Source organism: Schistocerca gregaria, chromosome 2, assembly GCF_023897955.1.
Source record: "Schistocerca gregaria isolate iqSchGreg1 chromosome 2, iqSchGreg1.2, whole genome shotgun sequence".
NCBI lineage: Eukaryota > Metazoa > Arthropoda > Insecta > Orthoptera > Acrididae > Schistocerca > Schistocerca gregaria.
The window spans coordinates 860,978,365-861,050,453 of NC_064921.1; the positions used below are offsets into that span (position 1 = coordinate 860,978,365).

The following is a 72,089-nucleotide window of genomic DNA, read 5'->3' on the forward strand; positions in this document are numbered from 1 at the left end:
AGTCTCATAGGTTAGACATTTTTAAAACCAAGCCTCAATTTCCTATATTTCATATAAAAAAATAATATACCCACTTTGATATAAAATATTAATTAATATTTAGGATTATATGAAGCGCTGAGACACATAAGGGCCTAATGCACACCATTGTTGATTTTGAGATTGTGGCTTGAACACATACTCTTGACGTATTTTGATCTTATGGTGAGTTCGGTGTATCTGTGCTGTAGACCCACATTGTACACGCGAACATTCACTAAAATCTGTGTAATAGCTTTCTCTGACATTCCTTCCATATGGGCCCGACGATGGTGTACTTTAGACCTTTCTGGTTATCAGTGCCTGTATTTATTATTAATGTTAATTCACTAAATTTCCATATATCTCCCAGTGACAATAGTGTTTCTTTTTTCAGAATATAAGGAACACATACTAAGTGCACCACGCATATATTTGTGATGACTTGCTCCAGCGCTTCGTGGTCTTTGTTACCATCATTTTCATTAAGCACGTTCTGTGGTTTGAGGCTCAACTAAAACTACCGATATACCTCCAATTACGAAGGACTACTACTACTACTACTAATACTACTACTAATACTACTACTACATGATTGATGTAGACACTAAATTATGTTGGCAGCCCAGATAACAATTACGCAGAACAAAGAAACAAAATTATGCTCTGTGCTTTGGGACCATGTGAAAACTAGTGCCAGAGAAATCGGTGAGACACTTTGCCTTGAAAGTTCATATATACAATGTGGGCCTACAGCATAGATAAAGCTAGTTAACCATGAGATCGACAGATGTCAGGAGCATGCATACTTGTTAAAATCAAAATCAAGGACGTCGGGCGTTACATCTTCACGGTGCTCAGCGCTTCGATTGTTCGACGAGAGAAGGGACTAAAAAGATGTTCCGAAAAAGTTGCGAATACGACATTGTAAGCTTCTTAGCAATGAAATAAGCAGGAAGTGCAGCAAAGCCAAGGCGAAATGGCTACGGAAAGGGGAAGGAACTGTCTGATGACGTGATAGAAGAATAAATGGGAGTTGATGTGGAAGATGTAGGAGATGAAATATTAGCGTGCGAGCTTAGCAGAGCTTTGGAACACTTCTGATCGAATATAGCGCAAGGTTTAGATACAATTACTACAGAAATTCTAAAATCATTGAAGGATGGTGGCAACCATACGACTAATCAGCCTATCGGAATAATATCATCCACACCATCCCGAAGATAGCAACGACAGAGAAGTGCGAGAACTATCATACAATCAGGTTAACAGCTCGCGCATCCAAGGTGCTAGCAAGAATAGTGTATAGAAGAATAGAAAAGAAAATTGAAAATCTGTTAGATGGCGGTTAGTTTGACCTTATAAAAGGTAAATCCTCTGGAGAGGTGGGTCTGACGTTACACTTAATAATGGAAGCAAGACTTTAGAAAAATCAAGGGACATTAAGAGGATATGTCGATTTGGAATATGCGTTAGAAAGTATAAAATGGTGAGAGATGGCCAGGAAAATAGGGAAAGTCAGACAATATACGATATTTACAAGAACTAAGAGGTAATAATAAGGGTGGAAGACCTAGAATGCAGTGCTCGCATTAAAAAGGGTGTAAAACAGGGCTGCAGTTTTTCACCCCTGCTGCTCATATATACATGGAAGAAGCAATGACGGAAACGAAAGAAAGATCGATACTAAGATAAGTTCAAGTTAAAATATCAATGATAGGGTTTGCAGATGAATCACTGCCCTGATGAGCAAAAGCAAGGAAGAAGCGCAGGAACGAATAGTCCAACGAGCACACAAAATGGTTTGATGGTAAATCGAAGAAAGACAGAAGTAATACGAAATGGCAGAAATGAGATTAGCGATAAATTTTGACATCGAACTTGGAAACCACCAAGTTGACAAAGTAAAGAAAGTTTTCTATCGTAGAAGAAAAATCTACACAACGGATGAAGCGTGGAAGAAAGCAGGAGCAGACAAGCATAGACAAAGTGGGCATTCCACGCCAAAGGGGTCTATTAGTATTAAACATCGACTTTAATTTGAGAAATAAATTTCTGAGAATGTTCGTTTGAAACACATCTGTAAGGAAGTGAACCATGGCCTAAGGGAAAGCCGAAGAAGAAGAGAATAGAAGCGTTTGAGGTGTGGTGTTATAGAAGTGTGTAGATAATTTGGTGGACCGATAAGATGAGAAATAAGGTCTCCACAGAATCGAAAAGGAGATGAATTTCTGGAAAACGTCGACAAGAAGAAATGGCAGGATAATAGGACTTTTATTAAAACATCAAGTAATAATATCCATGGTACTCGAGGAAGCTGTAGAGCGCAAAAATAGCAGGGGAAGACAGAGCTTGGAGTACGTCCAACAAATAACTGAGGACGTCGCCTGCAATTGCTGCCCTTTGATGCAAAGGTCGGCACAGGAGAGGAATTCCTGGCGGGCCTCACCAAACGAGTCAGACGACTGAGGACAAAAAAAAAAGTTGCATCAGGAGACCTTTATCCAGCAGTGGATGTCAAAGGGCTGATGGTGCTGGTGATGGTGGTGGTCGTGATGATGTTGTTGACGTTGACGATTCGGACCAATACATAAAAGTATATTACTGTGCAATAACATTGTGGATGTTGTGTAAAAGTAATGCTTGTAAATACCAAAGGTGGTGATTATCATTATTCATGGACCGAGTCTTACAACTGTTCCTTTCAAAGTAGTCTGTTTTTCCCCCTTTGTTGCCACTGGGATTTGTTGTTCCGTAATTGCAACAGTATTATGTCTTTTTGCATAGTTGTATATAGAGTTCTGATATCTTCGTTTCCCATCATTCAACTATTATTACACCTGCAACTCATCTTAGAAATCGCATTTCAAATGTTTGCATGTATGTGCCAAGTACGGGGTGTGAAAGAAAGTGTCGAATATTTCGAGGGATAATAGTAGTCATCGAAACAAGACATCCAAGCCGAATAAATATAGGTCCGGAACAGTTGTTTATAGGGGAGGATGAAAGATGTCGTGGATATGACTAAGACTACCACCAAGTAAGTTGTTCACCCGTATTTTATAACGTCTTTGGCACATAGGTTCTCTAGCATCCCTACAGGTGAACAAGGGAAGACCCCGCTCATTCCTCTCGCCAGAGATGGAGGACCATATACTGAATGACTGTGCTGAATTTGAAAGTTAAAATTCTGGCCCAACCACTCAAAAGGTGCAACGCTAGTTTTTTGCGCTTTTCACAATTAGGATGTCAGAATGATTGTAAAAAGGAATCACCGCTGCGTGTACCTACTGATTTTACATTGTTTGTGGTTAGCCTAACAGTTAATTTTCAAATGTCTTTATTATTTCACATGTTTCTAATTATTTTCTTTTATAACTGGCAGTGTATCAACGTAAATATTAAGCTGCGGGTCATGTACTTTGAAGCACTAAAGAAACTGGTCTAGGCGTGCGTATTCAAATACATGGATATATAAACACGTAGAATACGGCGATTCTGTCGGCAGCGCGTGTGACAACACAAGTGTCTGGCGCAGTTGGTAGATCGGGTACACCTGCTGCAATTGCAGGTTATCAAGATTTAAGTGAGTCTGAACGTGGTGTTATAGTCGGCGCAACGGGCGATGGGACACAGCGTGTCCGAGTAGCGATAAAGAGAGAACTTTCTCGCACGCGCATTTCACGAGTGTATCGTGAATATAAGGACTCCGGTAAAATATCAACTCTCCGGTATCACTGCGGCCGGGAAAAGATCCTGCAAGAACGAGACCAACGGCGACTGAAGAGAATCGTTCAACGTGGCAGAGGTGCAACCCTTACGCAGATTGCTGCATATTTCAAAACTCGGCCATCAACAAGTGTCAGCGTGCGAACCAATCAACTAAACGTCATCGATATTGGCTTTCGAAACAGAAGGCGCACTCGTGCACCCTTGATGACTGCATGACACAAAGCATGTGCTTCGCCTAGGCCCGTCAACACCAGCATTGGACTCTTCATGACTGTAAACATGTTGCCTGGTCGGATGAGTCTCGTTTCAAATTGTACTGACTGGATGGACGTGTACAGATTCAGAGACAATCTCATTAATCCATGGGCCCTGCATGTCAACAGGGGACGGTTCAAGCTGGTGGAGGCTATGTAATGGTGTGTGGAGTGTGCCTCTGATATGGCTAGATACGACTCTGACAGATGACACGTACGTAAGCATCGTTTCTGACCACCAGCATCCATTCATGTCCATTGTGCGTTCCATCGAATTGGGAAATTCCAGAATTGCTACAGAGTGGCTCCAGAAACAGTCTTCTTGGTTTAAACACTTCCGCTGGCCACCAACTCCAAAGACATGAATATTATTGAGCATATATGGAATGTCTTGCAGCGTGCTGTTCAGAAGAGATCTTCACCACCTCGTACTCTTACGGATTTATGGACAACCCTACAGGATTCATGGTGTCAGTTCCCTCCACCAGTACTTCAGAGATTAGTCGAGTCCCTGCAACGTCGTGTTGCAACACTTCTTCGTGCTCGCGGGGGCCCTACACAGCATTAGTCAGGTGTACCAGTTTCTTTGTCTCTTCAGCATATTTGTTCCAGCCTTCTGGCTGACGATCACTGCCACTGTGTTAAATTAGTGGATGGCTTGTAAGGTCGCTAAGTGCTTCAGATGAATGTTTGTATCCTAGTACTTAAATCACACGCATATAAGTGCCGTATTTTTGGCACTTATGTGAAATGAATGTTTTTAAACTGCTCATAAATTACGGAATTACAATAACATCGTCACGAAGCCAGGGACTAGTTGCACTTGCTCGTAAAATGAAGTTCCTATTAACTCCCACCATCTGATGATGAATCCTCAGAGGCTCTAAAGGAGAGGAACAGGAAAATAATAGTTTCTAAAATTACGAGATGGCAGCAACTGGTCGCAGTCAGTATTAACCATTCGTTAGCAGATATTTAATATAACACACGTACAAATAATGTTTGTTTTTCAAAGAAGAGATTTTTCTCCTAGTATACGGTTCTTTGTTACATTAAATAGTGTAGGGGGAGACACACAGTGAGGATGAACAGCGTATCACAAACGGCGCAAAGAGATTACTAAAGCAAACTTACTTAAAAACGCTGTTAAAAAGTGTCTCATAAGCAATATACATTTCACAGGGAATGCTTATTTAGATATCACTCGGTAGGGGTTTAGTAAAAAGTAGCTCAAGCAAATGATGATAATAAACTATCTTTTCACATAACTCTTTCACACTGTTTTCTCCTTTTTTCCTTACTGTCAAAGTTATGCAGTGAATAATAGTTACACATTTCACTCAATTCTAAGGGATCGTGACTCTGTTTTTCAGGCTAGCCAATGAAACGTTGCGGTATACAAAATGAAAGCCAAACATTGTCGCTATGGCCCTCATGTCAGCTGGGAGTAAATGTAGCTTTACGTTATGCAATAATAAGAACGTTGTGTGTTTAGTGGTCGGTAGTAAAAAATGAATGAACGCTGTAACACTAGCTTTTTATATTATTAAATATCTTCTTTGCAAAACAGCGTTCTGCACCAGGAATTAAGCGAATATTGTTGCACTGTTGTAAACAGAATTGGCCTTTTATTCGGGCGTATGAAGACTCTAATGTCCATACAGCTATCCTGATTTAGATTTTCGGTAAATTAAGGCAAATGATGGGATGATTCCTACTACAAAACCACGATCTACTGCCTTTCCCATCCTTGTCAAACCAGTCCGCTCGGTACATCAAGTCCTGTGTATATGAATTATGCTATTTTTATTGTTCTTAAATTGTAATATCACGACATGTCAAACATCCTTGCAAAAAGGTGTCGAAATAAGGAGGACGAGAGTTCAATGCGTCATCGGAAACGAGGTCCATAGAGAAGCAGAGGCTGCGATGGGAAGGAATTGGAAAAAAAAAAATCAAATGTGTGTGAAATCTTATGGGACTTAACTGCTTAGGTCATCAGTCCCTACGCTTACACACTATTTAACCTAAATTATCCTAAGGACAAACACACACTCCCATGCCCGAGGGAGGACTGGAACCTCCTCTGGGACCAGCCGCACAGTGGAAGGAATTCGATCGTGCCCTTTTCTACATCCACGTCTACAAGTACGAGGCGTATTTCTTAAGTAAGTACCGTTTTGAAATTAAAAAAAAAAAACGTGCTAAGGTATCTCAATAATTTTATTTTTACATGAAAGCCTGTACCCTAATCTACGCACTGACGCGGTTACAGTCTGATTCTTCCTTGTTTACGTTGCTTACTGAGTACGGAAAATGTACTTTGGCGCCAGTAGAATCGCTCTGTAGTTAGCCTTAGGTGCCGGTTATCTAGATTTGCGCAATAGTGTTCCTCGAAAAAACGTAGCCTTCCCTCCGGTGATTCCCATTTGAGTTCCAGAAGCATCTCCGTAATACCTGCGTGTTGTTCGAACCTGCTGGTACAAATTTAGTGACGCGCTTCTGAATTGCTTCGATATCTTCCTTTAATTTGACCTAGTTCGCATCCAAAATAATAGAACAGTACTGAACAATGCGTCACACTAGTTGTCCTAAACTCTGTTTCCTTTACAGACGAACCACACTTTCCAAAAATTCTCCAAATAAACCGAAATCGACCATTCTCCTTCCCTACTACAGTGCTTACTTGGTCATTCCATTCCATATTGCTTTGCAACGTTAGGCTAGAAATTTAATCGACGTTATTGTGTGAAGCAGCACTGTGGATTGCTCTATATGCGTTATCTTACATTTCTCTACATTTTTAGCTAGCTACCATTAACCACACCAACTAGAAATTATGTCTAAGTCATCTCGAATCCTTCTACACCCCTTAGCGACGACACCTTCCCATATATATCACATATGTGGGAACCTATTTCGTGCGCTTGTAGCTTAGTTAACAGTCGGCGGTATGGCACCATATCAAATGTTTTACGGAAATCTAGGAAAGTGGAATCCGCCTAGTTGTCCTTCATCCGTAGATCGCAGGATCTCATGTGAGCAAAGGTCAAGCTGAGTTTCGCACGAGCGATAATTCCTAAAAATGTGCTGATTCGTGGACAGAAGATTTTTCCCCCTCAAAGAAATTTCTTATATTCGAATTGAGAATATGTTCAAGGAGTCTGCAGCAAATTCGATGTTAAAGATATGGGTCTGTAATATTTCAAGCCTGTTCTTTTACTCTTCTTATGTGCAGGAATCATCTGCACTCTTTTAAAGTCGCTTGGGACTTTCCGCTTGGAGAGATATGCGCCAGAAATGCAAGCTAAATAAGGGGCCAATGCTGTAGAGTATTCTCTGTAAACCCGAAATGGGATTTCATCAGGACCTGGCGACTTATTTGTTTTCAATTCTTTCAATTGTTTCTCTACACCAGCGATGATCATTACCAAGTCCTCCATATGGGAGTCTGTGCGATGGTCAAACTATGGTATGTCTGTACGATTCTTCTGCTTGAATGATTTCTTAAACAAGAAATTCAAAACTTCCTCTTTACTTTTGCTATTTTCTGCTGCCACACCAGACTGGTCAACTAGTGACTAGCTAGAAGCCTTAGACGCACTTAGCGATTTTTTGTCCTACGCTTTGTGCATCGATGTTACTACAGGCACACGAATTTCTGTTTCAGACGAACCATCTTGGTATTTGCCTGCAGCGGTTCAAAAAGTAGCACTTGCCTGAGGCAATTAAAAAATGTATTTCAAATATGAATAAAACTAAAAGCGCTAATAACATCAGAGCTCCTTAGAGGTTAAAAAGAAAAGAGAGAAAAATGAGTGCCATATAGTGTCCTTGGTCTCCCTGTCTGCAGAATGCATTCACTATTCTTTTTCATCCGCACGCGCCGTTCTAATTTGCAAACTATTACCATTTGCCTATGAAAAATATCAACAGTGGCGAATTTTCCACAGAGCACCGATGCCGGGTAAACCCCCTAAGAGACCGTACCTTACATGGTAAGTGCAATGGCATTTTAAAAGAAAAGAGAAGACTCAGACACGCTGAAATACATCTGAGTAGAAGGGAAAAAAACCCAAGCTATCGTGAGGGATGGCTACCGCAATATTTTATTCCACAAACGCGGCGCACATCGGGAGGTGCGAGTGTTACGGAATGACGGCCGTGGAACGACGCTCTGTGTGTGTGTGTGTGTGTGTGTGTGTGTGTAGAGGACGTGCGCGCTAGACGGAATGCGTGGGTGAGCTCGGCGGGAAGGGAAGCACGCGGAAGCGTCAATATAGCGGCCCTCACCGCGGAGTCCGGCAGCCAGTCGCAGCCATGCAGGTCGCCGCGCTGCTCATCTGTCTGCTGCTGACCGCGAATACGTCACAGGTTCAGGCGCAGCCCGAGCGCTGGGTAAGCTCCGTCACGTATTTGTGTTGAGAGAGCTGCACCACAAGGAGGTTCCGTAACTGTACTACTTAACCACGATATTATTGTACTTGGCCACTATCGAAAATACACAGCGACGTGACAGTAAACAATCACACTAGTGACTAAGGAAAACGCATCGCATTCTCAATGGCTTCAGGTCAGTTGTCTTATACTATCAACGCCGGTTACGCTCTGACACAATGAGGGGACCGATCTCTCTCACTCAGAGGTGAAATAATATTTTGGTCGAAACTTCCTGAACATTAAAACTGTATTCCGGACCGACACTGGTTCTCCAAATGTTTGACTTTCGTGGGGCAGCACTCTACCAACTGACATAGCCAAGGGATGTAGGGACGAGGTACTGGCGGAAGTACAGACGAAAAGAGAGGGGTCGTGAGTCGTGTTTGAGTAGCTCAGTTGATAGAGCACTTGCCTGTGAAAGGCAAAGGTCTCGAGTTCTAATCTCGATTCGGCACACAGTTTTAGTTTCCCACGAAGTTTCATATCAACGCGGACTCCTCTGGAAAGCGAAAATTTCGTTCTGGAATTATGCGGTCGACTAACGCGAGCCGCGTGGGGTAGCCGTGCGGTCTGAGGCGCCTTGCCACATTTCGCGCGGCTCCCCCCGTCGGAGGGTCGAGTCCTCCCTCGGGCATGGGTGTGTATGTGTTGTCCTTAGCGGAAGTTAGATTAAGCAGTATGTAACCCTAGGGACCGATGACCTCAGCAGTTTGGACCCATAGGAACTTACCACAAATTAATACAATATACGCCGGCCAGAGTGGCCGAGCTGTTGTAGGCGCTACAGTCTGCAACCGCGCGCCCGCTACGGTCGCTGGTTCAAATCCTGCCTCGGACATGGATGTGTGTGATGTCCTTAGGTTAGTTAGGTTTAAGTAGTTCTAAGGTCTAGGGGACTGATGACCTCAGCAGTTAAGTCCCATAGTGCTCAGAGTCATTTGAACCATACCACATACAGACGTCTGTCAGATACAGATGCAGTTCTGAGCAACTGTCCTGCGAGCTTTTTTCTATTGATTGTTCAACTGCATCTACATCAGTACTCGGTAAAGCGCCTTACGTTGTATGGTACGATCATCTGCTACCCCCTTTCTTGTTCTATTCACCAAAACCCAGGCAGCGATTGTGTGTCGGTACACCTCCGAATGCCATCCAATTTCTCTAAATTTCTCGTCCTCGTCATGTCGTGAGAAGTACATGAGAGAAAATAAAAAATCGCCAGACTCTTCTAGAAACGTATTCTCTCCACAACGTCTCTCTTGTAGCGTCTGGGCTTTGTTGAGCATCTCCATAACGCTCTCTCACCTAGTAAATCATCGCGTGTGGAAACGCGTCGCTCACCTTATGGATGGCTGTTACCGCTGAAACAACCGGTTTTCGGTTGTATCGGTAATATTTCAAGCCATTTTAACCTGACTGTTAAAACCACTCAAAATAACCGTCTACTGAAATTATCAATTTCGTTTTTTTTTGTTCTTACTATTTTCCGTAATAAACGTGGAAATCGAAGATAGATTGAGTAATTCTCTCTTAATTTCAAGATACAAACAGTCAGAATGTTACATTACATAGGAAATTTAAAAGCTCGTCCACAGTTCACTGCTCTTGCGGAAACGTGATAACTGGTTCAACACAACAAAAAATCACCTGTATTCTCCTAGTGATTCTAATTTTTTCAAACTCTGCTCAAAAATCATCTTGTAATCGGAGAATATAACACTATTTGGGCATTATGAATGCTCAGTGCTAAAGGGTAAAAAATGATAAGGGTAAAAAATGATACCTGTTTTGTTCACGATAATTAGTCCGTTCACAAGGGGTACAAGCAAATAAAGGAATATTATGTTCACACAGGCAGCAGATAGTTATTTTCTATTTTTATTCAATACTACGAATGAGCTGTTTTAAAGTTTTTAATTTATTATTGTTGCCATAACTTTCTTCCTCTTTTATTATTTCATAGAAATGGCAGACAAATATTTCAACTTTTCAAGCAAATGAAGCGTTGCGCTTTATTGCTACGTAACTTGGTAAACATATTTCCAGACTAGTGTTGGTGTCATTCTGCAATACGACGGATGCCCGTCGACGACAGCGAGAAGCTACGAATAGATGAGGTGGTGGGAAGTCTTGCACACTGCATGTACGTGCGTACGTTAAGCCAGAATACACGACAACACGGACATTATTGTCTCAGCAGTGCTCTACCAGTTCTTACGCCCTGTGTTTCTTGCTCGTTTCCGTCGGAATTATTACTAAAATAGCACTGCTTACTGTCCTCATTTTGTGTAATAACGCCATATTTAAAACCAATATAAATTTCACAAATAAAACATACTCCTCTTTTAAGAAAGGTTTATTTTTTAAAAAAAAGTCGAGACGGAAGAACTAAAATACCGCAATGTGTTTTAACCGGTCGGTTTCCCTCATGCCTAGCTCACCGATGGATCTTCTCTATTATATTAATGATAACTAGTAAGTGCCCCAGACTGATGATCAGTCTCAAATGTGTTTTCCAAGGCACTTCTCTTGTGGATGAATGACTTTTCCTTAACATTCCACCAATTAATCTCAGCCTGGCATCCGCATTTCGTACTGGTTGTTTTATTTGGACATCCACTTTAGGTCGCTCCGAAAGGTTACTCCTACGTATTTTACGGTTGATACTGTTTCCATTGATTTGTCGCCGATATTGTAATTGCACATTAGTGGATTTATCTTACTATGTGTGCGCAGTGTGTTACATTTATTTACGTTCAGCCCCTGCCCCACTCATCAATCCTCTGCAGCTCTTCCTGCAGTTCGCAGCAGTCTTCTCATGTTGTTACCTTCTTACACATAACCACAATATCGAAAACAGCCCCATGCAGCTTCAGACGTTGTCGATTAATTCACTAACGTAAATACAGCGGCGTTATAACACTCCTTTCGGATACTCCAGAAATTACTTTCAGAATTCAAATTTTTTGGTATCATTTTTGAGAAACAGCGATATTGTAAGCCACATGAAATCAGTTAAAAAGCAGGCTAGATCGCGATGCTTATTTTATTATAATGGCCAGAGTCGGCATAGTCTTAGGCTACCTTCAGACAGCACCATCAGCTGCGTACAACACTCAGTTGTACTTAGTCGCTGAAATTGATGAGCAGCAATGGTTGAGTGCGGATTCCTTTTATTTGGCGAAGAGGTTTGGCGCCAGTCTGTGCCCACTCTTTTTTTTCAGGTTGGTGATAGTGTGCCCAGGTTTCATCTAACAATTCTCTCCAGAAGCCCATTACTTTCGACCTGAAAACGACGCAAAAATGCCTCACAATTCAGCAGTCACCTGACGTGGCGCCACCGTTGTATTGAATCGAGCACCTCATAGACAAAATTATATGCTAAGCAGCACTAACATCCAAAACAGTGACTGGTTAGTTTAAATTTGGTCTACAGTTTTCCTTCACAACAGCGGTAATGTTTTCATTCGTTACTGTGCTGCGTCCCTGAACCGGCTGCGGAACATCTTCCACAGAAATTTCTCCTCTTTTACGATTTTTACAACACTCGAACACTTGCTGCAGGGAGAAAGATCAATCACCGTACTGTAGTTCCATCCTGCGATGTATTTTCACATCTTTAACAGCTTCACTACTCCAGGACGTATCTCAGATTCCTGTTGCAAGTGGTGCAAGTCGATAAGGTGTTGGCCACATTTGTACTGACATTGTTTTCTTTTCTATGATACAGTAACAGACTACTAACTGCTCGTCATTTGTCGAAATGCAAGGATAACTTCTGCCAGATTCCAAACCAATGGTACAACTTTTAGGAATTTTATGCCACTTTTGAGGATTTCATTTGGATCGCCCTTGTAAATTGGTTGTTTCTTCTGATCTCAGAGGACAGCCTATGATGATTTGGTTGGCATCGCCCTTCAGCCACACTCACACGAAGCTATTTCTCTCCATTGCAGTCGATGAGTATCCTATCTAAATTTTCCACAGAGGAAACGAAGGCTAAACAGTATCGCTAGAAAATTCTGTTATACCCTCTAGAATCGTACCGCGATCGTAACGGTATGTTCGTGCCTATTTACAGATTGTGTTGTCCCTCAAGTTGGTAAGAAATACGCAAGTTTTTGTTCCATTTTGCACAAAATTGCACTCACAGACGGTGGTGTAGGTCTGCAATCGGATCCGCCATAGTTCTTTGTACTTCGCTTGGGTATCGACAACTTAATCTCCCCTTTCCGCCGACAACATAATAGTGTTTATGGGACGTTGAGACTACGTGAGGTGCTCCATATGTGCAGGCGACTTAATTTCATCACAGGGTTGTGACTGTGACTTCTTTGATGTTGTCTGTACAATTAAGCACGGAAGCCGGACATAGTCTACGTAGAACGTAACGGAACTATAAGATGTGTCGTGGTAGTCAAACGTCCCGTATTCAGTCCCCCGTTTTTCATAAGATTTTTTTCTGAAAAGTTTAATTGGTCCTCACCTCTTGAAGTGCTGTATATATTTACGGGGCATTTCAGGCATTTCATTATTGTATTCCAACCCCCCCCCCCTCTCCGCTCTCCCGTAAGCAGATTCCCTGAGATAAATAAATAGATAAACATATATACAAATGTGGCTCAGGATCAGAATTACAAGACGCTCTGATGCATCTTTATCATGATGCAGCAGCCCTTCCCCCCCCCCTCCCCTCCCGCCACCACTCTCCACCCCGGACGCTTTGCTATCGCCACAGTTCCGCAACGGTGGATTCTTCCGAAGAGAATAGCCTGTTACATAAACGTCAAAAATCAGTTGTGCTGACGTTTGAGAAACGACAGCTGGTACAATGTCTAGCACATTCCTTAACTTATAGCTAAAAAGTCTATGATCGCGCCGTGCTAGACACAGTAGACTGGTGAAAAAAAAAAAACACAATAAATAACGCAATATTGGTTGTAAAATTATCGTGCGGCTTGTGTGGATGTTTAACCAAAGAAATGATTAAGTACAAGATATAAAGTGATTTTTGAGGCAGTTAGGTGCCCTGATACGCGGTGACTTGAAATTTGTTACTCAACGATACATTCGAAATATCTTGTGATAAAACGCGATAATTTTCATACAGGTAAACATCACAAGACACCGCGCCACACAATATCGCACTATGGAGACTGAAACAGGGGTGAACATCCAGAAATCGGTTAGAAGTTAGATCCGTGTACGAAGCAATTTTACCACAACATGTTAGGAAGCAACATGCAAAGGTAAAAAAAAAGCCGTCTTCGTGGTAAGCACTACCACTCACCGTCACCGCTTGAATCAAAGATAAGGTGAAGACCTCAGACAAGGCCAGCCGTTTCGGCACTTGTTTAGTAGCTCGTTTGTGTAAATTTGTCGTATGTTCCTATAGGACCAGACTGCTGAGGTCATCGGTCCCTAGGCTTACGCACTTTTTAATGTAACTTTAAGGACAACACACACACACACACACACACACACACCCATGCCCCAAGGAGGACTCGAACCTCCGACGGGAGAAGCTACGAGAATCGCGGCAAGGCGCCGAAGACAGCTTGGCTACCTCGTGCGGTAACCACCTAAAATGAAGAACTCTAAGATATACTGACGGAAAAAAATCACAACACCGAAAAATAATTAATGTAGAGTAATGAAATTTCAGGAACACATTTCTCTAGATAACATATTTAAGTGATTACCAGTGCAAAATCACAGTTTAATGTAAATGCGAGGTAAGGCGTTGCAAATGTGAAATGCTGGTACATTAATGACCGGCGTAAACGCCAGAATGTTGAACACAAGAATGCAAACGTGCATGCATTGTGTAGTAAGGGTGCCAGGTGTCAGTGTGTGCAATGGAATTCGACGCCTGTTGCACTTGGTCAGTGAATACAAGAACAGTTGACGCTGGTTGTGGATGGAATTGTCGTCCAATAATTTTCCAACTGTTCTCGAATGCAGACAGACCTGGTAATCGAGCAGGCCGATGCAATATATCGATATTCCTTGGAGCTTGTTGGATTACAACAGCGGTATGTGGGCGTGCGTTATCCTGCTGGAAAACACCCCCTGGAATGCTTTTCGTCAGTGGCAGCACGACAGGTCGAATTGCCATCATTGGATCTGAGGCTGAAACAACTTTCATCAGAAAACACAACAGACCTCCACCCTGCCTTCCAATGGGCTCTCGCTTGACACCAATGACATCGCAAATGGCGGTGGTTTAGGGTCGGAGGAATGCACACTACAGGACGTCTGGCTTTGAGCTGTTCTTGAAGTAACCTATTTGTAACAATTCGTTGCTTCGTTGCGTTGAGAACCGCTGCTCAAATTGCTGCTTCAGATTAAGTACGACGCGCCAGAGCCATACGCCAAACACGAAGGTCTTCCCGCTCGGTAGTGGTGCGTTACCGTCTGGAGCCCGGTCTTCCTGTGACCGTACGTTCTCGTGACCACCGTTGCCAGCAGCCATGTACAATGGCTACATTCCTCCCAAGTCTTTCTGCAATATCACAAAAGGAAAATCCAGATTCTCGTAGCCCTATTACACGACCTCGTTCAGAGTCAGTGAGGTGTTGATAATGACGTCTTTGTCGCATTAAAGGCGTTCTCGGCTAACGTCAACTCACTACGTCCAATCTCAAAGGTAACTAACGCTCGCGACCGTTGTAGTGTGTATTTAAAGCAAACCTGATTTGCATCCGCATAGAGGCACTACTAACGCCCCTCTTATCCAGCTGGCGTGAATTTTGGAAGAGGGGGGATTAGTGTTTAACATCCCGTCGACAACGAGGTCATTAGAGACGGAGAACATGCTCGGTTTGTGGAACGATAGGTAAGAAAAACGGCCGTGCTCTTTCGAAGGAAACATCCCAGCACTTGCCTGAAGTGATTTAAGGAAATCACCGAAAACGAAAATCAGAATGGTCGGACGCTTGTTTGAACCGTCGTCCTCCCGAATGCGAGTCCAATGCACTAACCCCTGAGCCACCTCGCTCAGTCCTGAAATTTGCATAGACATAATCTGTCATATTTTTGTTGATGTCGTACAACTTCTTTTTGGTGTTGCGATTTTTTTCCGTCACTTTATATTGGCTCATCATTCCCGACCCCAATTTCTTGGGAAACTACCCTGAAGTTCATGCGCGCAGTCGATTCATAATTGACAGTAACAATGGCTAATTGAAATCTGAGCAGTTTTCAGTATCATCGTATATGGGACCTGCAGCGTCCGAGAAATAAATAAAAGAAACTTTCATGATTGCAACCGATGTAGGGTAAGATGTCGTAAAACTGATAGTCAAAACTTGCCAAAAAGAAGATACCCCCAGTCTCTCCATAAGAAAACCACACCTATCACAAATGTTCCTGCTGTTAACTATATTGCCATTGTTTATAAATAATTTGTCATCATTTCTTTCTCCATTAGAAACTTCACTTTTCAGACTTAAATAAATGTGCACACAGTTCTGTAACATTTGCCTCATTTATGCAAGTATTGACTACATACAAGTCAAATTTGTCTTAGATACACAGATATTGTTTATAAATAATTTGTCATCATTTCTTTCTCCATTAGAAACTTCACTTTTCAGACTTAAATAAATGTGCATACAGTTCTGGAACATTTGCCTCATTTATGCAAGTATTGACTACGAACCAGTCAAATTTGTGTTAGATACACAGAAAATAGTGCTCTGTCTACTAATTTATTCATTATTGACACATTTGTTATTTGGGTATAATTATTAATCAGTCAGTATATTCCTTAAATACGATACGCTCCATTCTTAAGTACTGTATGATTCCTTAAAGTGGTACACTGTCGCCTGTGACCCAACCAATAGCCACACAGTGGTGTAGCGCGGGATGCCGCACTTACCATACGCCAGGGAAACAACCGCGGGAGACCACAATCCAGCAGTAACCTCATTGCTGAAAAAGAAAAGCTGTCAAACAAAAAATTCGTAGGCTAGAAAACCATGCCAGTGACCAAAGATGTGGCAAGTACTCTAAATGGAAAGGAAACTGAGGAGATTAATTCTGTTTCCGACATTTGTTTGGAGAGTGACTACAGCATGGATGAGGTCGCTCTGTTTGCAGAATTCACACCAGATCCTATTGTAATGAATGGTTGTGCAAACGTAGGTGGAAGATATTATATCTTGGCTAAATTAAGATAGGAAAGAGGAATCCATACAACTACAGATGTCTGCGCCATACGAAAAAGGACTGTAAAATGACCTAGAAGTTATGACTCAAGGGACTGTGGACAAGGACAACAGTTTCCATATTAAAAGAAAAAGACAATTCCTCATGTTGCTAATCCGGTGGAAAATATATCGGTCGTTCAATAAATGCCCCACATTTTAAAAAAAAGGCATTAATATACATGGACAAACATCCTTGTTGGTGCTTCACATTTGATGTTTGTACTGTACGCCGGTGAAGTTTCGAACCGTTCTGACAGATGGCAGGGCCGTAGTACAGCGTCAAAATGACGTCTACAAACGACTTGTGTTCCAAGCAGCTTGCCGTTATGGAATTCTTTTGTGCAGAAAAAGAAACCGTGGTAAGCATCTATAAACGTTCGTGTGCAGTGTATGGCGATGCTGCAGTTGATAGGAGTACAGCTGGGCGATGGGTAAAGGACGTTACAGCCTCAGGAAATTGAGAAACAGAGCTCCAAGATCAGCCACGCCCGCGACGTCCTGTCACAACCACTGCTCCAGACATGCTGAATCGTGTGGATGCCTTTATTCTTGACGACCGGCGCATCACAACTCAGCAACTGGCTCTTCAGTTGTCGGTCAGCATTGTAAGTGCGTCTGCAATGGTCGAGACTCTCGGATATTCAAAGAGGTGCTCACGATCGGTTCCACGAATACTGAAAGCGGACCACAAGATTCAAAGAAAGGCCATTTCATCTGAATTGTTGGAGCGTTTTGAGACCGATGGAGAGTCCTTTCTGACACGGATCGTTACGGGGGACGAGAGCTGGGTGCACCGCTTTGCGCCGGAAACAAAAAGGCAGTCAATGGAGTGACATCATCCTCATTCACCACAAAAGAAGAAATTCAAAACAACCTCCTCTGCAAAAAAAGTCATGGCGACAGGCTTCTGGGATTGTGATGGCGTCATTCTCGTGGATGTGGAGAGTGTCAATCATCAGTTCAGAAGCATACGTGAAGACTCTCAATAAACTCAAGAACTGTTAACATCGTTTTCGATCGGACAAGAATCCAGCAGAAATTACTGCCCATTTGCTAGTTATCAACAAAAATATTGGACAGTACGAATTTTGCTAGGCCGTTTAAGGTACAAAATGGATTTTTCAGCAGTATTTGCCTGTTAATGATAACTTTTTATTCATAGATATTAAGTGTTACATATTATATATTGGGTGTTCCATAAATAATGTAATATTTTTTAATTATAAAACACATACTTTATTTGAAAACACTAGTATTATTATGTCAACAGTCAATACGGAACACAAAGACTGAGATTAAACATGAAACAGGCAAATGTGTTCCACCCCGCTTCTCTGTAGACATCCACAAAATTTTCAACTATACGAGAGCCAAGTTTCGCTTAAATTTTTATCAACGACGCGTCTAATTTCTGCCTTGGGTTGAGTGCTGGTTCGTGGATTGATCATATAAGCACGAGCTTTGACATGGTGTCAAATTCGGTGGCCAGTTCTGATCTCCATTGCGAGAGATGAGACGATCAGGGAATCTTATACTCAACAACCTTGATGTTCAACGGTAGTGTGGCGTGCTTTCCCTCTCCTGGCGGAACTACATGCGTTACATATTCAATTCTTGCAATTGTGGTCATAAAAACTGTGTTATCATATGGCGATAACGATCAAAAGTCACAACTGGAGGCAGATTGCGATACCCACTACACATTGTATGTCAATTTTCGTTGCATTACGACGAGCGGTTTCCAATGTATCAGTAAATTATATGAAGCTAGCACTTTTTATGGCAACTAACACTCCCAGAAATCACTTGAGATCAGTAAGTGTGTAAAGTTTCCCAATTTCATTTGTTCCCGGATATCCACTCATTGCAGGGTAGCACTCTTACGCATTATAGAAATGTATGTACGTATGTATGTTCTACATCTCCTCCTAAATCACTGGAGCGAATTCAACCAAACTTGGTACACGTATCTCTTACTGCCAGTCAGCGATCTCTGTGGGGTTAAGAACGACCTGCCGACTATAGATCAGTAGATATGACATAATAAACAATGAGATGCGTGAAAAACTGCAGCATCATCGGTAAAGTTTTAATATATCTATTCCTTACTACGAAGACATTCCCAGACTCGAATCAACTTAAGGAAATCCCTGACACCCGGCTGCATTTTTGACAGATTTCAGGTGCGAAGCGCAAACAGCTGCAGGCGAAAACAAGTCATAGAGATGGGAAGCAGCTTCGCCCTTTGGGCTGAAACTGTCTAATTTGGATACTGTGCTTATGCATTTGTACGTCATGCATATTTCCTTCTACGACTGCTTCATAATGTCAAAGATGTTTTCAGAAATACAAGGAAATGAAAATTTTTGATATTACACTAAAAATAATGTTCTTTTTTTGTTTTCTTTGCTAATAGATAATTGGAAAATGAATACCCTGGCAATGCCTGTTTTTCAGGTACTGTAACAATAGAACACCATATGTAATCAACCTCTTGGTTCAGATGGCACATCAAACTTTGTGTCCACAGTATAAGTGGCTGGACGTACCGGTTTTCAGGCCAGAGGAAGAGAGAACCATTTCCACCATGATCACGCCATTAAAAGAACGATTATTAAAAAATTAATGTTATATGGATTACCGTATTAAACATAATTTGTGACAGGACTGAGGATTTCTTGGTGGGGAGGACGAAGCTTGTTATGTGATTTCTGGTTTTCTCGGCGTAATTGGTTAAAGGTGTGGTTCTGGATACACAGCCGAGTTGTTGTTTCCATTTTACGCACAACATTTAGACGACCTACCTAGTCATCTTCTTCAGGTGTCGCGAATTTTCTGTTATGTGCACTCGCTGGCTAGACTCCAGCCACTCTGGTGGGAGTCCAAACAGCGGATGCAGATAAGAGCAAAACTCACAGAACATGAAAATAAGTACTGGGCTGGTCGCCGAAATAATGTGCATAAAATATAAAAAACTCGGATGTGTACCTGCAAGACACCATGTTATCTTGGATGGACAGTCATCGACGGAAGTGAAAGTAACTTCAGACGTTCCCCAGAGGTGTGTGCGAGCAGCCTTGCTAGTCAAAGTGATTACAATTTTGACAACTTGTTTTAAATCTTCATAAACGTAAAAGCGTTAGTTTTGGAAATATTCGACTCCAACAAACAACTGGGTGTATCAATCAGTAGGAATGTAAAATGGAGTTATCAAATAGGTTCGGTCGTGGGTAAGGTAGGTGACAGACTGGTGCATTGGCGGAATACTAGGGAAATGCGGTCAGTATACAATGGACATGCATTATAAATAACTTGATCCACGTTTTGGTCTACTGCTCGTGTGTGTGGCATACATACCAAATAGGACTAACAGGAGGCAATGAACGCATACATAGAAGGTTTGTTTGTACGTGAGAGTGACACAGATATGCTGAAATGGCACTCTTGAAGATACACTCCTGGAAATGGAAAAAAGAACACATTGACACCGGTGTGTCAGAACCACCATACTTGCTCCGGACACTGCGAGAGGGCTGTACAAGCAATGATCACACGCACGGCACAGCGGACGCACCAGGAACCACGGTGTTGGCCGTCGAATGGCGCTAGCTGCGCAGCATTTGTGCACCGCCGCCGTCGGTGTCAGCCAGTTTGCCGTGGCATACGGAGCTCCATCGCAGTCTTTAACACTGGCAGCATGCCGCGACAGCGTGGACGTGAACCGTATGTGCAGTTGACGGACTTTGAGCGAGGGCGTATAGTGGGCATGCGGGAGGCCGGGTGAACTTACCGCCGAATTGCTCGACACGTGGGGCGTGAGGTCTCCACAGTACATCGATGTTGTCGCCAGTGGTCGGCGGAAGGTGCACGTGCCCGTCGACCTGGGACCGGACCACAGCGACGCACGAATGCACGCCAAGACCGTAGGATCCAACGCAGTGCCGTAGGGGACCGCACCGCCACTTCCCAGCAAATTAGGGACACTGTTGCTCCTGGGGTATCCGCGAGGACCATTCGAAACCGTCTCCACGAAGCTGGGCTACGGTCCCGCACACCGTTAGGCCGTCTTCCGCTCACGCCCCAACATCGTGCAGCCCGCCTCCAGTGGTGTCGCGACAGGTGTGAATGGAGGGACGAATGGAGACTTGTCTTCTTCAGCGATGAGAGTCGCTTCTGCCTTGGTGCCAATGATGGTCGTATGCGTGTTTGGCGCAGTGCAGGTGAGCGCCACAATCAGGACTGCATACGACCGAGGCACACAGGGCCAACATCCGGCATCATGGTGTGGGGAGCGATCTCCTACACTGGCCGTACACCTCTGGTGATCGTCGAGGGGACACTGAATAGTGCACAGTACATCCAAACCGTCATCGAACCCATCGTTCTACCATTCCTAGACAGCCAAGGGAACTTGCTGTTCCAACAGGACAATGCACGTCCGCGTGTATCCCGTGCCACCCAACGTGCTCTAGAAGGTGTAAGTCAACTACCCTGGCCAGCAAGATCTCCTGATCTGTCCCCCATTGAGCATGTTTGGGACTGGATGAAGCGTCGTCTCACGCGGTCTGCACGTCCAACACGAACGCAGGTCCAACTGAGGCGCCAGGTGGAAATGGCATGGCAAGCCGTTCCACAGGACTACATCCAGCATCTCTACGATCGTCTCCATGGTAGAATAGCAGCCTGCATTGCTGCGAAAGGTGGATATACACTGTACTAGTGCCGACATTGTGCATGCTCTGTTGCCTGTGTCTATGTGCCTGTGGTTCTGTCAGTGTGATCAAGTGATATATCTGACCCCAGGAATATGTCAATAAAGTTTCCCCTTCCTGGGACAATGAATTCACGGTGTTCTTATTTCAATTTCCAGGAGTGTAGATGTAAAGCATCCCGACAAAACCTACTTACCAAGTTCCAAGAACTGGCTCTAAATGTTGACTCTAGGAATATGATACAACCCCCTATGTAAAACTCGCATAGGGATCATCAGGACAAAATTAGATTAATTACAGAGACATTTAAACAATCATTCTTCCCACGCTCCACACGTGAACTGAACGTGTAGAAACCCTAACATGTGGTACCATTCTAAGTACCCACTGTCATGAATTTCGCAGTGGTTTTCATTGCATATCCGTAGATGCGCATGCACTGTAATTCTGAAGTCAAATTTCGGATTAAGCACAGCAATACTTAACTCTGGGATTAAGCACAGGGTACTACACTACGTTGCGAGCCAACCGCATGAAATGAGGATCTTGACTTCCTACTTTAAGGTATTTACTCTGGCTATCTGGGACCAAAAATGTAACGTGATCCTCCATTTTATAGTTACGAATGAAATGACGTAGTTCAAGACACTTTACTGGTCTCATACAGATATGATTTTATGTATATAGAATGAAGTGGCGAGTGAAATTTTGTACCAAGGCTCTAACGTGGATCTCTTGCTTACTAGGCACTTGTGTTAGCCACTAAACCACCCTGGCACAGAGGTTCACACAGTTGCACGGTTTACCCTCGCATGTCTTGCTCCTCCACCAGTGCACGAAGGCGTCTTAGTGGATAACAAGCCTGCGTAGTAAGTGGAAGACCCAGGTTCGATTCCCAGCCCTGGTACAAATTTTCACTCACCACCTCAGTCCGTACATAAAATCATATCTGTATGAGACCTGTAAAGTCTCTGAAACTGTGTAATTTCGTTTGTGTAAGTACCTGTTTCTGGGTTTCGTGCTGGATGCCCCATTTAGTTCGATGCTGAGGTTTTATTCCAGAACATGGAGGGCCTCCGCAATTCTGTTCATGTGTAAGGGGGAGTTTAAAGTAGACTGGGGCAGCAGTGGTAACCTGGATCGAGGAGAGAGGCATGCCAGGGTAATCCGTACAGTTATGTGAATCGCCGTGCCAAGGCGTCTTAGTGCCTAACGAACCTACCTACTAAGCAGGAGCCCCGGGTTCGATTCGTGACCTGGGTACAAATATTCGCAGCAGCTTCAGTCTGTACACATAAAATTTTATGATTGCTCTTTCACTATGCATGCAGGGTAGTACTGGATTCTGAAATTATTGTGAAACATTTATGCCCTATGATTTTAATAGACTAAACCAAACAAAATAATCTATCCGGAATGACCACGTAGTAACGAAGTTACTTCAGCTAGCATTCTTAGCAAGACAATTTTTAAACATGTTTGGTATACACAGTGGTGACAAAAGTCACGGGATAGCGATATGCACGAACACAGAGGGCAGTAGTATGCGTACAGAAGGCAATAAACGGCAGTGAATTGACGGAGACGTGATTTGTACTCAGGTGATTCAAGTGAAAAGGTTTCCAACGTGTTTATGGCCGGGAGACAGGAGTTAACAGACTTTGAATGCGGAATGGTAGTTGGAGCAAGACGCATGGGACATTCCATTCCGCAAATCGTTAGGGATTTTAGTGTTCCGAGACCGACAAAGGCAAGAGTGTGCCGAGGATACCAAATTTCGGGCATTACCACTCACTATGGAAAATACTGTGGCCGACAGCCTTCAGTTAATGACCGAGAGCAGTGGCCTTTGCGTAGAGTTTCAGTGCTAAAGGACAGTCAGCACTGCTTGAAATAAATGCACAGCTCAATAGTGGACGTATGACATACGCTTTTGATACGTTAGTCTTCAAAGGCAAAGAAATATAGGTGAACTTAACGACTGTTTGCGGTAGCGACCTGTTTAAAAGAAAATGTCCCTGAGCACAATGAGACTTAACTTCTGAGGTCATTAGTCCCCTAGAATTTAGAACTACTTAAAACTAAATAACATAAGTACATCAAACACATCCATGCCCGAGGCAGGATTCGAACCTGCGACCGTAGCGGTCGCGCAATTCCAGACTGTAGCATCTAGAACTGCTCGGCCACCCTGTATTAGGAGGTACCCTATGACTTTAATCACCACAGTGTGTAAAGAAATGGAATTCTGAATAATCTTAATGGTCTAGAGATTTAGCATTCAAGAATCCAGTTATTTAGTGACAATGTTTAGCACTGAATAGGACATTATCAGCACTATTCATTGTCAAGCTGTAATACCTACAGTCCCATAGTTATATATGACATGGGGGAATTAAGTGAATTTGTATGATGATCAGCTATGGTAAGCCTCACTGAAACATAAGGTTTATGATCTATTTACAGATAGGTTTCTGTATCATACACTACCTTCGGGCTGCCAGATCAACAGTGAAGCATAAGAGTGGGAAACTGTGACTACCACAGACAGTAAAACTTTGCAAGGTTTCATTTCATGTCAAAATGGCTGCCAACTAAATAACATTGGCTGAAGACCGCATGCTACTCTGCACATGGTGAGAAATACTATACTTACTCACCATCATGATTAAGATAAAATGAATTAATGCTACACACACCAAATTAAATTTATTGATTTTAAATGGGAAAGATGGGTACACGGCTAATGATGACCACATGGAGCATCTACACAAACAGATACAAGGACCTCTAATAAATGGAATTTTTGACACTAAGCTTCACTCAATGTAACAAATTTCACGTGCAAAAAGTTATTGTAATATAAATATAATCATTCCCTTTGCCTGAAGGTGCCACAGATTTAAACAGATCGTAACTCATAAAATCCAAGTCAACCTAGAGCTACATCTCCACATTTCAGTGGAGCATCAATACTCACAAGCTCCTCTCAGCAGACTCTTCACTCACAATCTTTTTCTCCCTAAATCAGTCACAACCCTCAGCATCAGTACCCTATGAAGAGAGTGGCAAACTGACCAGTTGCCCACACCCACCATAAAGCATGAGATATTAATCCAATTAGGGTTGGAAAAAACATGAGTATCTATTGCCCTCTTCTTTCTGAACAGAGAAGACTTAGACGAGATTCTACCCAGCAGGCCACAGGACCAATCAAATGGCACAATTTTAAGAACAGTGTGAAAGTTCTGTTCTTCTGTTAAGATGTGATACTGCCAACTAAGTTTGAAAGGAAAACTAAAAGACATTCCCCTGGCCTCCCAAAGGAAGAGGAAAGGAAACCTCCACTGGCTAGCAGCTTTGCTGCCATGGAAATGAGAGTATGGCATTGTGACCTGGGAGTCCCCCATTCGGGGAAGTTTGGCCGCCAAGGGTAAGTATTTGTTTCCATTTCTTTTAGGATACTACCCCAGGATTTAGTAAAAAAGGAGGCACATGGCTACCAATCACAAAAGACTGTAGAGAGAAATAAAATAAAGTTCCACAGAAACATTCCTCCAGGCATTGGCAGGAAGATGAATCACATGATCATCATTAATAAATAATACAGATAAGTCAGTGAATGGCAACATTATGGAGGAGATACAAAAATAATGTATGGCTTTCATCATTCCAATGCCTGAAGTGAAGTTTCCATAGAGACTCAAGGTTTGATATGAAGGATGAGGTTAAAGGAAATTTTGTTAGGCCCTGGGTGGATGGGAATGTATACATGTATATAGGGGTTTTTGACAGAACTCTAGATACATAGTCAATGCTCTCATTTTTCTTTTGTGACACATCATAAACTAAGTTACAGTTAATTAGTAAACACATGTAATAAGCCTCAAAATGTTGCCAATGTTGCCCAGATGAAAGACACAAGTCCACTCTTAAAATTATGAGACTATGTATTCCAGGATTAACCAACAAATATATTATCCCCTTTTATGCACACATCACATAGAGAGACAGTTGGCTGTACATGGATAGATATTATTCTTATACACCATAGACAAACTAAATAGGTAGGACAGAAGTGTTATGCACCTCTGCTACACACTTATAATTTGTTCACAGTGTCCTGACTGAGATTTTGGGAAGGTGTGGGGAGAGGAGGACGAAGCAAGCTCCACCTGCTGGATCCCAACACATTGGCAGCTACAGGGACAGTGGTAGTGCAGGCAGGAACAAGTTGCACTTTCCTGACAAAGTTCTGGCACTTCACGTGTGTTTACTGGGTTGGCACAGTACAGCAAGGCAATCACTTCGTAAGGGCTACAGTAACATAGGTACTGTATTTTAGATCACTAATGTTGGCAGCAGCCAGACACAAAACGTTTATGGCCTCTTGTCTGTGGCCTTCTAGTGGCCTCAGTTAATCAGGAACTAGGAAGGACATTGTGAGACAACTATGCTGGTGCTTGTGCGGACAGATGTATACATAGGCTCTGTGACGCATGGGTACACATATGGACTGTGAGCATTTTTCTTGATTTTCAGTTCCTTTAATCCCATCTGCTAAGTAATGATCAATACCTATTTTAGAATAAATTATCAAAATTGAGTAAAATATCCTTACTTTTGTACTGATAATGTTAGCATCCATCTCACAATGTTTCCCAGCCCATTTGGTTAAGATTGCCTAATAGTTATTCTATGGATGTTATACGCTGCTCCTCCCTCATCTCTGGGGGAAAGTGTGAAGAACTTGATTGTTCCACTATTAACCTATCAATTGTGACCACCAAGAACCATGAAACAACACTGAGCTTTGCAGGACAAATGTAAAAGTATCCTCTTTCTAATCATCTCAGGTTTAACTAGAGCTAATCTTCCTAGTAAAATATTTTGAGTTGAACTCAAAATAAATGTGGTGAACTTTACACCATGAGTAATTTGTGTAAATAATATTATTTATATAATCCCATAAATTTTGAGTGCTATCAGTTTCACAAGTGTCAATGCATTTAGAATATACATTTGCTAACTGTTCATTTAAGTCACATGTATTTTACAGGAGTTAAACTGGAGGGAAAAGGATCCAGAGGACACTATTTCCATTTCATCAGGGAAAGGTATGTGATACGTATCATACTCTTCATTTTAGATCAACAACCTGAACAGTTAGTTCAAATGTCTTAAATTGTGTGTCTGAAGCAGTTACCAAATGTATTCCTAAGATGTTGATATAAATTTAGATATATGCTGTTTGTGATTGTTAAACTGTCTTTCACTAAGTCTAGTTAACACTTTATCTGTTCCTTCAACTCCATTTTTGTTCCTTTGTTTCCTTTTTTAGTTTCTTTCTTATCTTGAAAAAAACTGTGATGACACTGTGTGCAGCTGTAGTGATGATTTTGTATGGGTGTTATTTGCCAGTATTTGATCTTGCAAACTTCTGTTGTAGTACCCAACATGAGGTAAACAGTGCTGTACAATTAAATACACTACCAAGTTAAGTATAGTAGTACACGACACAAGAACTAAAATGTTATACACTTCATGGCATGCACACAGCAAAGACAGTTTGCTCTGCTCTGTGTGCTCTGCAGGGGCCCATGGGATGGGCAATGTTATAGCCAGAGCAGGTTGGAAAAGGCTAGTGTCCACTCTGTCTGCTTGCCAGGAGGTTCTAGTCTGAGATGTGGAGCAGGCTCTGCCGGCAGTGACTGAGCGCACTGGGTGCACTTGGCTGCAAATCATTGCTCATGTCAGCACAACTAATGTCTGCTGCCTGGGTTCACAGGCCATCCTTATTTCCTACAGGTAGCAGGCTGAGTTTGTGAAGACAGCAGGTCACGCTCACAGAGTGAAAACAGAGCTAACATTGTGCAGCGTCACTCCCACAAATGACCGTGGTCCTCTGGTTTGGAGGTAATAGGGTGGCTTAAAACAGAGGATCAGACAATTCCTTGATCATTGTGGATGTGGATTTCTTGAGCTCTGGGGTTGGGTGAAGAAGTGTATAGCCCCCTAGGTCAGGTGTGTGCACTACTTACAGGAAGCAGCTTCCAGGATATGCGTATGTGCAGCAGGCACATGTGGATTTCTTAGGATAGAGAAATCCCTCTACACACCTGATGAGACACATTCTGAGTGCGCACAGAATAGCATTCATCATAGAAGATTGGAGAGACAATATGTTAATACTCTATCAGCTAATAGCAAGAGCATCTATGGAAAGGTGCCATAACTAGTCTCATTTATAAATAGTAAAAAATACCCACACAATACGAAGAACAAATAGCTGGCTGAAACTGCATATCAACAGCAATGAAATCTAAAAGTGTGTTTATAGCAATAAAAAAAATACAATAATACCTAGTGAGATGAATCCTTATTGAGACTATGAAAAAATTTTGATGAAGGTAAGTGTTAAACATGGATCAAACTTGGCCCCTGGATGCTTTTATAGACTCCCTGTGTCAGCAGCAGTTGGCAGAATTGAAGGAACGTAATGTTGATTTCGGTGCTTGTGTTGACCTGTGACTCATTGCTCTACAGTACTAGTATCAAGCACATCAGTACGTAGCATCAACAGGTTAGTGTTCATCACGAACATGGTTTTGCAGTCAGTGCAATGATTAAAAATGCAGAGTTGGCAGATGCCCATTTGATGTATGGATTTGCACGGGGAAATAGTCGTGGCGTGGTACATTTGTATTGAGTCAGATTTCCAGAATGAAGGTGTCCCGACAGGAAGACATTTGAAGCAATTGATTGGCATCTTAGGGAGCACGGAACATTCCAGCCTATGACTCGCGACTCGGGAAGAACTAGAATGACGAGGACACCTGCAATGGACAAGGCATTTCTTTGTGCTGTTGACGATAACCCTAATGTCAGCGTCAGAGAAGTTGCTGCTGTACAAGGTAATGTTGACCACTTCACTGTATGGAGAGTGCTACGGGAGAACCAGTTGAATCCGTACCATGTACAGCGTGTGCAGGCACTATCAGCAGCTGATTGGCCTCCACGGGTACATTTCTGCGAATGGTTCATCCAACAATATGTCAATCCCCATTTCAGTGCAAATGTTCTCTTTAGGGATGAGGCTTCATTCCAACATGATCAAGTTGTAAATGTTTACAATCAACATGTGTGGGCTGATGACAATCCGCATGCAATTGTGCAATCACGTCATCAACACAGATTTTCTGTGAATGTTTGTACAGGCATTGTTGGTGATCTCTTGATTGGGCCTCATGTTCTTCCACCTACACTCAATGGAGCACGTTATCATGATTTTATATGTGATACTCTACCTGTGCTGCTAGAACATGTGCCTTCACAAGTACAAAACAGCATGTGGTTCATGCATGATGGAGCTCCTGGACATTTCAGTTGAAGTGTTTGTACGCTTCTCAGCAACAGATTTGGTGACCGATAGATTGGTAGAGGTGTACCAATTCCATGGACTCCACACTCTCCTGACCTCAACCCTCTTGACTTTCATTTATGGGGGCATTTGAAAGCTCTTGTCTACACAACGCCAGTACCAAATGTAGAGACTCTTCGTACTCGTATTTTGGACGAAAGTGACACAATACGCCATTCTCCAGGGCTGCATGAGAGCATCAGGGATTCCATGTGATGGAGGGTGGATACATGTATCCTCCCTAACGGAGGACATTTTGAACATTTCCTATAACAAAGTGTTTGAAGTCATGCTGGTACTTTCTGTTGCTGTGTGTTTCCATTCCATGATTAATGTGATTTGAAGAGAAGTAATAAAATGATCTCTAACATGGAAAGTAAGCGTTTCCGGACACATGTCCACATAACATATTTTCTTTCTTTGTGTGTGAGGAATCTTTCCTGAAAGTTCGGCCGTACCTTTTTGTAACACCCTGTATATATATACAGGGTGAGTCGTGTAAGATGTAACACCCCCTTTATTCTGGGGGCGATTGCACATATCGACAAGTGGTGATCAGCAAATCATAGCCAACCATGGGGCACATAGAATGGTATGTGCACAATAATCACAATGTATATGTTGACCGAGATAATGAGGCAAGTATATGTTTTTTAAATGAGATGCTATACTTTTTTTACCATTGTTCGGATGCTCTGGAAAAGACGTGTATAGTGATGTATCGTATGTTGCTATTGTGATTCAAACATTGCTTAAAACATGCTGGGAAATATTGTACGACTGAATGTCAAGGCAGTCACAAGCAGCTGCTGACTGTAAACACATCTTGCATGATCCGGAAAGCAGGCCACGTCATAAAACTAGTAGGTCGTGCGACGTTCAACCAGTATGACATGCATCTCGTATCCAGACATGGTTGCTGCTGGAACATTACGTCCATATATATACACAAAGCAGGAGAAGTTAGTCATGTTACTTCTGTATGGTGAATGTCATAGAAATGATGTCGAACCTGTACGGTAGTACAGAGATACGTATCCTGATCGTTGGTGTTCTACTCACCAGGCCATTGCAAGAATGATTACTACACAAGTGTGAACAGGCAGCTTTAACAGCAGACAAAGGAGGATGAAGAAGACTGCAACCAACAGAGACCACATAGAGGCTCTTCTGGCCATGACGTTTACCGATCCTAATTGTGGCATGAGACGTATTGCTATGGAGTGTGGGGTCAGTCAGATGAGTGTCATGCAGTGGCATGAGACGTATTGCTATGGAGTGTGGGGTCAGTCAGATGAGTGTCATGCACAATCTTCACCGGCATTAGTTCCACCCATATCACCTTTCACTCCATCAGACAATCGAAGGATGCGATTTCGAACATTGTATGGAATTTTATCGTTTATTTCTGCGACGCCTGCGAGATGATAATATATTCTTCAAACGTGTGCTCTTCACTGATGAAGCAACTATCGATAATCACGGGAATGGTTTAAATTTATGTAACATGCACTACTAGGCAGCTGAGAACCCACATTGGCTGTGTCAGGACAGGACCAAAGGCCATGGCGTGTCAACGTGTGGTGCAGCATTGTAGGATATTAAATTGTAGGACCTTATTTCATTAGAGGAGTATTAAATGGAAATAAGTATGGAGAATTTCTTAGAAACAGTCTATCCATTCTGCTAGGGGATATACAACTCAATGAGCATCTTTGTATGTGGTCCCAACACGACGTCTGCCCAGCTCACTCCTCACGTGTTGCAAGTCAAATATTGAACGAGACATTTCCTGACCCCTGGGTTGGATGGAATGCTGCAGTACAATGGCCTACCAAGTCCCCTGATTTGACTCCACTTGATTTCTTTTTGTTGGGAACACTGAAAAATGCAGTATACAGTGAAGCCCCAACAACACCAGATGACATGCGCCATCAAATCATCACAGGTTGCTCTGCCATTTCATCCACTGACCTTTCATCTGTTACCCAGTCTCTTCAACATCGATTACAGATGTGTCTTGCAGTCAAAGGTAAACCGTTTAAGTACATGCTTAAGTAAAGTACAATGCCATGTTTTGTTAAGAACACTATAAATTGTGAAGGTTATCAGTAGGTACCAATGCATTATAAAACAATATGTGTAAATGACCAGTAATATCTTAGAAGTATAAATGTAGCATGTGTGAACAATGTGTATACCATGTAGGTTGTCCTTCTGTCATATTGTTTGGTGGTAGGTGCTCAGCAAATGAATGTGAATAAGATGATTATCTTATCAAACGTGTATTCTCTCTAATTATAATGTCCAATACTATCTTGGAAACAGTAGTTTCACAGCAGACATACTCAGGCATCACCTGGTGAAGAGTTTCCCATTATGCATCCATCAATAACATTATCAATGGCTTACTGTGCGTCAGGTGTGACATGTAAGCAGGAAGGGGGCAAAGCTTAAATGACGAACTATGTGACAAAATGATTGCTGTGTTCACACAATAACTATTCATTTCAGCCTGGAAATGTTCATATTTTCGGCATTGTTCTCATAATCCCCTTTTGATAAGCAATTCACTAGCATGTGCCACAGTTAAATACAAAACATGAGTTGCCACCCTTGTGCCTATGGTGTATTGTTCATTCTGCATAGAGCACGGCAACTCGGCCTGCGGGTTGAGTGAGGCATGTTTACAGTCTGCAGCCGCTTCTGATCACCTCAACCTTCAATCGTACAATATTTCCCAGCGTCTTTTAAGCAAAGTTTGAATTACAAGAGCAATATGTGTTACACCACTTTATGAGTCTTTTCCTGAGTGTTCAAATGATGGTAAAAAAGTATAGCAACTCATTTAAAAAACATTTACTTCCCTCATTATCTCGGTCAATATAAAAGTTGTGATTAATGTGCATGTACCAAAGTATGTGTCCCATAGTTGGCTATGATTCGCCAATCACCGCTTGTCGATACGTGTGATGGCCCCCTGAATAATGGGGGTGTTATGTCTTATGTGACTCAGGTTATATATATGTTGTTGTTGTTGTTGTCTTCAGTCCTGAGATTGGTTTGATGCAGCTCTCCATGCTACTCTATCCTGTGCAAGCTGCTTCATCTCCCAGTACCTACTGCAACCTACATCCTTCTGAAACTGCTTAGTGTACTCATATCTCGGTCTCCCTCTATGATTTTTACCCTCCACACTGCCCTCCAATGCTAAATTTGTGATCCCTTGATGCCTCAAAACATGTCCTACCAACCGATCCCTTCTTCTAGTCAAGTTGTGCCACAAACTTCTCTTCTCCCCAATCCTATTCAATACCTCCTCATTAGTTACGTGATCTATCCACCTTATCTTCAGTATTCTTCTGTAGCACCACATTTCGAAAGCTTCTATTCTCTTCTTGTCCAAACTAGTTATCGTCCATGTTTCACTTCCATACATGGCTACACTCCAAACAAATACTTTCAGAAACGACTTCCTGATACCTAAATCTATATTCGATGTTAACAAATTTCTCTTCTTCAGAAACGCTTTCCTTGCCATTGCCAGTCTACATTTTATATCCTCTCTACTTCGACCATCATCAGTTATTTTACTTCCTAAATAGCAAAACTCCTTTACTACTTTAAGTGTCTCATTTCCTAATCTAATTCCCTCACCATCACCCAAATTAATTTGACTACATTCCATTATCCTCGTTTTGCTTTTGTTGATGTTCATCTTGTATCCTCCTTTCAAGACACTGTCCATTCCGTTCAACTGCTCTTCCAAGTCCTTTGCCGTCTCTGACAGAATTACAATGTCATCGGCGAACCTCAAAGTTTTTACTTCGTCTCCATGAATTTTAATACCTACTCCAAATTTTTCTTTTGTTTCCTTTACTGCTTGCTCAATATACAGATTGAATAACATCGGGGAGAGGCTACAATCCTGTCTCACTCCTTTCCCAACCACTGCTTCCCTTTCATGCCCCTCGACTTTTATGACGGCCATCTGGTTTCTGTACAAATTGTAAATAGCCTTTCGCTCCCCGTATTTTACCCCTGGAACCTTTACAATTTGAAAAAGAGTATTCCAGTCAATATTGTCAAAAGCTTTCTCTAAGTCTACAAATGCTAGAAACGTAGGTTTGCCTTTTCTTAATCTTTCTTCTAAGATAAGTCGTAAGGTCAGTATTGCCTCACGTGTTCCAACATTTCGACGGAATCCAAACTGATCCTCCCTGAGGTCCGCATCTACCAGTTTTTCCATTCGTCTGTAAAAAATTCACGTTAGTATTTTGCAGCTGTGACTTATTAAACTGATAGTTCAGTAATTTTCACATCTGTCAGCACCTGCTTTCTTTGGGATTGGAATTATTATATTCTTCTTGAAGTCTGAGGGTATTTCGCCTGTCTCATACATCTTGCTCACCATCTGGAAGAGTTTTGTCATGACTGGCTCTCCCAAGCCCGTCAGTAGTTCTAATGGAATGTTGTCTACTCCGGGGGCCTTGTTTTGACTCATGTCTTTCAGTGCTCTGTCAAACTCTTCACGCAGTATCTTATCTCCCATTTCGTCTTGATCTACATCCTCTTCCATTTCCATAATATTGTCCTCAAGTACATCACCCTTGTATAAACCTTCTATATACTCCTTCCACCTTTCTGCCTTCCCTTCTTTGCTTAGAACTGGGTTGCCATCTGAGCTCTTGATATTCATACACGTGGTTCTCTTCTCTCAAAAGGTCTCTTTAATTTTCCTGTAGGCAGTATCTATCTTGCCCCTAGTGAGATAAGCCTCTACATCCTTACATTTGCTCTCTAGCCATCCCTGCTTAGCCATTTTGCACTTCCTGTCGATCTCATTTTTGAGACGTTTGTATTCCTTTTTGCCTGCTTCATTTACTGCATTTTGATATTTTCTCCTTTCATCAATTAAATTCAATATTTCTTCTGTTACCCAATGATTTCTACTAGCCCTCGTCTTTTTACCTACTTGATCATCTGCTGCCTTCACTACTTCATCTCTCAGAGCTACCCATTCTTCTTCTAATGTATTTCTTTCCCCCATTGCCGTCAATTGTTCCCTTATGCTCTCCCTGAAACTCGCTCCAACCTCTAGTTCTTTCTGTTTATCCAGGTCCATCCTCTTAAATTAGCACCTTTTTGTAGTTTCTTCAGTTGTAATCTACAGTTCATAACCAGTAGATTGTGGTCAGAGTCCACATCTGCCCCTGGAAATGTCTTACAATTTAAAACCTGATTCCTAAATTTCTGTCTTACTATTATATAGTTGATCTGATACCTTTTAGTATCTCCAGGATTCTTCCATGTATACAACCTTCTTTTAGGGTTCTTGAACCAAGTATTAGCTATGATTAAGTTATGCTCTGAGCAAAATTCTACCAGACGGTTTCCTCTTTTATTTCTTCCCCCCAATCCATATTCACCTACTATGTTTCCTTCTCTCCCTTTTCCTATTGACGAATTCCAGTCACCCATGACTATTAAATTTTCGTCTCCCTTCACTATCTGAACAATTTCTTTTATTTCATCGTACATTTCTTCAATTTCTTCATCATCTGCAGAGCTAGTTGGCATATAAACTTGTACTACTGTAGTAGGTGTGGGCTTCGTATCTATCTTGACCACAATAATGCGTTCACTATGCTGTTTGTAGGAGCTTACCCGCATTCCTATTTTCCTATTCATTATTAAACCTACTCCTGCATTACCCCTATTTGATTTTGTGTTTATAACCCTGTAGTCACCTGACCAGAAGTCTTGTTCCTCCTGCCACCGAACTTCACTAATCCCCACTATACCTAACTTTAACCTATCCATTTCCTTTTTTAAATTTTCTAACCTACCTGCCCGATTAAGGGATCTGACATTCCACGCTCCGATCCGTAGAACGTCAGTTTTCGCAGTACCAGCACAGCAAGGCCATTTTGGTTAATGTTGCAAGGCCAGATCAGTCAATCATCCAGACTGTTGCCCCTGCAACTACTGAAAAGGCTCCTGCCCCTCTTCAGGAACCACATGTTTGTCTGGCCTCTCAACAGATACCCCTCCGTTGTGGTTGCACCTACGGTACAGCCATCTGTATCGCTGAGGCACGCAAGCCTCCCCACCAACGGCAAGGTCCATGATTCATTGGGGGCTTATATATATATATATATATATATATATATATATATATATATATATATATATATATATATATATATATATATATATATATAAAACAGAAAGAAACTTCCACATGGGAAAAATATATTAAAAACAAAGATTCCAAGACTTACCAAGCGGGAAAGCGCCGGCAGACAGGCACATGAACAAAACACACAAACACACACACAGAATTACGAGCTTTCGCAACTGGCAGTTGCTTCATCAGGAAAGAGGGAAGGAGAGGGAAAAATGAAAGGATGTGGGTTTTAAGGGAGAGGGTAAGGAGTCATTCCAATCCCGGGAGCGGAAAGACTTCCCTTAGGGGAAAAAAAGGACAGGTGTACACTCGCACACACACACACACATATCCATCCGCACATACACAGACACAAGCAGACATATTTAAAGGCAAAGAGTTAAGGGCAGAGATGTCAGTCGAGGCGGAAGTACAGAGGCAAAGAAGTTGTTGAAAGACAGGTGAGGTATGAGCGGCGGCAACTTGAAATTAGCGGAGGTTGAGGCCTGGCGGATATCGAGAAGAGAGGATATACTGAAGGGCGAGTTCCCATCTCCGGAGTTCGGATAGGTTGGTGTTGGTGGGAAGTATCCAGATAACTCGGATGGTGTAACACTGTGCCAAGATGTGCTGGCCGTGCATCAAGGCATGTTTAGCCACAGGGTGATCCTCATTACCAACAAACACTGTCTGCCTGTGTCCATTCATGCGAATGGACAGTTTGTTGCTGGTCATTCCCACATAGAAAGCATCACAGTGCAGGCAGGTCAGTTGGTAAATCACGTGGGTGCTTTCACATGTGGCTCTCCCTTTGATCGTGTACACCTTCCGGGTTACAGGACTGGAGTAGGTGGTGGTGGGAGGGTGCATAGGACAGGTTTTACACCGGGGGCGGTTGCAAGGGTAGGAGCCAGAGGGTAGGGGAGGTGGTTTGGGGATTTCATAGGGATGAACCAAGAGGTTACGAAGGTTAGGTGGACGGCGGAAAGACACTCTTGGTGGAGTGGGGAGGATTTCATGAAGGATGGATCTCATTTCGGGGCAGGATTTTAGGAAGTCGTATCCCTGCTGGAGAGCCACATTCAAGGTCTGATCCAGTCCCGGGAAGTATTCTGTTACAAGTGGGGCACTTTTGGGGTTCTTCTGTGAGAGGTTCTGGGTTTGAGGGGATGAGGAAGTGGCTCTGGTTATCTGCTTCTGTACCGGGTTGGGAGGGTAGTTGCGGGATGCGAAAGCTGTTTTCAGGTTGTTGGTGTAATGGTCGAGGGATTCAGAACTGGAGCAGATTCGTTTGCCACGAAGGCCTAGGCTGTAGGGAAGGGACCGTTTGATATGGAATGGGTGGCAGCTGTCATAATGGAGGTACTGTTGCTTGTTGGTGGGTTTGATGTGGACGGATGTGTGCAGCTGGCCATTGGACAGATGGAGGTCAACATCTAGGAAAGTGGCATGGGATTTGGAGTAGGACCAAGTGAATCTGATGGAACCAAAGGAGTTGAGGTTGGAGAGGAAATTCTAGAGTTGTTCTTCACTGTGAGTCCAGATCATGAAGATGTCATCAATAAATCTGTACCAAACTTTGGGTTGGCAGGCTTGGGTAACCAAGAAGGCTTCCTCTAAGCGACCCATAAATAGGTTGGCATACGAGGGGGCCATCCTGGTACCCATGGCTGTTCCCTTTAATTGTTGGTATGTCTGGCCTTCAAAAGTGAAGAAGTTGTGGGTCAGGATGAAGCTGGCTAAGGTGACGAGGAAAGAGGTTTTAGGTAGGGTGGCAGGTGATCGGCGTGAAAGGAAGTGCTCCATTGCAGCGAGGCCCTGGACGTGCGGGATATTTGTGTATAGGGAAGTGGCATCAATGGTTACCAGGATGGTTTCTGGGGGTAACAGACTGGGTACGGATTCCAAGCGTTCGAGAAAGTGGTTGGTGTCTTTGATGAAGGATGGGAGACTGCATGTAATGGGTTGAAGGTGTTGATCTACGTAGGCAGAGATACGTTCTGTGGGAGCTTGGTAACCAGCTACAATGGGGCGGCCAGGATGTTTGGGTTTGTGAATTTTAGGAAGTAGGTAGAAGGTAGGAGTGCGAGGTGACGGTGGGGTGAGGAGTTTGATGGAGTCAGGTGAAAGGTTTTGTAGGGGGCCTAAGGTTCTGAGGATTCCTTGAAGCTCCGCCTGGACATCAGGAATGGGATTACTTCGGCAAACTTTGAATGTAGAGTTGTCTGAAAGCTGACGCAGTCCCTCAGCCACATACTCCCGACGATCAAGTACCACAGTCGTGGAACCCTTGTCAGCCGGAAGAATGATGATGGATCGGTCAGCTTTCAGATCACGGATAGCCTGGGATTCGGCTGTGGTGATGTTGGGAGTAGGATTAAGGTTTTTCAAGAAAGATTGAGAGGCAAGGCTGGAAGTGAGAAATTCCTGGAAGGTTTGGAGAGGGTGATTTTGAGGAAGAGGAGGTGGGTCCCGCTGTGATGGAGGACGGAACTATTGCAGGCAGGGTTCAATTTGGATAGTGTCTTGGGGAGTTGGATCATTAGGAGTGGGATCAGGATTGTTTTTCTTTGTGGCAAAGTGATATTTCCAGCAGAGACTACGAGTGTAGGACAGTAAATCCTTGACAAGGGCAGTTTGGTTGAACCTGGGAGTGGGGCTGAAGGTGAGGCCTTTGGATAGGACAGAGGTTTCGGATTGGGAGAGGGGTTTGGAGGAAAGGTTAACTACTGAATTGGGGTGTTGTGGTTCCAGATTGTATTGACTAGAATTTTGAGGTGTTGGGGGGAGTGGAGCTGGAAGTGGGAGATTGAGTAGATGGGAGAGACTGGGTCTGTGTGCAATGAGAGGAGGTTGAGGTTTGTTGGAAAGGTTGTGGAGGGTGAGTGAGTTGCCTTTCCGGAGGTGGGAAACCAGGAGATTGGATAGTTTTTTGAGGTGGAGGGTGGCATGTTGTTCTAATTTGCGGTTGGCCTGTAGGAGGATGCTATGTACAGCCGGTGTGGATGTGGGAGAGGAAAGATTGAGGACTTTGATTTGGGATAGGAGTTGACGGGTGTGTTCATTGGCCGAGTCGATGTATAGGTGAAGGATTAGGTGGGTGAGGGCTATGGATTGTGCTGTTTGGAACAGGTATAAGGACTGATGGAAAGAAGGATTGCAGCCAGAGATGGGAACTTTAAGTGTGAGATAATGCCAAATGTCAGACAAGCCTGAGTAAATAAAATATGGGAGTGTAATCTGGCTAGGGTGAAGGCATGTTTGCGGAGGGAATGTAAATAAAATTTAATGGGGTCGTTGTAGGGATGTTGTGAGGTTGACATGGTATTGGTAGGTGGAAAGGGTAATATGAGGTTAAAGTGAAAGTAAAGAGAGATTTATATAGGGAGAGATAAAGGTGTGAAAAAAGTCGAAAAAGTGTTGGTTTGAGATGAGCTATGTTGATCATGTGCTGAACTTAGGTTGGTGAACAACAATGGGTGCAAAGGTTGGGTAGTTATGTTGTCTCCAGATCACGTTAAAGGGTGGGGAAATTCAAGAAAATTTCAAGAAATTCAAGAAAATTTCGACAAAAAAAATTTTTTCGAAAAAAGTTTCGAAAAAATAATTTGCGAAAAAATAAAATTCGAAATATATATATATATATATATATATATATATATATATATATATATATATATATATATATATATATATATATATATATATTAAAAACAAAGATTCCAAGACTTACCAAGCGGGAAAGCGCCGGCAGACAGGCACATGAACAAAACACACAAACACACACACAGAATTACGAGCTTTCGCAACTGGCAGTTGCTTCGTCAGGAAAGAGGGAAGGAGAGGGAAAAATGAAAGGATGTGGGTTTTAAGGGAGAGGGTAAGGAGTCATTCCAATCCCGGGAGCGGAAAGACTTCCCTTAGGGGAAAAAAAGGACAGGTGTACACTCGCACACACACACACACACATATCCATCCGCACATACACAGACACAAGCAGACATATTTAAAGGCAAAGAGTTAAGGGCAGAGATGTCAGTCGAGGCGGAAGTACAGAGGCAAAGAAGTTGTTGAAAGACAGGTGAGGTATGAGCGGCGGCAACTTGAAATTAGCGGAGGTTGAGGCCTGGCGGACATCGAGAAGAGAGGATATACTGAAGGGCGAGTTCCCATCTCCGGAGATCGGATAGGTTGGTGTTGGTGGGAAGTATCCAGATAACTCGGACGGTGTAACACTGTGCCAAGATGTGCTGGCTGTGCATCAAGGCATGTTTAGCCACAGGGTGATCCTCATTACCAACAAACACTGTCTGCCTGTGTCCATTCATGCGAATGGACAGTTTGTTGCTGGTCATCACAGTGCAGGCAGGTCAGTTGGTAAATCACGTGGGTGCTTTCACATGTGGCTCTCCCTTTGATCGTGTACACCTTCCGGGTTACAGGACTGGAGTAGGTGGTGGTGGGAGGGTGCATAGGACAGGTTTTACACCGGGGGCGGTTGCAAGGGTAGGAGCCAGAGGGTAGGGGAGGTGGTTTGGGGATTTCATAGGGATGAACCAAGAGGTTACGAAGGTTAGGTGGACGGCGGAAAGACACTCTTGGTGGAGTGGGGAGGATTTCATACTGCAGAAGCAGCTACTTCCATAAAATATAGGTGTACACATCAAAGGCTGTAATGTTTTTAATTTTTAATTTTTTACTTGAGAATGTCTGCCCCAAATTTTGATTATTGCCTTCTTGCAAAGTAACTTCACAGCTTTTAAATTTTCATTCTGATGCAGACATCCTTAGAAGTGTCAAAACCTAGCTAAATGTATTAAGCAAATGTTTGCCACCGGTTGGCATTGTTATTTGTCCATTGCAAGTTATTTATATTAATGCAGAAGACAACTTCAAAAACATTGACACAAGTAGATTTTGTGTCATCAGCAAGCAGAGGTGTGTGCTTGTGAATTAATACTGAAAATAGATCACTTTTAATTGCAACTGTATATAGATCCCCACTGGAAAATTTTGAACTGTTTATGAGGAGTCTCCATTCCTTGCTATACTGTCAGTTAGCAAGCATTAATAGTCTGTGGTGACACCAGTGTAGATTTACTAAGGGATTTTGATTTTTAAAAAATTGATGTGGATATCTTATTTGAATTCTACAATCTGATCTCAGTAATTAACTTTCCAATACAGGTGAATAAAGACAGAAGAACCCTAACTGATGATATTTTCTTTGGTGACACTCAAAGTAAGAAAATAATTGTTAACCCACTAAAAAATGATCTCGCTGATACCAAAGCAAAGTCAGTGAGGACAAATAAGACATTGCCTTACAATATAGATACTCCTCAGTGGAAATCAGAATAATTAATTACTCCAGGACAAATATTTTCAACCATTGTTTAAAGAGATAACCTGGAATAACATTTATAATTAACCAAATTTCAACATAAAATTTAATCTACCCCATGGCAAATTCATATTATTATTTGAAAATAGGTTTCTACATAAGCTAATCAGGGAGGACATTAAACACTCATGTATGACACCATGGGTCACTAGAGGGAGTAAAGTATCTTGTGAAAGAAATGAGATGTATATCTATTGGTGAAAACAAGAAGACATCCTGTAGTAGTTGCACACTGCAAAAATGTCTCAAAGTTACTAAGAAAACTTACTAAAAATCAAGGAACATCTTTAAAATGTCACAAATCAATGATTCCAACAACAGATGCAAGGCTATATAGAATATAGTGAAATGAGAAACAGGGCAACCAGCAACAGAACAGGATAACATCACTATTGAGCTGAATGGAAAGGCTATAAATGATGAGTCACAGATACAAAATACTTTTAATAATCATTTCTTATATATAGCAGAAAGTATAAGGACAAACGGTACAAGAGAAAAATCACAGCAGTATGCTGAAAAAACAACTAAGAAAATCATGTATCCTCTAAAAATTAAAGCTCATCTGGATTTGATGGTGTTCCCAGTAGAGGACTAAAGATTTGTTCCCATGTCTCAAATTTGTAATGCATCACTAACTCAAGGCATCTTTCCAAAGAGACTGAAATATGCCCTTATTGAACCCCTCTTTAAGAAAGGTGTTAGAACAGATGTCAATAACTACTTAATTATTTCACTACTGACATCATTTTTCAAATTTTTTGGGAGGGTGATAAATTATAGAATAGCATCTCACTTGATCAATTGTGATATCCTCTGCAAATCACAGTTTGGATTTCAGAATAGTTGCTCTCCTGAGAATGCCATTTACAAGTTCAATCGGCAAATATTACAAGAATTAATCAACAAAATAGTGCCAATTTGAATTTCCTGTAGCCTTTCTAAGGCATTCGACTGTGTGAATCACAATATTCTCATATAATGTAACTGGACAGTTAAAAAAATGAACTCACCAAATGGCAGAAACACATGTGAATAAGGTATAGATATGCAAGCTTTGGCTTCTTCTTCTGACAGAAGGGCTGAAAGGTAAGGAGAAGGAGTGAAGGAAGAGGACTTGTGAGGTATAGGAAATGGGTAGAATTTGGAAAAGTCACCCAGAACCCCAGGTCAGGAGAGACTTGCTGGATGGAATGAGAAGGTAAGACTGATTGTTGGGGACTATAATGCATGAGATCTGAAAACTTGAGAGCTGAAAGGTGGAAGATACGGTAATATACAAGACAGAGATTACTGCCAGAACATCATACATGAGTTAATAAGAGCAAAAACCTAAGTGCATTGTTTCTGATATATGTGGGAGTGTGAAGGCAAAAATAGACAGATCAAGAGTGAAAGATGTAGAAAACTAAGTTTCCCAAGCCTCAGTCTTATATCTACTACCATTCCTCATCTATTTAAATTATTTTCCATCTGTTTTACAACAAGCAGAATTAGTTCCTTTTGCAGATGTCTCTAGTATTGTACTCAATCCAAGCATACATGCAGAATCAGAAGAAATGGTAAACAAGCTTCTTAAACATACCATTGACTGGTTTCCTGCAATTGGTCTCATCCTCCATTTTAAAACAAAAACAGAACCTATTCATTTCTGCATATCTAGGGGTACTGCACCAATAAGTGTAACTCATGATAGTCAAGGAGGAAAGTAAAAATTGTTAGGTGCGCACACTGATGTGAATTTAAACTGGAAAAAGCACTTTTGGAAAACGCCTGAAACAACATAGTTCAGCCTTATTTGCACTCAGAATCGTTGCAAATCTTGGAGAGAGACAAAACAGTAAGCTGATACATTTGTAGATATCTGTTTAAGGTGTAGGGTGTCCTGACTATTGCGTCACAGTGTGTTTATTCCCTCATGACGTTTGTTGTAAATAATCCACTGCAGTTCAAAAGGAATTATGATGTGCATAACAGCAATACCTGAAGAAAAAAAATTACTTTCATTCTCCACATTAATGTTGTCTTTAGCACAAAAGGGGTGCACATTGCCACAAGTAAAATTTTTGATAAATTACAAAGTGATATAAAATGTCTGACAAACAGCAAAGTAAAATGTGAAAACAAACTGAAGAAGTTTCTCCTTGACAGTTCCTTTTATTCTATAGAAGAATTGCTGTTACTATAATGTGTAAAAGATGTTTGGTAAGAATTTATAAGCAATAAAAATTGAAAATAAATAAATAAAAATAAAACAACTTAAAAATGTTCAGCATGTTTACATATTTACAAAATTAATTTGCAGTGTAAATGTAAAATGACTCAGTCCATACTATTAATATTTATTGTGCAAATGATCCATGGAACATGAAAATAAATTACTAAGTTCTTTGTGGCAATTTCACTAAATTGTTATCAAGATATTATTTGAAAAGAGGGAATTTATATCTCCTGGCTGGAAATTTATTTCATGGTCTGGGGCAGCTTCAACATTTCTCTTACATCCAAAATCCTGGCCAGAACCATCCAGGGGGCTTCTAGCAACTCTTCTTGTGCACCTAAGACCAGCTCCCTCTTGAACATTCCAATCTTATTATTCAAATCACAGGTAAATATTTTAAAAATTGTATTCAAAGATATTCTATTATTCTATTGTAAGATATGATTTACAATCATGTGATGTGTGTGTGTGCACTGTGGTGCTGATAAAGACAGTGGATGATTATTTCAGTGTTCACTGAGATCCATTAATTATTAAAATGTGCTTTCAGATGAGATGTATACATTCAGTGTATCAAATAACTTAATAATCAGACAGATAACGACAGTGTGCCATATGAGACAACTGTACTTTCTAATCAGCTTTTTTTGATGTTATAAGAACCATACTAAAATGCATCCAATTCAAAAACCTTTAGTACTTCGTCAGGAACAGTATCCCATAATAGTGATTTACATTATAAACATGTGGGCTATAGTTATTATTTATCATATACTATCATATTAATCATTGTTTGGTACTCAGTATGCTCATAGCTGTTTAACTAGTGTGATTTGGTCTCTCTGAGTTTCAATTAGTAACTATGTGATTTGATAGGTCTCTTTAGTGTAGTTCATATATAACATTCACAACCAGAACTAATATTATTCATTGTGTTTTAATTAATAAGGGGAAGTTTTTTACATGAACTTTTTACTCATTTAATCTCCTGATTGGGAGCTTTGTAGAATATTAATTATTTACACTGTAACATGCATTGGTGTTATATTTTTGTTGTCTGATACTTATCAATTGTCTTCATATTTTTTACACATTGACTGTAACATGTTCAAATCAACAATAGTTTACAGAAACTCTTGGTGCTCTTCGACACCATGCCCATGGCCCAACAGACATGACCACTTTTCCCAACAGCATACTTTGCTAAAAGTTCAATTTTGCAATGTTTCAATATCTAGTTTCAAATAGTCATTATAGTCTGATATACAGGTATTGACTTTCAAGCCATAGCAGCAATAAACTTCAATTTTTTGTATAAAATCTAGTTAATGTGCTCTCTCACAAATTTAAAGTGTTCTCTAATTGTTTAATTGCTTGATCTGCTACATTACCAGCTCAAATTCATTATTAAAATTTACTTATCTTACAGGTGTCTCAAATGCTGAGATTTATGTATGACCGGAAGTGCTGCAACTGTTACATCTTAGGAACAGGCCCATAAAAAACACTTCAATACTATGCCAGCATGGGTGCTAGGAAGTGAACAAGAAAAATCATCAGTGGTAATTCTGCTGCCTGAAGGCTCAGCAGATAATGAACACATTTTCTGATGTTCAGATGGACAATGAAATTTATTCTTTCAAACATTGTGTCAGTAGGATATAAATATCAAGAACAACAGAAATTTACACTACCTTAAACAAATAATAAGTTGCCATTGAGCAGCTATATGTAATAGGAATAATGCACAGAATAACAGAAATCTAATTCAAACTCCATATAATACATCATAGACTTCTGTTGTCAAACCTCATCACAGCTCTTCCAATCCACTTGATTGAGCTTTTGTTTCTGATTGGTTGGAAAGAATGAACTGACAACACTGAGAAATTACGTATCTAGTCTGACTGTAACTATTTTTGCATGCGGTCATCACTGTTTTCCTTCCTAGTTATTTATGAATTTCATGTACAAGGCATAGATTACAAGTGTGAATAACTTTTACACACATAAAAGTGAATGAGTGAAAGATGCAGTCAAAATATTTTGTATGTATGTAAATTTGACTTCAATTCATTTTTAGCTGTGTTTCTCTGTCATTCTAATAACCCAGCATTTTCTTTGTTATTCATCCAGTGTTAGCAGTTGCTCCATTTCTGCTGACCTTGTTATCAGTTACATGTGCATATTTCTAATATACCTTTCATGTAAGATAAGCAATTTTGAATGAATGGGCAATAATCTAAGGAAGTGAACTAAGAGTCGCCCTCATGTACCTTATCGAAGTTCTTATAGCACTTGTCCTAAATTAGAAATCTTCATTGGTAATACCAGTTAATTCTCTTCTTTATGCTGGATAATAATTTTTATAAACAGATTCTTTTTCATTCTCATTATTTATTAAACAAGTAAGAGTTTGTACTATCAATGTCTATAAACATGAAAAAAACAGATATTCTTACCAGTGTTTGCTGCAGTGCACCATCGTGGATTGGAAAAAGCTTATAAATGTTGTTTTACCATACCACTCAGTTTGTAAATTGTAATGCATCTGGCTGTACCTTCTATTTTTATTTCTCTAAAAAGTTTTCTACATATTAAGTAAAGTTTCTCACTTTGCCATCACAACTTGCATCACCTAATTAGTGTTGTTATTAATGAGGATTTCTGACTTTCTGTCTTAATAATTTATTACAGGTACCTCTATAATTTTAATTCCATTCTCTTTGAGGAAAAATATGTTTGCACATCCTTGATCCTGCCTTATCTGATACATTTACTAAAGCATGCTTTGCTGTAAAACTGAGCAAGTATGACTTTTGTGTGAGTGCAGGTTGTGCCTAGTTGTAGTGGACAATAAGGCAAATTTCCTGATATTTACAAGTAGTATTCATCACTTATAGTCTCCAAATTATGACATTGATGTTGATCTGTTCTGATGGAAGCATATACTTTTTTTCTGTGACACTTAAAAGAAGCTTCTAAGAGAACTTCAATGACAGCATGTATGGGACTTGATCAAATATTATCAAAATAACAGCACTGCAAACCACTGTATCACCACCAGGAGAAGAGGTTCCATCAACATCTGCCCTGTTATACTGACTGTGAGCAAACACAAAACTCACATATGGTTCTTGTGTTTACCTGAGTAAATAAAGCCCACCAGTCTGTGTTCTGCTGTTGTAACAATCAGACAACTTGCTTGTAAATCTATTGAGACATTCACAGTGTGCATTGAGCATTGTTTATGATGAATGTTGTGAAACTGCTAGAGATGTGGTGCAGTTGTACACTGAAGAGTCTCTAGATTGTGCCAAGCAGTCAGACTATGTCTTTGTAAATGTTATAAATAAAGTTCCAGAAACTTGAAGTGTGGAGAATAAAATACGCCAATGGAAAAGAAGAGCAACTGATGAAAGATATTAAACTAACATTTTAAAGGATAACACACTATGTAAATGTCACTAACTTGTAGTTTGGAAGTATGAGAGGTATCAATCAAATGAGAGTTCTGCAAACACTGCATTCTGTCATATTTCATCTTCTTCAAATTTCACCACATCTACAGCTTCATGGCAGTCAGTATCTAAATTTGATTACAGACCTCTGAATGTCATATACAAAAAGTGCGAAGTGTGGTGGCATATCTAAGCAAAACTTTGTTTAATGAAGAAGCATCATTTACCAACCATACACAAGTCTGCCTTCACAATATGCACTAATCATCTGACTCAATGAATGCTCTGGTCTTTCAATATTTGGTGCATGTTTTCCAAAACCCTCAGCACTAGTCTCTGTGTTGTTGATGGAATTCTAAATACATTCAAGTAATGTGTGTTCCTAAGATATACTGCTGCTGCATTTATTGGGAGACACCCCACTGAACATAAGGCAGTCAGTGTGGTACCAACATGATGGATATCCCTCTCATTCCACACATTTGTTGACAGGCCCTCTTTAAGAGGACATTTGGAGACCATTGGAGCACTTGTTCAGGAAATGCAAAATGGCCTATGGACTCACCTAACTTAACACTTCTACACCTTTATCTGTGGTGAGATTTAAGACAAGAAGTCTCTTACGAAACGCTGATGACTCCCAAAGAAATGAAATGCCTTTCAACGTATTGAGTCTAGATGAAATTCGATGTGCAGTGCTGTTTTGCCAGAATCACTTTATAGTGTGCAGCAATGCTCAAGGTCAAAATTTTGAGCACATGGTATGGTAGCCATGATAATACACATAAAAACCATACACTGAGTTCTGTCCTTGCTTACATTTGGTGTAATAGGGCAGAAACTCATGGAACCTCTTCCCCTGATGGTGAGAAAGGTCCATGGTGCTGTTACCTTGATACTGCTTGATCATGTCCATGGAACCTCTTCCCCTGATGGTGAGACAGACCCATGGTTACCTTGATGGCCAGCCACTGTGGCTGAGTGATTCTAGGCACTTCAGTCTGGAACTGTGCAACTGGTAGGGTCACAGGTTCGAATCCTGCCTTGGGCATGGATGTGTGTGATGTCCTTAGGTTAGTTAGGTTAAAGTAGTTTAAAGTTCTAGATGATTGATGACCTCAGATGTTAAGTCCCATAGTATACAAAGTCATTTGTTATCTTGATACTGTTTGATCATGTCCCATGCATGTTATGTCAATAAAAATTGCTTGTGAATATTGGGAAATACACTGTATTGCCTGCTATAACTTGAAAAAAAAGTAGCATCTCAATATATTTATTCATTCTGGACATATTTGTGGTGGCCTGCCTTAGCTGCCTCAATCTATCTAGAGTAAGTTCTGTTGTAGATGGTGTATAATTGCCTTAATCCAATCCATAGATAATGAATCTCAGTTGTGTGGATGAATCATATATGTTACTGTTGTGCTGATAATGTAGTTGTGTGTTACACAGGAATAACAAGAAACATGTAAATCCAATACATGTATGTTATTTTTATGATAAACAAGATTCACTAACATATTTATTAGTGGTGCTCTATACCACTCATATATAGTTTCATTCTACAACACAAATCTCACAGCTTGTTTGTCTGTTTTTAACTTTCTACCAATTTTTCTTGGTAGAAATACATGTATAAAGAACACAAAATATATATACCTTTGTTATTTTTATGTTAAATAGCAGCAACATAAGATTACTTTTTGGAATTTGAAAGACAATATATACCTCTAAGAAAATCCTGTATTTTTGTCACTAATAATACTTTTTGTTTCCAGCTACTTATGTATTTTATGAATAATAAACAAATAAATAAGTATTTTTATTGTTTTTGCTTTTACTTCATAATTCAATTAGTAGTTGGGATATGGAACAAGTCAGGATATATATTCCCAAATGATACAATGTGCTTCATTTAGTGTGTGGCCATTAATGTCTACTTATGGCACAAGCAGATCATTATCGTTCATTTCAAATTATGTTTGTGAGACTGATACCTAAACCGTTAGCTGCGAACAACTTGTAGGCATGTTCAGCTAGTATCTGATCTGTGTCTGCTGAGTTTGAGTTTGGATTCATGCTTGTGTTATCATCAAACATTGTAGTTTCTGCATTGTACTTCAGAGTCACTGAAAGATCATTTCTGTACTTTAGGAACAAGAACATGTCATGGAGATGCACTCATGATACTTTCAGCCAATTGCACAAGTTTGAAAGGGGTCAAACTGTGACCTTCTGAGTGATAAGACGGTCCTTTCAAAGAATTGCCACACAATTCGGACATGCTGTGCTTGATGTGCAATGATGCTGGTACCAGCGGCACATGAATGTTATCACACCCAAGATGATAATCTGGATACCTTTGCAGCACAGATGCCCAGCAGGATCATTGTGTTGTGAGGGCAGCAATGGCAGATTGTGCAGTTATCACAGCACAGATAAGAGGGCTTGTGAGCCCAGACATGTTGATGCAAACTGTTGGCAGTGGAACTATGGGCACACACACCTCTATCCCTTATTCGATTCATGCCCCAGCATCGACATGCACAGCTCAACTGGTACTGCCAGAGGATCACTCTAAGATGGCGTGACATGCTGTGTTCTTCAGTGATGAAAGCAGAGAGGACTCTTAATAGGAGCCACAGTGAAATGTGTCCCCCCCCCCCCCCCACTCCATCACCATATCCTCATGAGCCATAGACCTTGCTGTTGGTGGGGAGGCTTGCGTGCCTCAGCGATACAGATGGCTGTACCGTAAGTGATACCACAACGGAGGGGTATCTGTTGAGAGGCCAGACAAACGTGTGGTTCCTGAAGAGGGGAAGTAGTCTTTTCAGTAGTTGCAGGGCAACAGTCTGGATGATTGACTGATCTGGCCTTGTAACAATAACCAAAACGGCCTTGCTGTGCTGGTACGGCGAACAGCTGAAAGCAAGGGGAAACTACAGCCATAATCTTTCCCGAGGGCATGCAGCTTTACTGTATGATTAAATGATGATGGCGTCCTCTTGGGTAAAATATTCCGGAGGTAAAATAGTCCCCCATTCAGATCTCCGGGCGGGGACTACTCAAGAGGACGTCTTTATCAGGAGAAAGAAAACTGGCGTTCTACGGATCGGAGTGTGGAATGTCACATCCCTTAATCGGGCAGGTAGGTTAAAAAATTTAAAAAGGAAAATGGATAGGTTAAAATTAGATATAGTGGGAATTAGTGAGGTTCGGTGGCAGGAGGAACAAGACTTTTGGTCAGGTGAATACAGGGTTATAAATACAAAATCAAATATGAGTAATGCAGGAGTAGGTTTAATAATGAATAAAAAGAATAGGAGTGACAGTAAGCCACTACAAACAGCATAGTGAATGCATTATTGTGGCCAAGATAGAAACAAAGCCCACATCTACTACAGTAGTACAAGTTTATATGCCAACTAGCTCTGCAGACGATGAAGAAATTGATGAAATGTATGATGAGATAAAAGACATTATTCAGGTAGTGAAGGGAGACGAAAATTTAATAGTCATGGGTGACTGGAATTCGTCAATAGGAAAAGGGAGAGAAGGAAACATAGTAGGTGAATATGGATTGGGGGGAAGAAATAAAAGAGGAAACCGTCTGGTAGAATTTTGCTCAGAGCATAACTTAATCATAGCTAATACTTGGTTCAAGAACCCTAAAAGAAGGTTGTATACATGGAAGAATCCTGGAGATACTAAAAGGTATCAGATCAACTATATAATAGTAAGACAGAAATTTAGGAATCAGGTTTTAAATTGTAAGACATTTCCAGGGGCAGATGTGGACTCTGACCACAATCTACTGGTTATGAACTGTAGATTACAACTGAAGAAACTACAAAAAGGTGCTAATTTAAGAGGATGGACCTGGATAAACAGAAAGAACTAGAGGTTGGAGCGAGTTTCAGGGAGAGCATAAGGGAACAATTGACGGCAATGGGGGAAAGAAATACATTAGAAGAAGAATGGGTAGCTCTGAGAGATGAAGTAGTGAAGGCAGCAGATGATCAAGTAGGTAAAAAGACGAGGGCTAGTAGAAATCATTGGGTAACAGAAGAAATATTGAATTTAATTGATGAAAGGAGAAAATATAAAAATGCAGTAAATGAAGCAGGCAAAAAGGAATACAAACGTCTCAAAAATGAGATCGACAGGAAGTGCAAAATGGCTAAGCAGGGATGGCTAGAGAGCAAATGTAAGGATGTAGAGGCTTATCTCACTAGGGGCAAGATAGATACTGCCTACAGGAAAATTAAAGAGACCTTTAGAGAGAAGAGAACCACTTGTATGAATATCAAGAGCTCCAATGGAAACCCAGTTCTAAGCAAAGAAGGGAAGGTGCAGAGGTGGATGAAGTATATAGAGGGTTTATACAATGATGATGTACTTGAGGACAATATTATGGAAATGGAAGCGGCTGTAGATGAAGATGAAATGGGAGATAAGATTCTGCGTGAAGAGTTCGACAGAGCACTGAAAGACCTGAGTCGAAACAAGGCCCCGGGAATAGACAACATTTGATTAGAACTACTGACAGCCTTGGGAGAGCCAGTCATGACAAAACTTTACCATCTGGTGAGCAAGATGTATGAGACAGGCGAAATACCCTCAGACTTCAAGAAGAATATAATAATTTCAACCCCAAAAAAGCAGGTGTTCACAGATGTGAAAATTACCGAACTATCAGTTTAATAAGTCACAGCTGCAAAATACTAACGCAAATTCTTTACAGGCGAATGGAAAAGCTGGTAGAAGCAGACTTTGGGGAAGATCGGTTTGGATTCTGTAGAAATGTTGGAACACGTGAGGCAATACTAACCTTATGACTTATCTTAGAAGAAAGATTAAGAAAAGGCAAACCTATGTTTCTAGCATTTGTAGACTTAGAGAAAACTTTTGACAATGTTAACTCAAATACTCTCTTTCAAATTGTGAAGGTGGCAGGGGTAAAATACAGGGAGCGTAAGGCTATTTACAATTTGTACAGAAACTAGATGGCGATTATAAGAGTCGAGGAGCATGAAAGGGAAGCAGTGGCTGGGAAGCGAGTGGGACAGGGTTGTAGCCTCTCCCCGATGTTATTCAATCTGTATATTGAGCAAGCAGTAAAGGAAACAAAAGAAAAATTCAGAGTAGGTATTAAAATTCATGGAGAAGAAATAAAAACTTTGAGGTTCGCTGATGACATTGTAATTCTGCCAGAGACAGCAAAGGACTTGGAAGAGCAGTTGAGCTGAATGGACAGTGTCTTGAAAGGAGGATGTAATATGAACATCAACAAAAGCAAAATGAGGATGATGAAATGTAGTCTAATTAAATCGAGTGATGTTGAGGGAATTAGACTAGGAAAGGAGACACTTAAAGTAGGGAAGGAGTTTTGCTATTTAGGGAGTAAAATAACTGATGATGGTCGAAGTAGAGAGGATATAAAATGTAGACTGGCAATGGCAAGGAAATCGTTTCTGAATCAGAGAAATTTGTTAACATCGAGTATAGATTTAAGTGTAAGGAAATCGTTTCTGAAAGTATTTGTATGGAGTGTAGCCATGTATGGAAGTGAAACATGGACGATAAATAGTTTGGACAAGAAGAGAATAGAAGCTTTCGAAATGTGGTGCTACAGAAGAATGTTGAAGATTAGGTGGGTAGATCACATAAGAAATGAGGAGGTATTGAATAGCATTGGGGGAAGAGGAGTTTCTGGCACAACCTGACAAAAAGAAGGTACCAGTTGGTAGGACATGTTTTGAGGCATCAAGGGATCACAAATTTAGCATTGGAGGGCAGCGTGGAGGGTAAAAATTGTAGAGGGAGACCAAGAGATGAATACACTAAGCAGATTCAGAAGGATGTAGGTTGCAGTAAGTACTGGGAAATGAAGAAGCTTGCACAGGATAGAGTAGCATGGAGAGCTGCATCAAACCAGTCTCAGGACTAAAGACCACAACAACAACAGTGAAATGTTGACTCTTACCATATTTTGACATGGACAGCAGCATGAACCACTAACTAACATACAGATGCTTATAAGTTTGAGTGAGCTACAACTGAAAACATGCTCAAGTGAGACCTTGAAGTTTTTGTTCTATACTTCCATAATATTGACAGCTAAAGAAACGTCTGCACATGATAGGGTGATATTGGAGAACCACATTACTGGCAGCTGCAGTGGAATAGTCTGATAAAGCCTTCATGTTATCAACACCTAAGTATTGTATGCATTATTTCAGACAAGCTTAATGGTACCTCTTTACCAAAGCAAACAAAATACTATTCAAAAACTAAACAAATGTTTATATTTGGTGAAAAATAAACATTTTGTTTTGAACTACAATTACAAAACAGTAAGTAAAACATTCAAACATCATGCACAGGAAACACAGCTCTTCTTTTCTAATATTAAGATCTCTCAGTTTAAAACAAAATATTCTCTAATTATCTCTAATCATGCAGCAGTTCAAAACAGAATGTAAAATTTATTGGACATTTGTTGAATCCATATGCATCTCTTCCTTATGGCTTCATTTTAGTTCCCACTCTTTCAGATTAAAGATTTTCCAATGGAAACTGTTTCTCACATTTCTTAGAATTTCCACTGAGGGAAATAGTTCCCATGTCATTTTCTATTCTACATTCATATAACACCATTTTACTGCCTAAGTATTCTTTGTACAGTTAATGTAAATTGAAAAGTAGCATTTCTCAAATAAAGGAAAATCCATGTTGATCGCAACCTTATAATCCTACCTGCTGACAAAGGCTCCACTATTGTTGTTTTGAACAGCAAGGATTACTTGGAAGATGGACTCCACCAGCTGTCAGATTTATCCACCTACAAATCCTGCAACAGTGACCCCATTTCAGATATCCAGCAAGAGCTCCAGTCTCTACTCAAATCTTTAGGCCCATCCCAGAACTTCTCCACAGACTCCATCTTTCTCCTGACCCCTACCATTTCCCACACTTCTACCTTCTACACATCTCCCCCCTCCCCTCCCCCAAAACAATCTATGGTGTTGTAGACCAACACCTACAGCCTATTACCAGGAACCTACCCTCCTGCATAAAAGATATCAATCATTTCCTCCACCAACTCTACATGGTTCATGTCGCATTACCACAGCACCCTGCTCGTCACTGCTGATACACCTCCCTTTATACTAACAGCCCTAATGCCCATGGCCTTACTGCTATTGAACACTACCTTTCTCAACACCTGATGAATTGCAAACCATCCACTTCCTTCCTAGTTGTCATGGCCAACTATATCCTCACCCACAATTACTTCTCCTTTGAAGGCATTACCTACAAACAAATCTGGAGTATGTCTATGGGCAACTGCATGGCACCACCCTATGATAACCTTTTCATGGGCCATCTAGAGGAATCTTTCCTAAACACCCAGAATCCCAAACTCCCCATCTTCATCATCTGGATCCAGGGCTAGGTCAGCCCATCCACATTCCTCCAGAACCTTGACACTTTCTCCCCCATTCGCTTCCCCTGGTCCTAGTCAACCCATCAAGCAACTTTCCTCAATGTTGATGTCCACCTCAAAGATGGCTATATCAGTACCTCTGTCTCTATCAAACCTACCACCCATTCAATACCAAGACATTTCTTCCATACAGCCTAGCCAGCAATGGCCATTGCATCTGTAGAGATGAGTGGTATCTCTTGAAATATGCCAAGAGTCTCAATGAGGCCTTAACAGATCATAACTACCCTCCCAACCTTGTACAAAACTGGTCCTCTGTGCCTTATCTTTCCAGTCATGCAATACCTCCCAAAGCTCCACCATCCAGCTACAAAGCAACATTAGCCTTGTGACTAAGTACCAATTCAATTACAGTCTCCACCAGGGTTTCAGCTACCTCTCATCATGCACTGAAATGAGAAATGTCCTGCCCACTATCCTTCCATCTCCTCCCACAATGGTATTCTGCCACTCATCAAACCTACTCCATATCCTTGTTCAGCCCTACACAACCCCTGCACCCAACCCCTTGCCTCATGGCTCATATCCCTGTAATAGACAGAGATGCAAGACCTGTCCCACACATCCTCCCACCACCACCTACTCCAGTCCTGTCACCTATCCCATCAAAGGCAGGGCTATCTGTAAAACCAGTCATGTGATTACAAGCTAAGCTGCAAACACTGTGTTGCGTTCTACATGGACATGACAACCAACAAGCTGTCTGTCTGCACAAATGACCACCAACAATCTGTGGCCAAGAAAAAACTAGACAACCCTGTTGCTGAGCACGTTGCCCAACATGACATCCTTCATTTCAATGACTGCTTTACAGCCTGTGCCATTTGGAGCCTTCCCACCATCACCAGCTTTCTGAATTGCACACATAGAAACTCTCCCTCCAATACATCCTACATTCCTGTAACCCTCGTGGAATCAACCTTCATTAGTCATTGTCCTTACCCATCTAGCCCCTTCCCTGTTTCCATTCCAGCAGTACACAGCCCTCTATTCTACCCACATACCCAGTACCCAGTCTTTTTACTTCTCTCCTTTTCCTCTAACCCTCACTCTACCCCTGACCTCCATCTATCCTCCCAAATGCGCCTAGCTGCTCCACTCTCCACTTTGTCCCTGCACACTCCCAGCAGCATTACCCTGCTATCCCTTCCCATTCCTGTGCCAGCCTCCTCCTTACCACCACCTAGTTGCCTCTCCCACTTAGCACTGCTGCTAGCAGCCTGGCTCCAGCGCCAGAGATTGTGCTCGTTTGTGTGTGTGTGTGTGTGTGTGTGTGTGTGTGTGTGTGGGTGTGTGTGTGTGTGTGTGTGTGCATGTGTGTGTGTGTGTGTGTGTGTGTGTGTGCACCCACCCGCCACTAAGTGTGTTTTGTATAATTCTTAAAAATGCCTTGTTGGCCACAATCCAATAGTCTGAAAATATTTTTCGTGTGTCTTTCTGTGACTTTGCCCTCAGCTATATGGAAAGGAGCATTTCTGTTACATGGTAGAATAGTTTTCTTAAGCCAGTAGATAGCCTCACATTCACATGAATAATATGAAAGCATCTGATCTTGCCTATCAATGTGAGGCATATTTGCACTTTATTTGACAATTAGTGGCAGTTTTGTGGTCTTTTGCTGGTGTTAGTTCTGTGGAAATATAGTATCTCATCCCCTATTTTTTATCATTACGCTTTGGGAGTACAGAACAATTGTATTTCCTACTCCCAGTTTGGCAGATGCTTCTTTAAGGATGCTCCTCCTATTTAAGCATAGTGTTTTTTTTATAAGCAAAAGAGTTTTAGATAATGTATGGCTTTCTTAATAAGTAGGACTATCTATGTAAATGTGTGAGATTGCCATCATAAGGCTACTTAAAAATGTGTGATAAGCTTTTCAGCATGACTTTTCCAATTATACTGTCAAGTGTCCCCTTATGCACAATCAATTATTTGCAAAAAGTCCAGATTCTTCAACATGTACATTCCAATAACATATTTACACATTTTATTTGGTATGTATCATATAAATGATAATCTCCATCTCAACAGAATCATCAATTCATTTAACAGTATCTCTCCATGAGTAATACACTTGACATAATTTGCTGTTAAAATAATTTGGTATAGACCCTACTTAGTATTGCACCATCAGTTCTTTGGGTGTGTTGGCTCTTGATTTTTTTAGCAAAGTGTAATGAGTGTAACGTGATTATAAAGCCATATCTGCACACATTCATCACTACTGCTATGTTTTGAAATTAGAGCTCTTACTTGCAGTAGTCTTGTTATCAGATGGTTATCACATTACCTGTATGTAAAGTAACTTTAAAAATTACGAGCATACTTACTAATCCTAGGTCTATCCTTTGTATTTCCAGTCAAATATATATTCACAGCTTTATCATTCTTTTAACCAACTACAGACTGAAGTATGAAATCTGGAAGTATTAAACCTCAGTATTAAACCTAAGTAAATCCATTGGTGTATTACTAGTAGGATGAACATCCTTGTTTTGTAAATGGATGATACTGAACTTCATGTGATTCTTTATCAGCACTGGTTTTGTTACCCTCACTACCCTTATCTTTTCATTCTTCAACATCACAAAAAATATTTGAAAGTTCTGTTACACACTATCAGCACTGTGGCAAGTTTCTGTGTGTTTTAGATTCTAGCCATTCTCTTCCAATTAGTTATCTTTCAACTTATAATCAATACTTTCTAATATGTTCAGTAACCGATCATCAGCAAATTTTTCATTCTTCCTATTCTTTTTAGTGTAAGAATGTCCCAGTGTTGATTAATTAGCTGCCACTTCCAAGAATGTACATCAGCTGCAAAATTAAGACTAAATCATCCACATTTGAATGTGTACATTTATCTCAGCCACAATAACCGTTAATGTGTTTGAGGTTGTCCTATCATGTCATCATGAACACAGCCAGCAGAATTACTGCTTTTTAACCACCTGATAAATTTTATATTCTCATTAGTTGTCTTTTGGTGGTGCATGCAGTGTCTGAATGAGCATGACTAATACCACCATATCTGATTGTTTATTAGGGGTGAAATGTTTTCTGCCATAGGTAGGAAGTAATCCTTGAATTATGTGGCCAATGATTTAAGTATCACTTTTGGCAGAGCTATTTTCTGAGGGCTCACTTTCATTTGGGACACAGTTTTTAGTTTGTTCCTTGTTAATGATGCTTCAAATAGTTGTTGTCTTATTCTTGGAGCACTTTATGATTTGAGCATAGAACATGTGTTTCACTTTTCTTAATAATGAACTTGAGGGTTTTACAATGCTGGGGTAAGGAAGTTTTACTACAGAATGACCTCCTGTTTTGCACTCAGGCATTGCTGAAAGTTAGAACTGGTTCACTGAATTAAGTTAATAAACAACAAATCCTTCCATCAATATAATCAAAACATTGTATTGCAAGGAAAGTATACAGTTCTGTTAGTCTAGATAATTAGATTGAAATAACTGTTTGGTTATGTGGTGTGCCCTTCTCATCCTGGAATCTGAACAACTTGCTACTCCTTTCCAACCTGCAGTGGCTAAGTCTACTTTCCTCCCTGAAGAATAGACATGAAAGTTCAGAAAGCTAGAAATAGTTCTGTCTTCTCTCTCTGTATTGACAGTGCTTAGAATTTTGTCTAAAGAAGGGAAGTATTGGCCAGCGACACTGCCTCACTGTAATTTAACATTGGTGTTACTTTCTCATCAGCCATATATGGGAGTCATCTTGAGAGTTTCAAAGCATGGTGTGTTGGGTTCCAGTATTTCTCTTCTGACATACTGCCTGACAAAAAGTGGAGCACCGAGATTGGGAAGCAAGAAACAAAATGAGATTTGTGATAAAATCTTCTGGAGCTTCCATCGGGGTAGCTGCGTCAAAAATCCGGGACGTTTTGATGAGTGTCATTGTCATCATCTTCTAGGGAAGTGTCGATGGGCTGTGGCCTTCCTCTATATATAGCTGGTTGGCGGCATGCGGCGGCTGTCCCTCCCCACCACTCCTACCGGCACTGGGCTAGTGGTGGGTGGGGGGGTGGGGGGGTGGGTGGAAGCTACGTGGGGCTGGGTGACACCAGCTGCTTGCTGCGTTAGTCTAGCTTAGAATCACGGAACGTTAGCAGCTAAGCACAGTCCCAGTGTATAGCTGCTATTGCAGGGTTCCATGCCAAACTTAAATGGTAGCCCTTATCCCTGTTGACGAGATTGTCATGTAATCTTATTTTGACTGATTCCTTGATGACACTCTCCCAGAAGGCACTGGCTCAGCAATGCATTTTTGTTTCTTCAAATTGGAAGCTGTCTCCCTCATCAAGGCTGTGTTCTGCCAAGGACGATTTGCCCTTGTACCCCCGCCTTATGCATCTAATGTGTTCCTGACAGCACTGTGAGATGCAGCGTTGTGTTTGACCAATGTTCTGGAGCCCACACTCGCATGGTATACTGCATATACTTTGAATCGTCTAATGTGTGCTGTGCTGTAACCATTCTGATGAAACACATCCTTAAAGTGCTGTAGCTCAGCTGGAAGGCTGATTTGTCACAAATGGCTCTTGCCCTGTGAACCAGCATTGCTAGAATGGTGTTTTGTTGTGCTGGGGGATGGCAGCTGGAAGCATGGAGATATAGGTCCATGTGGGTCTTCTTTCTGTATACTGCATGTCCTATCATGCCATCAGATTTTCTCCTTATAAGAATACATAAAAATAAAATACATCCATCTTGTTCCAACTCCATTGTGAACTGTATGTTTTTGTGAATGCTGTTCAGGTGTTCATGGAAATCATTCAGGGCTTCTCTTCCATGTTCCCACACAATGAATGTGTCATCAACGTAATGGAAGAAGTGTTTAGGTTTGAGCTGTGCCGTTTCTAGTGCCAACTCCATATAGAGATTGTCAATCCCTGGAGCAAGTGGTGAACCCATGGCTACCTCATCAACCTGTTCATAAGATTCCTGGCAGTTTGAGATGGTATGTGATGTTATTTTTGGTGATTCCAGAATCAAGTTGAATTTACAAGGAACTTGGAAGTATGAGCCCATTTATCAGTATAACATTGCACACCCTCTAGCCTGAATGCATGCACTGATTCCATTGGGAAGTGTGTCATAAAGCTGTTGTATTGTGTGCTGAGTTAAGCTGCCCTGCAACTGTTCAACTGGTCTTGATATCCTAGATACTGGCACTGAGATGTAGTTGATATCCAAGGTTGCCCCACAAATTTTCTATTGGGAATAAATCTGGGTGTCATGCTGGCTACAGCAGTACCTCAGCATCATGCAGACAGTTTATAAAGAGGCATGTCATGTGGACAACAGTTATCCTGCTGAAAATTGGCGCAACACCACTGTTGCTCAAGAGGTAACACATGAGGACACAGGATGTTGGATGAGAGGTAACTTAATCAGTAGCACTGAAATCATACTTGATGAATCAACACACTATGATGCTAGGAGTAACACTAGAGTGGTTTTCCAAACCATTGGAAGAATTCCATCTCTCCCCAGATTGCTGCCAGATTCACTGACAGTGCCCATCCAGACTAGTGCAGAACCACAGTTCATTACTGAATGCATTGTGACAACATTCGTCAGCAGTCCATGCTTCCCAGTCATGACATCACTCCACAAGCAGCTGTTTGTGTTTTGGTACTAACCATGGGTTACATATGGGATGGCAATTTCCTAATCCGCCTGCTGCTAGTCTCTGATCAATGGTGTGGGATGGCACAATATCTTTCAGGAAGTCAGTCAGTCATTCTCAAATGGCAGGCACAGACATGAAGTGTTACAATATGGCGATCCTCCCTTGTCATGGTCAGATGTGGTTGAGCAGAACATTGATAACACCTACGCCTGTCTTCACATTCCCATGCAGTTCAACATTGGGCCACTGTCACATCTTAATGCCTCACAAATTGGGACACTGGACAATGTAGCAAGCCACCCAAATTGAGTCCCACAACACTGCTCCTTTCAAACTCCATCATGTAGCAATCACCCTGTCTGACACAAGTATGCAGCAGCTCTGTGTCTTTCATAGGGAGCACCCACTGACACTATTCATTCTTCTTACATCCTCTACCAGCCTTAGTAACAACACGAAACATGAACCATACTAATGCACTCAGGTAGCCATTCAACCTTTCACAGAGAATTGCAATTTTAATCATTAACATACCTGGTGACTGTATGTATATATGTAACTGAAGTTAGATTGACATTTGACCATCTTTTTTGAGTACTTCACTTTCTTTGTCAGGCAGTGCTTACATGGTATTTTTAGAAGTCTTTCGTTCCTAATCTGTGTAAGTTTTCAGATACCAAACTACTTAACAATAGAAACGATGATATTTGGACATACCTACAACCACGGGTGGGTCACTGATGACCTGCGATCTTTTCCTTTATTTCCCCTATGTCAGTGGGTTATTGTTACTGCCAATGAATCTATTATTAGAAGCACTAGGAAATTTACAATGAAATTAACAAAAATAAACTATGTTTACACAAAGTATAATTTTACACTTTAAATCTTACATGTATTTGCCGAGTGTTTTTACTGGCTACCATTACATAATGAACACAAATAATAATCTTTTGATGTACATTTGCTGCACACAGTTTTCTTACAGATGTGACACTTTACAAATGATTTGCTTCCTTCACAGTTAGACTTTACAAGGCAACATGTTCGCTTTTCTTGTCTGTCAGGAGTGATGCTAGTCTTTCTAGTCACTGTGTACTTCTCAGCAAGCTCCTCCCCCAGCTGCAGGATAAAATACCTGCATTTCAATTTTTTATCATTTTGAGAATTGAACAATACCCATGCATACATCCCAGCCAAATCCAGCAAGTTGTAAAATGTGTGAACAGGCCAATGTCTCAGTGGTGCTTTGACAGATTATTTGCGAGACATTTGCTCGAACATGTCCACCCCATATTGAGAGCAGTTATAAAACGTAACTGTATCTGGCTTCTTTTTTATACCATCCTCAATGGTTACATAAGAATGCATAGTGTTCACATTCAGGACATTCTTTTTGCTCTTACCCTGATAAACAGTCAGTGTGGTATAATCGTTTTCAACAATACTGTGCTGTATAACTGTTCTCTTGCCTTCTTGATACAGGCGTATTTCAATTTATTGTGCCCACAAGACTTATAGAATTAGCTTTCAGTGTCTCAGAGAACACTAAGGAGGTGAAAAAATTGTCACATGTGACATTTATTCCTTTGTTGAGGTAAGGTTGTATCAATTTCTTTTACAACAAAGTCACCAAAGACCCTCATCACTTCACCTAGTGTCATCCTTTCCTAGATAAGGTATAGCATTCACAATATATTTTGAGTCTTTATCTACTGCCATCCAATACTTTTGCCCATATTTGTCCAGTTTTGAGGCCATAAACTGTGTCAATCTGCAACGGCACTTTGAAGTAAAAAGCTATTCGTCGATTGTTATATATGGTCCCAGTATGCGGCTCGACTGTGCATTCACAATGAACTCATTCCAGATTTCTGATACCAAAGCAAACTTGTCTTCTCTTAGTCATTCTGATCTTGTGGATCTAATGCAAAATCTGAGATAATGCATTATCTCTCTGAATCTGTCACGAGCCATTGTCGGTTTCACGAAATTATTTGCCCACTTCACTGACCACAATGTATCTAGTTCTAAGCTCTTAGCTCCAATAGCACCACAGATGTACAATATAGCTATAAAAGCTTCCAGTTCTTCAATTTTTATAGTCCACTCATCTGAGCTCAGTACACAACGTGCTTCAGTTTCTGTACATTTTACAATATGTTTCAAAATTTTGTCCATTATCATTAGATGCCATGCACTGTCACAGAAATTGAGCATTACTCAATGGTGTGCATCTTTCACAAAGAACACTCACCTGACAGGCACACAAAAAGAAATGAAAACTTTGATAGCTTTCAGATGAAACCTTGGATGGGCTGGAGCAAGTAAAAATGTAATGTTGCAGATGGGACTGTACAAAGCAAACAGATCTACACCAAACGTTTTGGAGATAGTGATACCATTAAGTGATGTTATGTATACATTTTCCATAAAATATCAGTGTAGAAACTGGTTTATTTCAAAATATTGATTACTTCAAATTTGTTACTCAGAAACATCAAAGCAAATTCTGTCATCGAAATCAAGCAAACTGATAAATTTCAGTAATAAATTTAATTATGTATTACTTTAACAATGTTGAAAGTAACTGTTGAGACTGTTGTAAAATATAAATACAAGTATGGTGGAGTCCATGAGGAATCAAAATTCCAATAATATAGGAAATTATGGGAAAGAGAGAAGGAGGAAATTAAGGAAATTATCATCTGGGAAGAGATGCTAGGAGAGAATCACAGTGGAATGAGAGAAATAGGAACTGAAGTGGAGTACATGAAAAGAGGAACAAATCACAGAAATAAAATAACAGAACATTTAACAACAGTAGATATGAGAATAGGGGTAATGGTCAGGTAAACTAGGGGCTGTCCCTCTGGCAGCCTGTCAATTTGGGGAAAGAAAAAGTAGACAGAAAAGATTATGGAAGGATGAGAAACTTTGGAGCATACAGGCAGCAAGACAGAGACTGATATGAAGTGAATGGTCTATATTTTGAGAGGAAATTTTGGAGTGCACAAAGGTTGTTTCACATAGAAAATTGGAATAAGTTACTCACAGTGTGGAAGAAGAACTATATACAAAATCATTAACAAAACTTTTCAATTTATCAAGTAACAAACTTTAGTGGGAGAAGAGATAATTGATAATTTTTTTATGAACTTGGGTTGAATAGGTTGCTGATTGAGGAAGCTGCAGATATTGCTGTGGTTTTGGATCAAAAACTGGTTTAATGCATCATCTCCATGCTACCCTCTTCAGCTCCAAATAACTCCCCAACCTACAATCCTTCTCAGTCTGATTACTGTATTCATCTCTTAGTCTCCCTCTGTGATTTTAACCCCCCCCCCTCCCCTACCCCATCCACATACATTAGTTATGTGATCTACCCATCTAATCTTCAGCATTCTTCTGTAGCACCACATTCATAAGCTTCTATCCTTTTCTTGTCTAAATTGATTATTGTCTATTTTTTCTTCAATAAATGACCACACTCCATCCAAATACTTTCAGAAAAGACTTCTTAACACTTAAATCTACACTCAAATTTAACAACTTTCTCTTCTTCAGAAATGTTTTTCTTCTCTTCCCGGTATACATTTTATATCCTTTCTACTTTGGCCATCATCAGTTATTTTGCTCCCCAAATAGCAAACTCAACTACTACTTTAAGTGTCTCATTCCCAAATCAAATTCCTTCAGCATAACCTGATTTAATTTGATTAAATTCCATTATCCTTGTTATGCTTTTGTTGACGTTCATCTTATGTTCCCCTTTCAAGATGTTGTCCATTCTGTTCAGTGGTCTTCCAAGTCCTTTGCTACCTTTGACAGAATTACAATGTTATCAACAAACCTCAAAGTTTTTATTTATTCTCCGTGGACTTTAATTCATATTTCATGATTTTCTTTAGTTTTATTTACTGGTTGCTCAATGTACAGTTGAATATCATCAAGGCTGGGCTATGACCATGTCACACCACTTTCTCAACCACTGCTTCCCTTTCATGCCCGTTGACTCTTTATAACTGCCATCTGGTATCTGTACAAGTTGTAAATAACTTTTTGCTCCCTATATTTTACCCCTGTTACTTTCAGAATTTCAAAGAGAGTTGACAATGTTCCTGTAGGTGGTATCACCCAAATCCTTACATTTGTTCCATAGCCATTACTGCTTAGCCATTTTACACTTCCTGTCAATCTCATTTTTGAGACTCTTGTATTACACTTCACCTGCTTCATTAACTGCATTTTATATTTCTCCTTTCAACAGTTAAATTAAGAATCACCTGTCTTATCAAATGATTTCTCCTTAGCCTTGCTTTTTTTATCTATTTGATTCCTCTATTGCCTTCACTATTTCATGTCTGAAAGCTACCCATTTCTCTTCTACAGGATTCCTTTCCCCTGTTCTTGTCAATTGTTGCCCAAGCTCCTTCTGATACTCTCAGCAACCTCTGGTTCTTTCAACTTATCTGGGTCCCATCTCCTTAATTTCCTATCCTTTTTTGCAAATTCTTCAGTTTTCAACTACAGTTCACAACCAATAAATCGTGGTCAGAGTGCACACCTCCCCCAGGAAATGACTGAAGGTTTAACATCTCATTCCAAAATCTCTGTCCTACCATTATATAAGCAATCTGAAAACTTCCAGTATCACCAGGACTCTTCTGCATTTACAACCTTCATTCATGGTTCTTAAACCAGGTGTTAGTGATAATTAAATTGTACTCTGTGCAAAATTCTACCAGGTGACTTCCTCTTTCATTCCTTTCCCCCTGTCCATATTCGCCAACAAATTTTCCTACTATTGAATTCCAGTCACAAATCACTACTAAATTTTCATCTCCCTTAACTATCTGACTAACTTCTTTTATGTCATCATACATTTCTTCAATCTCTTCATCATCTGCAGATCTAGCTGAAATATAAACTTGTACAACTGTGCTGGGTGAGAGCTTTCTGTCTGTCTTGGCAACAATAATGTGTTCACAAAGCTGTACATAGTACAAGGGTTGCCCAGAAAGCAAAGCACCAAATTTTTTTCTTCAACAATGCTTTATTGAACATAATGAGAATTACACACACAAAAGAATGGCGTTTTATCTACACACCTTATTTTTCCATGTAATCTCCATCCCGTTCTATTGCCTTCCTCCAGTGTGAAACAAGGGCATGTATGCGCTGTCAGAACCAATCCTTGTCCTGGTGCCAGAGCCAGTGCTTCACTGTATGAATCACCTCCACATTGTACTCAAAATGTCTTCCATGAATAGCATCCTTCAATGGCTGAAAAGAAGTGGAAGTTTGAGGAGCTAGGTCAAGGTTGTCTGGTATGACTGCCGTGGATGGTCTCCCCGACCACCGTAAATTGTGGAGCTCTGCCAAACTGCCTGTTGATGACCTCACCCTCCATACCCTGCAAGGAATTGTACATCTGTTGACAGCATATTCTCCATAGATTTTGCACAAGTGTTTGTGAATATTCCGCACAGTTTCTTTCTCTGCAGTGACAAATTCAATAGCAGCACATTGCTTGTAATGTGCTTCACCTACAGACACAATTTTGAAACTGTCCTGCAGCTAAGCTTTCTGTCAAAAGTGAAAGAAACTTTTTGCGCACACTCAGGAGACTTCAGATAATACATACATAACAATTTTGCATTTGTAGCATTATTTTCTTCTAAGGAAAAAAAATTGGTGCGTTAGTTTCTGGGCAACCTTCATAGCTTACCTGCTGAGCCATGCATGGCTCGTGTTCATGCCATTTATTGTTTATCATCTTCTATTACTGTACTGCTGCCTCGTTTTCTTGTTCCATTTACTGGTGTTACTACCTGATGGAGGGAGATTGGAGCGGGACAACCGTCAGTTGGTTATTCCACTGGTCGTCTCATCAGCCAATGTATATTTCATCCTTTCACCATTTCCGGGGCTGGGAAGTTGGTTGGTTGGCATGAAGCAGTGCGCCAATCTCCATGGAGCATAGTTTGGTTATGGCCGCTGGCAGCGTGTAAGTGTGGTCGTAGTGTGTGGTGATGTTCCCATTGCTATGAGGTCTCTGGCTCACCAATCCTGGACATGAAAGTTTAGTTTTGACTTAATCTACCAGCAAGTCTGACTGTTGACATTGTGTCATTTGGATTTCATTGTCAGCTGTTGAGACATTCCTGCGAGCAACAACTTGGCAAATTTTAGCTACCCTCCAGTGAAGTTTAACTGTACTTGGTTATTTTGAATTTAAGTGCACCAGCAGAATCTTTCCTTTGTGGCCGTTATTGTTCCAGTTACCTGCCCTGGCCAGTGGCGTAAATTCAGGCATCATAGTTTCCTCATCGTGTTGTCGTTGTCCAGCACAGTCTCCAGTTTGACAGCTCAATGTGTAATTGGTTGTGGGTGCCAATAGTTCTTACATTGTTCCATTGAACTCCCTGTTGTGTGCTGGTCACGTGAAGTGGAAGTTATCTTGTCAGTGGGTCTGTTGACTGTCTGTCGATTGGGTTGTCGTTGGATCAAGAATGGTTGGGCCGACTGCCTGTCTCACCTAAACAAGGGTTAGTGTTTGAATTCCAGGCTGATCCTTGGAAACTTCTGATTGCAGTTGGGTGTACTGCCTTTTCTTATTTGTTCTTGTTGTTTGTATTTGTATGTTTTCTAGCAGATTTTTAAATTAAGGTTGTTTTGCCCTTAAGGCGTAAGATTGTTTGAGCCTTCAGCCTAATTAAAGAACTGTTTTAAGATAAGGCCTTTCAGCCTTTTAAAAATTTATTTTGGTTGAGTCTTAAGTGATGGGCCTTCAGCTGATTTTTAAATTAAAGTTGTTTTACTCTTAAGGTGTCAGATTGTTTGGGCCTTCAGCCTAATTGAAAGAACTGATTTCAGATAAGGCCTCCTGCCTTTTACATTTTTGATTTTGGTTTAAGTCTTAAGTTATTGCCTTTTACCCAATTTTAAATTAAAGTGGTCTTGCCCTTAAAACATGACAGTGTATGTCACATTCAGCCAGTAATTAAGTTCCAAAATTAATGAAGTGTTCTTTTTAATTTCCTTGGCTCTTGTAATGTTTGGTAAAGTAAATAAAGTTGTATGTTTGAGTGTAACTGACAACAGCTTATTTTGGCCCCTTTCCCCAATTTAAACCACCTGTCCTTTCCTGTAGGTTTAGCAGGGTGTCTCACCCGAATTCCTATTTTCTTATTCTTTATTAAACCTACCCCTGCATTACCCCCTACTTAATATTGTGTTTATAACCCTGTATTCACCTGACCAGAAGTCCTATACCACCTGCAATTGAACTTCATTAATTCCTACAATATTTAACTGGAACCTACACATTTCCCTTACCCCTTCTCAAATTTTATAACCTACCTGCCTGACCAAGAGATCTAACATTCTACATTTCAATCTGTAGAACACAAGTTTTGTTTCACCTGATGATGACATTCTTCTGTATAGTCACCTCAAAGAGATCTGAATGGGGTACTATTTTACCTCTGGAATATTTTACCCAAGAGGATGCTATCAATATTTAACCATACAGCAGAGTTGCATGTCCTTGGGAAAAATCACAGCTGCAGTTTCGCCTCACTTTCAGCGGTTTGCACTAACAGTGCAGCAAGGCCATTTAGGTTGATGTTACAAGGCCAGATCAGTAAATGATCCAGACTGTTGGTAATGGAACTACTGAAAAGGCTGCTGCCTCGCTTCAGGAACCATACATATTTCTGGCATCTCAACAGACATCCCTCCATCCCTCTATTGTGACTGCACATATGGTACAGCTATCTGTATTGCTGAGGCACACAAACCTCTCCACCAATAGCAAGGTCCATAATTCATGGGAAGAGCAATTTCAGTACAAAATGTTAATTTACTGTTTCTAATGTTGAAGCTGGTGAACTTGACAATATGTTACTATGGGGGAAGAAGCTATGTTAGGTAGTAATAGTGAGAGGAGTGAAGGGGGTGTCTTAGACAATTACAGTGAGATTAGTGAGGAAGATGTGACTCAATAGTACTGAGAAAAATAAAGATGGTGACGAAGATGCTGAAGAGAGGATAGGAAGTCAAATTGACTTTTATTAAGAATTACATGGTATAATTTATGTGGAGGTTGAAAGCAAAATGTTTGAGGAAGGTATTTATGGTGACAGCTGTGAACATATTCAGGAAGGTCATAACTGTGATAGAGAGGTACATGAAACTGAAATTTTACTGGGTGATATCAGTAAAACAGTAAGCTCTTGTGAAGACTAAAGAAAGTATGCAAAATGTATAAGTAATGAAATTTTAAGGGTAGCTTGGAGTCATATGATAATGAGAGTTGTGATAGTGGAATATAAGATATGCAGAAAAATGTATGTAAAAGTTTGTATCCAGAATGGTGGAAAGAGACAAGAAACGCTGCAGAGAACTTAGTAAAAACTGGTGTGTCCATGAGAGCCATTCATCTGAAAGTAGAAACACACATAAACAAAGATGAGGTAAAAGATATGGGATTTAAAGAAACTGACAAATATCTTTTGTATAATGCAGAAAACAAAGATGATTGTGATATGCAAGGCAGTCTATATATATTCATATTGAAAGGGATAATTGTGACAGTAGCAGCCTGACACAGGGAGTACAATATGTACCGTGTCTGAAAAATTAAGAAATGGAACTAAACACACTCAACATTTTGTTGAGTTATCTTTAATAGGTACTAAGATTAGAGGAGCTACTGGATGACATAGTAAAATTGTGAAGTGACAATATTACTGTCAATCTAATATAACTGGACAGTTAAAAAATCTATTCGCCAAACAGCAGCAGGAAAACACACATACAAAGATATAAAAGTTTGCAAGCTTTTGGAGCCTGTGGCTCCTTCTTCTGGCAGAAAGGTTGAAGTGGAAGGGCAAGGGGTGAAGGAAAAGGACTAGTCAGGTTTAGTAAAAGGGGCAGAATGCAGAAAAGTCACCCAGAACCCCAGGTCAGGGGAGACTTACCAGACAGGATGAGAAGGGAAGACTGATTGTTGAGGACTGTACCAGATGAGATTTGGAAGCCAAAGAGCTTAAAGATGGAAAACAGGGTAATATGCAAGACAGAGATTATTGTGAAAACATTGTGCATGAGTTAATAAGAGTGGAAAGCTAAGAGCATTGTGTGTGATAAGAGATGGGTGGGGGGAGGTAGCACAAATAAAGGATAGATCAGAAAATGTAAGACATAAAAAACAAAAAGGAAGTGAAGAAAGGAATAGTTACCATGAATAAGTGTTGAGACCAAACAAATTAAAGTAAATTATTTCTAAGTGGACGGCGAGAACCAAGGATATGTTGTAGTGCCTCTCCCAGTCTGTGGAGTTCTGAGAAACTGGTATCTTGGGAAGAATACAGATGGCACATGCAGTCAAACAGGCACCGAGGTCATGACTGTCACAATGTACAGCATGCTCTGCAAAGTGATATTGTCTGCTTCTAGTATACACCCTCTGCTATTCCCATTCATCTTAACTGATAACTTGGTGGTAGTCATGCTACTGTAGAAGGTCGAGCAGTGTTAACATAATAGCTATTATTGAAGTGTTGTTTCACATCTGGCTCTCCCTCTGGTAGCATAAGTGTCATCAGTTACAGGACTGGTATGGTTGGTTGTATGAGAGAGAATAGAGCAGTTCTTACAATGGACACTTTCACAGGGGTAGGAGCCATAGCCTAAGGAGATGGGTGGAAAAGGATCATATGATCTGACAAGTATATTGCAGAGAATTTGAGGGCGAAGGAAAGATACTCTGTGTGTGGTGGGCAAAATGTCAAGGCATTATTTTGGGAAGTCATAACCTTTCCAAAGTAGCAGGTAAACACATTCAAGAACAGAATACTACTGAGTGACGTTTAGTATACTCAGAAGTTGTTTTTTGGAGGGATCAGAAGTACTAGAATAAGATGTGATGGCTCGGGAAATCTGTTTTTGAACTATGCCTTTTGGGGGAATTATATCTAGCCAAGGCTGAGGTGAGAATGGTATTGTATTCCTGTAAAGAGTCTGCATCTGAGCAAATACATTTGCCTCAATTGCCAAGGCTGTAGGGGGGGGGGGGGGGGAACGTTTGAAATAGAAAGAATTGCAACTGTCCAAATGAAAGTACTCCTGTTTGTTAGAAGGTTTAATGTGAACAGAAGTGTGTAGCTTGCTTTCAGTGAGTATGAAATCAATGGCTCCTCTCCCTGTAACCATCACTGCTGTAAGACTTGCCTATGCACCCACCTACCACCACCTACACCACCCCTGTAACTTGCAGAAGATATTCTGGGTGTCCCACATGAATCTGGTAAGCCTGACATCTGAGATCAAAGTAACAATGAACTAACCAAAAAAGAATAAATAAGAGTAATGATAATAATATTTAAAAGTGTAGTTCCCTGTTTATAAGAGATGCTGGAAATGGGGCCATGGGTATTTTAAAGGCATAATTGCATGCTGAGCTTTTATTAGCAGGAACCATAATTATAAGTAATGAAATAAAGAAATAATTTGAGCCATAGGTACAGTCCATGTCTGTATAAATATTGCATGCAGCCGCTGGAAACATTTGAAGATTTTTGATTATCAGGTTATTGGCGGAATAAGAAGCACCATTTTGTTTTCTAATGGTTGTCCAGATTGGACGAATTTTGTAACACCACCATTAATACTACATTAGTTTATTAATATGTTCACGAGTTGCAGAATGCAATTCTCATTGTAAGTGTCATAATTTAATTGTGTTTTGTTTCAGAAATACTGTTATTACTAACCTATGTATGTTTTATTTTGTATCTTCAGTCATTGTAAGATTGCAGGATGACTTGGCATGGCAAAAGATTCTATACTTGTAAGCAAAAAGTCATCCAGCTTGATCAACCACTCTTCTGGTGCTGTGTTATTATGAGTCTGATTTTAGACAAAACACAGAGAGAAGAAACACGGTTAAAAATACATGAAGGGATCTTTAACAGAAAAAGCCAAGCTCAAGTGCCAAGGGTTTGTATGAAACATATTTTACCATTTCATTAACTTAATTGATCTCTATTTAATATTCATTATTATAATTCATAGTATTGTCTCGACTGAGATAAGAACAAGCTAAATTAAAGCATCCAGGCATTGCTGACTTTGTTCAATGATGTTACTAACAACACACTGTAATATGAAGGCATGATGTAATTAATTTCTCTTGTAATGGCCCATTAACGGAATGGACAGTGTCTTGAAAGGAGGATATAAGATGAACATTAACAAAAGCAAAACGAGGATAATGGAATGTAGTCAAATTAAATCGGGTGATGCTGAGGGAATTAGATTAGGAAATGAGACACTTAAAGTAGTAAAGGAGTTTTGCTATTTAGGAAGTAAAATAATTGATGATGGTCGAAGTAGAGAGGATATAAAATGTAGACTGGCAATGGCAAGGAAAGCGTTTCTGAAGAAGAGAAATTTGTTAACATCGAATATAGATTTAGGTATCAGGAAGTCGTTTCTGAAAGTATTTGTTTGGAGTGTAGCCATGTATGGAAGTGAAACATGGACGATAACTAGTTTGGACAAGAAGAGAATAGAAGCTTTCGAAATGTGGTGCTACAGAAGAATACTGAAGATAAGGTGGATAGATCACGTAACTAATGAGGAGGTATTGAATAGGATTGGGGAGAAGAGAAGTTTGTGGCACAACTTGACTAGAAGAAGGGATCGGTTGGTAGGACATGTTTTGAGGCATCAAGGGATCACAAATTTAGCATTGGAGGGCAGCGTGGAGGGTAAAAATTGTAGAGGGAGACCAAGAGATGAATACACTAAGCAGATTCAGAAGGATGTAGGTTGCAGTAGGTACTGGGAGATGAAGCAGCTTGCACAGGATAGAGTAGCATGGAGAGCTGCATCAAACCAGTCTCAGGACTGAAGACAACAACAACAACATGGCCCATTAAGATGAACTACTGTGTGAGGGACATAATCCACCACAGAAATGGCAGAGCTCACGAAAGAGCTTCCTGAGAACATCGAAGAAGCTCACTATTACACCAGAGAAGGCAAGACTGGAGTCGTGGAAGAAGTCAATGCCTCACCTGTGTGGATGGATGCCAGAAGCTGAAGAACTACCACCTGAGCACAATGAAAGCTCACTGGTGTGCAAATCTTTAAACAGATTACAATCAGGAGCTGGACAATCTGAAGAGATAGGGCTTCATAACAGAAGATACGTCCTGTGATTGTGGACCAGGACAAACCACAAGCCACATGCATCGGTGCCCTTTGTGCCCTACATCCTGCATGAAGAATGATCTCCTGCAAGCCATTCCAAGCACCTTGGAGGTTTCGAAGTCCTGGGCATGTGTAATATAAATACAATTTGTATATGAATGTGAGTGTTTATATTTATTTATTTATGTGTATGGCTACTATAAATTTGTATATTTCTGACTGGAGAATATATAGGGAACATGTTAGTGATGTGAGCCATATTTTGGTTGCATGGGTGAGCAGCTGTTCCATCTTGTTTAAAAATTGCATACATTTTCTCTGCATCTCTTAACTGTGCATAAAAGGAGTCTAGATATCTGGCACTGTTTAAGGAGTAATTGATGACACATACCAAATGCCTGTCTTCTCAGATTGGAGAGCTTCTTTACATAGAATATGTGGGTCGTCCTATAACCAATATCTTCAATTCTGGGAGTTTATGTAACCTTGCAAATGAAACCAGACATGAAATAATGCAAGGAGTTCAAGTAATGGTTAACAATTGATGTTGACACTCAGTGACAGTAATGAACTGTTTTTTCTGATCCTCAGATTTCAATTCTATCACAACACTCACATGATTGGCTTTTAATTTCCTATATTTTAGTACACA

The 72,089-nt window shown here is 40.7% G+C and overlaps 1 long non-coding RNA gene across 1 annotated transcript; it reads left to right on the top strand.

Moving 5' to 3' along the window:
• The first annotated feature begins 8,320 nt into the window (after window positions 1-8,320).
• On the top strand, window positions 8,321-44,696 carry LOC126335239 (uncharacterized). The gene is made up of 3 exons (XR_007564833.1): window positions 8,321-8,402; window positions 26,432-26,489; window positions 44,016-44,696. It is a non-coding gene; the product is annotated as an uncharacterized LOC126335239 (long non-coding RNA).
• Window positions 44,697-72,089: the final 27,393 nt, after the last annotated feature.